This window comes from Podarcis pityusensis (genome assembly GCF_964106645.2).
Source record: "Podarcis pityusensis genome assembly, chromosome: 1".
In the NCBI taxonomy this organism is placed as follows: Eukaryota; Metazoa; Chordata; class Lepidosauria; order Squamata; family Lacertidae; genus Podarcis; species Podarcis pityusensis.
In genome coordinates this window covers 116,430,909-116,502,997 of record NC_138028.1, presented here as the reverse complement: position 1 = coordinate 116,502,997, position 72,089 = coordinate 116,430,909, and the positions used below count along the sequence as shown (strand labels likewise).

At 43.5% G+C, this 72,089-nt stretch overlaps 1 long non-coding RNA gene across 4 annotated transcripts; it reads left to right on the top strand.

Annotated features, from left to right (window-relative positions):
- The first annotated feature begins 20,899 nt into the window (after positions 1 to 20,899).
- LOC308458513 lies at positions 20,900 to 45,258 on the top strand. 4 transcript variants are annotated; one of them, XR_013977504.1, is made up of 4 exons: positions 20,900 to 20,974; positions 41,342 to 41,631; positions 43,083 to 43,187; positions 44,318 to 45,258. It is a non-coding gene; the product is annotated as an uncharacterized lncRNA (long non-coding RNA). The 4 variants fall into 4 exon arrangements; XR_013977505.1 differs by lacking the exon at positions 20,900 to 20,974 and adding an exon at positions 34,403 to 34,462; XR_013977507.1 differs by lacking the exon at positions 20,900 to 20,974 and adding an exon at positions 40,155 to 40,281 and having other exon boundaries at positions 44,318 to 45,256.
- The last annotated feature ends 26,831 nt before the right edge of the window (positions 45,259 to 72,089 follow it).

The following is a 72,089-nucleotide window of genomic DNA, read 5'->3' as shown; positions in this document are numbered from 1 at the left end:
GCACAACTGCACTGGCTGCCGATTAGTTTCCAGGCCCAATTCAAAGTGGCGGCATTGCTCTAAAAAGCCTTACACAGCTCAGGACCACAATATCTTAAGGATCACCTCACCCAATGTGAACCAAACTGTCATCTGAGAACCTTCTCTGTGTCCCCATTCCAGAAAGGTTTGGTGGGTGGTAACAAGAGAACGGGCCTTTTCTGTGGTGGCGCCCCGGCTGTGGAATGCTCTCCCCGGAGAGGCTCACCTGGCACGATCATTACACGTCTTTAGGTGCCATGCAAAAATATTCCTCTTTGCCCAGGCCTATGGCTACTAAATCATCTATGTGGGGGAGTGGGCTATTACTATGATGAGAGTTTTACTATTAGGCTGTCTGTCATTATGTTTTTTATTATGTTTTTATCACTGATGTTCTGTAATGTGCTTTTAATGTTGTACACCACCCTGGAATCTTCTGATAAAGGGCAGTATATAAATTGAAAGAAGAAGAAGAAGAAGAAGAAGAAGAAGAAGAAGAAGAAGAAGAAGAAGAAGAAGAAGAAGAAGAAGAAGTTGTTGTTGTTGTTTAGGGAAGCTTTTAATGTTTAACAAACTATTGTATTTTAATATTTTGTTGGAAGCTGCCCAGAGTGGCTGGGGAAACCCAGCCAGATGGGCGGGGTATAAATAATAAATTATTGTTGTTGTTGTTGTTTCCAGTCCTTTTAAGATACATGCAAAAGTAAGTAAAGAAGAAGAAAGCAGCTCCCATTACACATGCTAATAACTCATTTCTCTTGGAAAGGAAAACAAATTGATGCCATTAAGAAGAAAAAGTCTATTGCTTTCCCAAGAGCCATGAGAGACTATAGCAGGTCGATCCTATGAGCCACAACACAACAAATATGTGTTTAGGATCAGACACAGCAACTGTTGTGTCAAAGCACTGACAAAGCCAATTGCCTCACTCACACTGCGCATAATGCAACTGAGCAAATTGCGCCAGTGATTTATTCTCCTCTCCCCTGGAATGCTCTCTCCTGGCTTTGAGCTTCTGTCCCTGAGGGTCAGAGCTGCTTCAGAGAGATCCTCTCCACTCCCTCATTCAACAGAAGAATTGTTTATAATTGCCATAGATCTATTGATTTAAGTTAGATGAGCAGCAAAGTTCTGCAGCCGGGCATTCAAACACTCCCTAGAGTATGATGCTAAGCACCTGCTACCTCCCAGCCTTCTGCAAACTCCGCTGCTTCAAATTAAGGCTTGTTTTGGACACTGCACACGGTTTGTCTCCCAGCAGAAGACGCCCAGCCCTGTTGGTACCATCCACACATTACATTGCTATGCTTTGCTGTATTTAAACGGCTTTTCCCACTGAACTTGTACAGGAACAAGGAAGAGAAGGAGAAGTTGGGGATTCTTTTAAGTCATACTACTACTATTATGTCGCACCCGCTCTGTGGAACACCCCCCCCCCGACAGATGTCAAGGAAATAAATAATTATTTAACTTTTAGAAGGCATCTGAAGGCAGCCCTGTATAAAGGTAAAGGTAAAGGACCCCTGACAGTTAAGTCCAGTTGCAGACGACTCTGGGGTTGCGGAGCTCATCTTGCTTTACAGGCCGAGGGAGCCGGCGTTTGTCCGCAGACAGTTTTTCCGGGTCATGTGGCCAGCATGACTAAGCCACTTCTGGCGCAACTGAACACCGAAACCAGAGCAGCGCATGGAAATGCCATTTACCTTCCCGATGGAGTGGTACCTATTTATCTACTTGCACTTTTTGGTGTGCTTTTGAACTGCTAGGTTGGCAGGAGCTGGGACTGAGCAATGGGAGCTCACCCCGTCGCAGGAATTTGAACCGCCGACCTTCTGATCAGCAAGCCCAAGTGGCTCAGTGGTTTAGACCACAGCGCCACCCGCGTCCTCTATAAAGAAGTTTATAATTTTTGATGTTTTACTGTGCTTAATGTTTTTAATTTGTTGGAAGCTGCCCAGGGTGGCTGGGGCAACCCAGTCAGATGGGCAGCATATAAATACATTATTATTATTATTATTATTATTATTATTATTATTTGACAGTACAAAAGGTTAAAACCCATTAAGGAGTTCAGAGTCCTTTAGAGAGAAAAAGCACTGGCAAAAACCCATAGGATCGCTGGCAAGGCAGATATGATTTAAATAAATCACATTTTTTAAAAAGCACAGCACAGTATATGTATTTCTGCCCCATTAAAAGAAAGAGAACTGGCTGCTAGCCAGATTTTTAGGGCATAGATACGTTGTTATCTCATTTATGTGTAGACTTAGCAGGCAATAGTAATATATGTACACGAGACCGCAAAGATTTGGGAATGACAAGATGGAGATTATTAATAGCTTAATTGACATTAATGCAGTTGCCCTTACCCTTATTACAGTTTGTAAAATTACCTGAAACTACCAGCTGAAGCCTTATTATCCCTAGAGCTACCCAAGGATATGAGGCTTTATTCCAGGCCAGACCTAGGCAGTGACATTGCCATAGATACTTAGCCGTAGAATGATTCCAGTAAATCATTATAAATGCATTATAATAAAGATGTTATGAGCTATCACATATTAACCTTCAGCCCCGAAAGAAAGAGCAGGAGCTCGCCTGCTCTGTTTCCACCTTTTGTTTTGCAAGAAACAGGCTTTGGCTAATGAATTAACAAGTATTCCGCTGATGACTGAGCATGCTGTGTTTACTAACTTAGTATCTCCTATGAGACTAAAAACCACTAAACAAATACTTCCAAAGGCCCCCATAAGAGACATTTTAAGGCTTCCTCAATCTAACAGCTCCCCAGCCACCTAATCTCGTCTTTGAATGTTACGTTTAGTTTTGCTCACCTAGCCCCTTATTAAATGTGACGGATGTGCCTTACGTGAAATGTTACATGCATCTGGAGCAACAATATGCAACATGTTGTGACCCCTTAAATGGTGGGTAGTTTTCCTATGGCCACTTAAATACAGTGGTACCTCTGGTTGCGAACGGGATCCATTCCAGAGGCCTGTTCGCAACATGAAAAGCCCGCAACCTGAAGCGCCGGATCTGTACAGGTGCATGGCGTGATTTGGCGCTTGTGTGCATGCGCAAAGCGTGATTTATTGCTTCTGCACATGCGCGAGTGGCGAAACCCGGAAGTAACCCTTTCTGGTACTTCTGGGTTGCTGCGGGACGCAACCTGAAAAAATGTAACATGAAGCAAACATAACATGAGGTATGACTGTAATGAAGACGGAGTCCAGAGAGAAATGAAACTGGGGATACTTTACTGCAGAAACTGAACAAAAAACAGCATACCCTCTGAGTGTCCCGATTTCCCAGGGACAGTCCTGGAATTACAAAAGCCATCCTGGCTTCTGATTTGATCCCAGAATGTCCAGGGGCGGAGGAAGGGGGTGCAATGGGGGCGGACCACCCTGGGTGTCTTTGCTGAGGGGGGTGACATTTGGCGCACTGCCCACCCACAACTCCCAAGCCTACCCCAAGCTGTCGGGGGAGGGGGGAGCTGCGCCGCTTTGCCGGCGGCATTCCCCCCCGCCTTCATTTTGACAGCTGGGGGAGGCTTGGGAGTTGGGGGCAGGTGGCGTGCCGAATGTCCGCCATCGGCGGCTCGCTCCGCCCCCGGCTGCAGGGCACGCACGCCACTTTGTGCACCCGAATGGCTACCCTGCGCCTGGGAGGGCCACCCTCTGTGCTCTGCCCCCCTCAGGAGCATGCCCGCTCCATTGCTGAAAATGTCCCTATTTCCCCTACCAGTGCTGCCACGGCCGAGCTCAGGGAGAAGGATGAGCTGGCGCTTGTCCCAAGTGGCAGTGGTGGCAAGCGAGCATCCTGTTGCCTCTCCATGGCCTGGGCAGCTCATAGCGGCTGCAGGAGAGAAGGCGAGGAAGAGGAGAGGGTGCCACCACTGAGGCCCAGCCCCATATGGCGAGCTGGCTCTGAGGGGCAGGCAGAGGGCAAGGCCGTCCCGGGCAGGAAGAAACAGGGAGCGAAGCAGAGCGCAAGGAGTCTTGATTTTTGAATCCACGTCTAATCTTGCCCCTGTCTAAAATTTATTTATTGGTTTGTTTTTTTATTTTTACATAATCTGTTCCGGAAGACCGTTTGACTTCCAAAAATCGAGGCAAAAATGGCTGGCTGCAAGTTCAGTTGAGAAAATTGGAAAACACGCAATGGAAACCATTCGAGTTCTAAAAGGGGAGCATTTACCTCTGGTTTTCGGCATTCAAAAACTGAAATGTTCGGCCTCCAAGAAGCTCAAAAACCAAAGTACCTCTCTCTCTCTCTCTCTCTCTCTCTCTCTCTCTCTCTCTCTGTGTGTGTGTGTTTTTATGGGGTTTAAAGGGGATTAAAGGGTTTTCTCATGATAGTGTGTGTCCTAGCTCTTCTTCTGATAGGAAATGCTCAGGGTGGGGTGACAAAATGGGGGGTTGAGCAGGGTCGGTTGGGAGAGGGAGGGAGAAATGTTCCTATTTTCATCTGAGGAATGTTGGAGGTGTTAAGCAGTGTATAATATGAGGAGAAATAAACTTGGACAGCCTTTCCAACAGAAAAGTGTCCTCTGTCCACCCCTTCAAAGAGAGAATTGTCCTCTGTAAAGCAGGTCAGATGATGGTCACCCTATGCTGCAGAGTCCTGCTATGACACATCGCATGTAAGGTATGGTTATGTGTGGCTACCAAGTTGCCAAAAACACAAAAAATGTTTCTTGAGAAACACTTGGAAGTGAGAATGCTCTAGGCCTGTGTTCTTGGGCGTGGTTCCAAGATGGATGCCAGACCAAAAACTGTATTAACAGAAACCAAGAAAACCGGTTCTTGTTCATCTTACTGGTGTAGCCTATTTACATTATAATACTTACTGACAAAGTAGCATCTAAAAATGTGCCGTTGCTTTTACATTCTTACATTAAGCATTCCTGCAAAATCTGACAAAAGAAAAAATGTAACTGCAACAGCCCCCCCCCCGAATGCTAACAAAAGCAAAGTGAAGGAGAAGAATAAACAGATCCACAGAACGCATCATAATTCCCCAATATTATTATTTTTAAGCAAAACCTTTCTGCAACCAAGGAATCCCAGAAGCCTTGTCTGTGAGGAATAAAATAAGTGGTGCTGGGCAACATTTATAGATATAAAGCAGATGCATGAAACTTCAGAAATGTCTGGGTAAGGTTAAGCCTTGGCATTTGGGGGGGGGGGTGGAGGAGTGGTGGAAAAGCGTAGAGACAAATTTGTCATTTTGTGCATTCTGGCCCAGAGCTAGCCACTCTCTTTGGTCCACATCTTGCAAGCAAAGGTCAGACGCTGTCTGTCCAAACAAACTGATAAGAAGAAGTGGATCCATCACGCTAGCAGGGTCAGGTTGGAATGCACTTTGGCAGGTATTAACACCCCTCTGCCTCTATTTGAACTTCGGCAACATCACAGAATTAGTGGTATTTATGGCCGAAAAGAATTTCCATCTGCCCATCTAAGTCTCTTGTACAAATCAGTGGACAAAGCCATTTAGATACACTAAATCAGTTTTACAAGGCCAGGAGAAGGATTTATCGCTGTTATGGACAGGGGAAGGGGGCTGCAAGGATCCGCTCGCTTGGCGTTCGTATAGAATGGATCCCACAGCCCTGCCGACTTTTGCCTTGTTAAATCTTTAAAGCCCATCTTTTCTCGGGGAGATTTAAAATCCTAAAAGGAGATTCATATTTTAATCATGTGAATTCTCTATGTGAATGTCAGTGGATTAGCACCTGAATTCTCGGTGGACTGAAGGGCAGAAACTCAAGCCTTAGGCCCAGCATGTGCTACAAGAGATTTCACTGTAACTTCAATCATTGCCACTGCTTTGAGGGCGCTGCTGTGCAACCCAGGCAAGGGAGCCATTGGCAGCAGGGCTTTGGCAGCATAACAGCAACAGAGTGGCACCTTCCTGTTTCACCTCACAAGAAGAAGAAGAAGAAGAAGAAGAAGAAGAAGAAGAAGAGGAGGAGGAGGAGGAGGAGGAGGAGGAGGAGGAGGAAGGGGAGTTTGGATTTGATATCCCGCTTTATCACTACCCGAAGGAGTCTCAAAGCGGCCAACATTCTCCTTTCCCTTCCTCCCCCACAACAAACACTCTGTGAGGTGAGTGAGGCTGAGAGACTTCAGAGAAGTGTGACTAGCCCAAGGTCACCCAGCAGCTGCATGTGGAGGAGCGGAGACTCAAACCCTGTTCACCAGATTACAAGTCTACCGCTCTTAACCACTACACCACATGGCGATATAGGACATGCCACCCTGGGTAGAGCACATAGGAGTGGGTGAATCTGTCAATTTCCGTTTCTCTTTTTCCCAATCTTAAGTTTCGTTCTCCACATTTCCACCTCAGTTTGCGGGGAGTGGGAGGGAGAGTCCTCATGAAAATTCATCAGCATTTGGGTTTGAATTTCTCCCAGTATACAGATTTTTGTAAAGTAATACACACACACACAAACACACACACACTGGTAGTGAAAAATGTTGTTTTTACTAATCTGTGCATTCCATGGACACTTTACCCCCATAAAGTGTGTTGTACATGTTTCTTTCGTCTAGAGAACCACATTGCGAAATCTGGAGGAGTGTGAATTTTGAAGTAGGGCCTTGTTTCAGCTCACGTGGGGTTTCAGAAAGTGTGAATCGGGGAGGTTCACCGTTTCATGGGAAATGAATTAAATTTCTGCCCCGTTCCTAAGCGCCAGTATCTCGGGGGGGGGGGCTGGGAAAGACTTCTGCTTGAAACCCTGGGGAGCAATGATACTGAGCTGAGTGGGCCGATGATCGGACTCAAAGGAAGGCAGGTTCCTGTGAGCCATCAAGGAAATTATTATTCAGAAAACTGACATTTCCACTTAATTTTGCACATGTAAGGATAAGAAAAGGAAATGGTGAGAGAAAAGGAAGGTGTTTAAAGGATACTTGCAAAACCATATTGAAAAATCAGAACTCCTATTAGAATAAACAAGTTCCGTTTTAAATACTGAAATACTAAATAAGATGGATAACAATGTGTAACAGAAAAAGAAGCATGAAATTAGGTTAAAGGTGTGTAAAAGAAAGTAATAGAAGTGGAAAGAAATTGCAATTGAGCAGATTGGAAGTCTAACACAAAGGTGGGGTGAGGGGTGGTGGATGGTGATGGGAAAAGGAATTATCTGTGGGATTGAGTGTAGGTATGTTTGAACATTGTTAAGGATTGTATGAAATGTATGTTTGTATGCTTGTATATTCGCAATATGTGTGTATTAATGCTGAAATAAAAGAGGACTGGACAGATAAAAAAGAAAAAGAAATGGTGAAAGAGATATGCTAGCGCATTCCAAACTTACCGTTAGTAACAAGTAACTTTCTAATGCTCACTTCAATTTATAGACATCTGTCTCACATCAGCTGAGCTGACACACCCCTCCAATTACCTCACCATATGATGGTACATTTATTTCACTTAGATGCTGATGGCGCAGGCTGCTTTCTGTCTTTTTGTGCATCCACCTCCAGTTCTTTGTACATCTTCCCATTTTAAATAGCCCACAGGCATGGCACGTATTTGCATATTTCTGGGAACAGCAGGAACTGGGAGTGTTTTCCAATGTTTTCCAAGGAACTTCTTTCAGCTCTGTCGGAAATTTCTTTCCTCTCACTGCGAAGGAACCGTGTGCATATTCCAGCATCTGCAGGTTAAGTTAACGAGTGCAGAATTATTGCTGTTTTTATGCATAAATTTATCTATGTGCTTGTATAGCTCCAAAATGAAGTTCATATATATATATATATATATATATATATATATATATATATATGGAGGTTGAAAAGCAGCTCAAAGATGCTTGCAGTCTTAAAAAGAAAGTGTGATGTGGTCATTGGCGAAAGGGTATTTAAGAAAACTTGAAGAGCAGATTACATTTTAAGCGGGAACAGGATTTCCCCCCAGTTATATGTGCAAAATTACAACCTTGGATTGCAAATCCCATTTTCATTGTCCATACACATTATTTATTATGGTCCAAAGACACACAACAACAATTTCTAAAGCAAAATACAGCAGGAATTCAGAGAAAACATTCCAAGGCACTCCAGGGCATGTTGATTTCTAATTCTTATTACCACCAAGACAAATTTTTGCCATGGCCAGGATAATATAATTTGTCTTATCTTCGAGAAGAAACTTGAGATAAAAGGTTTAAGAATTTCCAGGAAAATTTACCAATAAGGGTTTAATTAATTGATCCCTGACTTGCCAGCTCTCCTTAACCAATGTGGTTGACTTCTGAGTAGACACAGGTTGTTTGGTTCTTTGTGTTGCTGTACTTTTTTTAATGGTCTCGTGTTGAAAGGTCGGAGTCCGCAGACTCAGAAAGGACCCACAAAATGAGGCGCAGGGCATTTTGCCACCACTCACAACATTTTGTTCCTCTTCTGTGGTGTTCATTTCTTCCTGCCGTCAACCCTCTCAAAAACGCTTTGCCTTCCGTTCATTCCATTTGCAAAATCACAAAATGGGTTCCACCCCAAAAATTAACCATTTGCTTCATTTATTCCACTTGCTGGCTGGGAGTTCAATCACATCTGAGTTTGCCGGGTTGGAGAAGACTGAAGTACCAGTATGCATTACTTCAAACGCAGCTTTGAAACTCAAACTTGGGGTTCCCAATGGCAATGTCTTCTCTTTCTCTTTTTGTAACCACCAAAAGCAGCTTCTGGGGGGCACCCCTTTTCAACCCCAGTGTCATTTCCCTTTGGAAATCCCCTTCTAAGCTGCTACTGTCTGCCTGCAAAGCTGCTAATAGCACGAAATAAATCATGTAACTTATCAAGAAAGACATTGAACTTCTGACATCGTTTGTGCAATAAATCTTAATGCGCAGAAAAACAGGGGAGAGAAAATGATTGCACAATCCTACGTCTGCTTACTGAGAAGTAAGCTTTGTTGCCTTCAGCAAGGGTTACGCGTGCATAGAATTACAGCCAACATAAATGTCCAGCAATGGTAGGTTTTACACTTGCATTGAAGGCTAATTGAAGTACAGCCTGATTTAAGAATCGCCTGTGAATATGTTTGATCTATTTACACAGAGTTTAGTGTTCCATTGTGCAAAATGCTGAGGTCTAAGGCATTTCCTATCAGTAGCAATGCCACTGGGGGAAAAACAACAACAACATACTAGCCGCTGCCATAGTGCTGGTGGTACAATTTTGGAAGTTAGCTTCACACAGACCATGCTGTTCACTAGCCTTTAAGGATGCCAAGTGTAAGATTTAAATTAATGAGCTCTTCACTTATTGGAATGACTTCAGCACTTTGGCTACTTTCATAGATTTCTATTTACTTTCGCAACCTGAGACGTAAAGGAATATTTTATACATGTGTATGTGTGTGTGTGTGTATTTATATACACACATATTTACTAGGCTGGCTAATCCCCTGCAACCATAGATGCACACAGTGATTTTTTTAAAAATTATGCATTGTTTGGGTGTGGGTGTGTAGGAATTAACATAAATAGAAGAAATATATTGTGCACAAAGTGCTTGCTTTCAGATCCCATGTTCTAGACAGTGTAACCTCCAAGTTGTTTTCATCTCTGACTCACCATGTTATTGAGTAGCCAATAGTGCTTTAATACCATGGTAAATGTAATGTCAACTTTCTTAATAGAATCAATTTTGATTTGAATTAATTTATTCCTCATGCAGTGTATATACATGCATCAGCTAAAGTGCAGATAGTGCAATAACCCACCATCAAGGTGATGTAGGTTCAAGGGAAAGAAGGATAACTGCTGCAGGGGAAGGGGTGAAACCTTGGTTTGCTTGACTCTTCCCTAGACATTCATTGCATGTACCTTCTGCTTTTCACCTCCACTCTCTTCCCACAGAGCCAAAGTTATGGGCTCCCAAAACCCAAGTAACCAAGATGGGGCCAGCAATAAATATTTTCAATAAGGTGCAGTATATCGTATGGGTTTATGCATGCTTCCCCACAATTTTTCCTTTCTTTCTTCATTTATCTATGAGAACTTACTTGTGCAGCCAAATCTATCCCTGTTGGCAGGGAAGGACTTGGGAGGAGCAGCCTGGGGAGAAGGAGCTGCTGCTACCACTGCTTAAGGAGGATGCTCACATTGCCTAATGGTAGGGCCAGCCCTGTCAGCTACAGTATTTGGACAGCAGGGGGAGATAGCCATGTAGAACCAGGATAGATGATGAGGAAACTACTATTCAGTCTCCCCATTCCCCCCAAAAAATAAATATGTTGAAGGAGCAAGTGGTTCATATTTGCTCTGAGATCTCCAAACCTTTTTGACAGCCCTAAATGTTGAACGAGAGTGATCATTCCTCTATGGAAAATCACCAATCCTCACTTTAGGAGTCCAAAGCTGGTGGCAGGTTCCTTTCTTTAATATGATTTGTCTAGAACAGGCAATGGATAAAAGAGGTGCCAATAGCTCCAGGTATGCATATACAAACACCGGATTAATTTAGGGCATTCGCTGCCACAAGATGTAGCGGTGGGTGATACCTCAGATAGCTTTAAAAGGCGATTGCGCAGATTCATGTCTGTCAATGGCAACTGGTGATCAGGGCTATTTTTCTACAAAAAGAGGGGCCATAACTCACCATGAACGCCTCCCTTGTTCCCTTATAATGGCAATGGCACCCACCTGAGAGGTGCTGGAACTTAGTTCCAGTGAGTTTCGGCTGGGGGGAAAACGCCCTGCTAGTCATGATGACTATAAAGGTAAAGGACCCCTGGATGGTTAAGTCCAGTCAAAGGCAATTGTGGCGCTCATCTCACTTTCCGGCCAAGGAAGCCGGCGTTTGTCCACAGACAGCTTTCTGGGTCATGTGGCCAGCAGGACAAAACCGCTTCTGGCCCAATGGAACACTGTCACGGAAGCCAGGGCACACAGAAACACCATTTACCTTCTCGCCAGAGCGGTACCTATTTATGTACTTGCACTGGCATGCTTTCAAACTGCTAGGTTGGCAGGAGCTGGGACAAAGCAATGGGAGTTCACTCCGTCACAGGAATTCGAACCGCCAACCTCCTGATCAGCAAGTCCAAGAGACTCAGTGGTCTAGGCCACAGTGCCACCCGCATCCCAGTCCTGATGGCGATATTACTACGTCCAAATCCAGAGGCAGCATGCCTTTCAACTTCCCAGTTCCAGGGGAAACAACAACAAGGCTCTGGTAGTGAACTGTTATATGTTCAAGCACCTTAAGGTTACAACGCAGCATAACTCCTCCCTGCCTATTTTAAGCACAGGTTTAAGCATAATAGTTAGGAGAGCACTAAGGCAGGGTATTAAAATACAGACACTTTGCATTTTCTATCTTGCACCATCAAACTTAACAGCCCACAGATCACAGCACGCAAGGAGTTGATACGGCACAGAATTGAAGTTTAGAGTATAAGTTTTTACCACAAAGATACTACTGCAGCAGTATTTGCCCAGTGTCCTATAGTAACAGATTAGGAACCACATACATTGATTGCCTGTCAGTGAGGAATTGTTTTGCCCCACACAATGCAGCCGCTTGAATATTTGCTGATGTTTCCCCAAAAGCACTGGGGGAATGAATCATTACTGAGGCAATTTACTTTCGGTTAGTGCATGAATGCCTTCCCGTGATGCCTTGATGCTTTGTTTGTCCTCTTATAAAAATTATTTATGGCCCGAGTGTGATCTTCTAAATCAGAATACTTATTCTGAAATCAAAGCCCCGGCATGCTAATGCAACTCAAACCCCTAACTAATTTTTCAAAGCCATGTTGAATATTCAAAAGCTGAAAATGAAGGAAAGGAGTTAACATTAATTAATATTTGAAGCAGTAAAATAAAAGCAACGGTGAAGCTAATTTTGCAGGACAATTAATCATGAGCTGTGCTAATTACACATGGGATTTTGCAAATGATTTTTTTTTCGCAGGTAGCCGGGTAAAAATGATAATCCGTTACCCATCAAAATCATTGGCTTCTCACCAATGTCCTCAGCAAGAGCAATTAGTGGAAACAGCAGAGCTCCAGTAATTGCATGTCAAGAGAGGCGAATGTGAGGATTTTAATTGCTCCAGATAAAGTCCATTTACACCTGGTTGTCCAAAACAACGGCAACTCAGAGCAAGCATGTAACCGCTTCCAGGTGCCCCCATAAATATAGCTGCATGGGAGCAGTGCTCTTGAAGCTACACATGCAATTTTGAGAAGCAAATGTCAATAGGCACTTTCGCATTGAACTGCAGTGTCATCACTTGAAGAAAAGAACCACAAAATATAGAACTATGCTTAGATAAATGTATTGCTCACTTGAGGAAAATGTGCATATTCTTTAGATTTGCCAGATATTTATTGCTGGCATCCCTCCCCCTTTGAAGAACTTTAACCATCTTTAAGGTGCCAGGGGCATCAAATTTACTGAATTTTAGGATCACCGATAAAATGTTTTTAACAAGACATCTTGAGAGAGTGTAAAATAAAAAAAATTACCATATTCATGACTAGAAGCTTATAAGTTTGCAATGCTATAAACTGGATGCCTGTAATTTGCTTGTGACTTTCAAGGGGGAGGGGGGAGAGAATTAAGTTATCCTAGTAATTAGAAACTCAAGTGCCATTTTGTATTCCATCTTCCACTCCTTTCATGATACTGTTAGTTTTGGGTTTAATACAGGAACACATGGATGCACACAATTGCAAATGATCAATAATATTTAACTGTGTGTCTAAACTCTAAATGATGATGGATATATTTAAGTATTACTTTCAAGGAAATTGCTACTCAACTGATCACGTAGCACCTTAAACATTTATAACCATATATGTTCAAAAACTGCCACTGTTTACTCTTTCAAAACAAATTGCTAAGGCTGCAGTCCTAAATACCATGGGGGGGGGGGTCAAGTCCCAATGAACACAGTGGACCTTACTTCTGAGTAAACACACATAGCATCGCCTTGTAAATTGCTTTCCAGGTCCCACTGGTTTCTATTGTCCTCTGTCCTTTCCTTCCATCTTTAACTGCACCATACTGAGGTGCTAAACAGCGTCCTTCCTGCTATTATCCTTTTTGTTGGGTCTAAGCTGACAGCCATCACGTTGACTTGCCCCTCTGTATTCTGTGCATGTTCAAAATCAGCGTGTTCACTCTTTATAACACTGCGGCAACTTAAAAGAAGAAGAGAAAGGCAGGGCTTGCTGAGAGCGGCTTCCGTTTCTGAATTACCCAGCAGATCACAGGTGTTTATCAGAATCCCGGAGGTGGTTCAGGTAATAAACGCTAGGATGGCAGTTTAAGCTTTTTTCCATAGAACCAAATCCTTATAGCCCTATCATTTCCATATATTGCTCACAAATGGCAACTTATGGATGCGGTGTTTATAAGTGGTTGCTTATGGTTTGGATTTTTGTGTGTGCAGACCCAGAAACCTCCCCCCTAAATAAATTCACACTTGACACAAATTTTTGCTTTTGGTTTTTGGCAGAGCAGAATTTAGGCCACAACTTTATTGATTACAGAAAGTGACTGGTTCCATGGGCTCTGGTTCGACTAGCTCCCTGCCATGCAGGTAGCGCTGACCCCGGGCACCAGCATAGGTCAGCCTAGGGTAAACACCTGGATAAATGGAAAGCCGGGAACGGGCTAGCTCCACCACCCAAATGTCCCCCTGGACTCAGGCATGGGCACAACCCCCTCTCAGGGGTTGACCAAACCATCGGGTCCCTGGATTCCTTTAACGGAATACCCTTCACATAGGGATGGCGAGAGCGTTCTCCCATCCCTATCACCTGAACCAGAGCCTACCCACAACCTTACAAGTTGTGACGATTTGCTTGCAGCAGGCGAAACACAAATGGCAACAGCCAATCAGCCAAGTGGGGGAAATTCCTGCCGTACCCCTGTCCCAATGACAGATGACATACGACGGCATAGCAAGGTCAAGCACAACAAGCCTTAAAAGTAGGGAGAGGTGGGCGGGTGTTCCGAATGCACGCGCCAAAAGAGGAAGCTCTGGGTCACGTGCATGGGCATAAATAGGTCCCTCGAACTGTTTGAACTGCGTCCCATTGGCCAGATTGTACCCAGCTTCGAGGGACCTACCAATCGGGTGTTGTGGCTTACCAGTTGTACCCACCCACAACACAGGGTGTCGGTTGTCCAGGTCTCACCTCTTTAAGGGAGGACCCGATTTATTTTTATTTTTTGTCTCTCTCTTTCTCTTCGTTTTCTTCCCTAAGCTTTAAATGTATAGTGGACATGGGGCCTAGGATTCTAGGCAACTACACAAGCTGCGCACTGATGACAGTAACTGATCTTAGCATGTGCCTTTCCTAAATATTTTCCACAGCATCACACGCTGGCTTTGATTTCTTTAAGAAGCCCAGCCTAGCACTCCAAGCAAGCAACTTTGGCAGTTGGATCTAACTGCCATTTTTATTTCCCACCCTGACGCCAGTGCCAGGTCAGTTTTGCCAGCCCTCTGAACTTTCCCTATTTTGGTCAGAGTCACTGGCACCAACTCCAGAGGGCCCTGGTTGCCCAGGCACCCACAAAATTTTTGTTGTGGGCACTCAGCACCCACTCCAAGGGGCCTTGAACATGACTTCCAGGTCCCGTCCAAGGCCTTGGAGGGCCTCGAAAGCAGCATCCTATGCCTTGCTGGGTCTCCAACTCCACTTCTGGTTCCTCGCGAACTCCCAGAGATCCTATCCAAGGCCTCATGGAGATAGCATCTGAGGCCCTGTGGGGCCTTGGATGTGGCATCCAATGCCTTGGGGGGCCTTGGAAGTGGTGTCCTAGGCCTCACAGGGCCTCTGATGCTTCTTCCAGGAGCGACGAAATGTGACGTCATGGAGCACACGATGCCATGATGTCATGTTATGTCGGCGCCGCTGGGCACCCATGGTCTGGGGCCCAAGTAGGTGCCCCTGGTCAGAACTGAGTGAGGAGTAGACTTCCCTGCTGGCAAGCTCAGCTTCCACAGGGCAGAGACAATATTGAAGGTGATGGAAGTTGTGATCCAGCGAAACCTCAAAAGTCCTCTCATCACAGTTGCACAAAACTCTGAAATCCTGAGCTAGTTCTTTGTCTTGGGACAAAGAACAAGTTGCCCTTCCGTTCCATGTACAAATGCTAACTGAGCTAATCTTCCTTCCTTCCTTCTTAATATTCCTGAAGCATCTTTATAGAATGGAAAGCTTGTCTATTTTCAACAGAAGCAGGTAGTGTCTGACTAGTTGCTTTTGCTTTTTGCCAAGTCTAAACCCAGTACAGGTGGGCAGGAAAAGTATTTAATGCAGCCTGTTATGTTATGCGATGGCCAGGTAAACTTTATTAAAACTACTTCTTGCATTCCAGAAAGGATGCTGCTACATTCCGGGCCGGCTGCGTTATTGCTCAGCCTGCTATATCTCCGGTTGCCATAGCAACATCCTCCTAAGTATTTGTAAGGTCACCAAAAGAAGAGCTAACCCTCTTACTCCTGGAATAACTAATGCAGCTCCGTTGCTGGCTTGATGTAAATAGTCTCAGGTGACAGCCAACTGTACGTATAGTCAATTACAACTGCTCAAAGGAAATGATTTGTTGTAACAGCCACTGTTCAACCTCTGTGACATCAATGTTTCTATGGAAACAGTTGCCTATTGCGCGGCATAGAATTGAGTATTGATCAAACCAGGTCCGACACTATTTCAAGAGGCTCACTACTTTTCGGTGTGGCAATTTACGATAGGAACTCATAACATCACTGTATATTTCAAGCCCCAAGGAACCAATTTAGCAGACACTTACAGTAGAATATTAGCAGGGGTCAATAATGAAAGTCTGATTATGGACCTAGGACAATTATTCAGTGCTTTTGTTGTCTGCCCTTTCAACACTCCAGCAGCTATTAATATTTCCAAATAATAATAATATTCAGGTCCGAAGAAAGTGCCGTATTCATCTTCCATTTCAAACTTTATTTTTCATTGTTATGGGATCTATCAATAAAATTATTCAGCTATATTAGCCAAGCTCTGACCTCTCAGAAGTAAATAACTATTGATCAAGAAGCGAATCTTTTGTGCCAGAGTTTCCATTACCCGTCTCATTGGCCCAGCAGATAAGGTGATTGTTACACAACAGTGGGAAGGCGATTTCTTACACCAAGTACAGTATTGTTAGCTGCATAAGGACTCCTTCCTTTTCTCAAACAGGGATGAGGAGGAAAAGCTGCTAAGCATATTAATTCCACCATAGGAAAAACATACTGAAGTCGCCATTAGGAGACCATTAGCTTGGATTCATGTCTCAAAGTCCTGCAGGGGTGAGAGTTGTTGATGGACTTGCAACCTGACGGAAACTGCATGAAGATCCCACCCCCCCCCAGCCCCAGCACAGTCACATAAATGTGGTAGATCATTTATAACTGGCACCTGTAGACATGTTTGCAAGCCTGCCGGTAGCCCTGCATTGATTGTTTATGACCTTGGGTGATGTTTTGCTCAGGGACCGCTGAAATCACTTGTTGTCCCAGGACTGATGGTTTGAAGGTACATGATGCAGCAACCTTGCTGAAACTAAGGCCCTGTGTGGCCTAGACATTTTAAGCAGAATCATACCACAGTCATGTCTTCCCTAAAAGAATTGTGGGAATTCTGGTTTCTTAAGGGTGGTGAGACACAGAACACTCCCATCCCCTCACAGAACTACAATTCTCAGAGGTGCTTGGAAGAGGAATTGGCTGTCAACCACTCTGTTGAGGGGAATGGGGTCTCCTAATGAATCTGAGCATCCTTTTAGCTTAACTGTTGATTTTAATTATATTTTGAATTTTTCAAAATACCTGTCGACAATTTTAATGTTTGTTTTATTTTTTGTAAATCTCGTGAGGGCTGATTCACAATCCAGCAGTAAGTGAATTTTGTTAAATGAATAGATACATGGAAAAGTAAAATTTAACTATTCTTCATACAGACGTCTTGTGAATTGCTGTGATGTGGAGAGCAGATTGAACACCATCCTAAGGTTGTCTTTGAGTGGGGGAAAATAGTAATGATCTAATCTAAAAATCTAATTATCTAAATAATAATAATAATAATAATAATAATAATCTAATAATACTCCGTAGAACATCATAGGAAGATAAGCTGCTTTCCATTTGTAGATTTGGACTAGGGGAAGTATAGGGGAAGTGGCTGAAGTGGAGCCAATACTGAATTAAAAATGAAATTCAAAATTGTACTGAAAGGACATAGTTCAGCAAGAGTATACAATGGTAGCAGAACTACAAGCTTATTGAACAGGCTCTCCCTCCCTCCCTCCCTCCCTCCCTCTCTTTCCACATTTAGCTCAGCTCCTCCATCCACAGCAAAGCTTTCCTTCCAAGGCATAGCAGACAAGACAGTGCAGTGTTGTTAGATCCTAGAAATCTGCTCTTCCTTCTGTTCCCTGACTACAGCAGTAGCTGCTTTTGCCTTGTTATTCCCGGGGCTCAGCCATCCCTGGCCAATCCCATAGCCATCCCTCTGCTCCTCTGCCAGCATCCTTGTTTATGGAATCAGAAAAGCAGAAAGCTCAGCCTGAAAGTTAATGTAGTTTCTCTGTTACTACAGCTCTCTTAAGTAGTAAGCTCACACAGGAGCTGGTGCATGAGGCTTTACGGGGCAAAAAGCTTCCAGGTGACTGTAGCAGCTGGCAGTTCCTACCAGGGACATAAGAAAAGAATGTAAGAAAAGCCTGCCAGTGCCAATGTCACAGTTAGCTCTGACTCAGTCTGGACCCTGGCAGAATTACCCCTTTTTCATGGGCATCAGAGAACCATCTGTGTTTCCTTCTTTTCTGAATGTTGTAAAAACAATGACAGTCGCCAACTTGTGGTGCTCCACCATAATTGTTTATTATGGATTTATTACTGCTGCTCATGCACGCTTTTAGCAGCAGTTGCCTGATGATGATGATGATGATGATGATGATAATAATAATAATAATAATAATTTATTATTTTGTACCCTGTCCATCTGCTTGGGTTTCCCCAGCCACTCTGGACGGCTCCCAAAAGAATATTAAAATACATCAAACATTAAAAACTTCCCTGAACAAGGCTGCCTTCAGATGTCTTCTAAAAGTCAGATAATTGTTTATTTCCTTGACATCTGATGGGAGGGAATTCCACAGGGCGGGCACCACTACTGAGAAGGCCCTCTGCCTGGTTCCCTGTAACCTCACTTCTCGCAGGGAGGGAACCACCAGAAGGCCCTTGGAGCTGGACCTCAGAGTCCAGGCTGAACAATGGAGGTGGAGATGCTCCTTCAGGTATACTGGGCCGAGGCTGTTTAGGGCTTTAAAGGTCAGCACCAACACTTTGAATTGTGCTTGGAAACGTCCTGGGAGCCAATGTAGGTCTTTCAGGACCGGTGTTACATGATGTCTTCATCAAAATGCCACCCCACCTTTCCCCCATTTAATCCAGGCTTACAGTTTCGACAAGGTTTGTTTTCTTGAGTTTCCCCCAGAGACATTAAATGGAAAAATAATATTAGAGGTCATTTTGATGTAGATGATGTTGAGTGCAGGGCTGTCTTAAGCATATGTGGCACCAGGGGGCAAAGATCCGCCCGGTGCCCCCCCCCCAGGTTGCCCAGTCCCAGGCGCACAGGAGGGCAGAGCCGGCCAGCCACCTCAGCATCTCGCTGGCTTGGTTGCCCCCGAACTCGCGGCACAGAGCCGCCCACATCAGGAGAGCTCATCGACAGGCAGGCTCTTCCCCGGACTCAACTCTTAGGCCCCAGACTCTCGGCCTGGTGCCCCTGAGAGCCCAGCGCCTGGGTGCCCCGCACCCCTAGCACCTATGGGTAAGACGGCCCTGGTTGTGTGAATGTTGCACAAAATTTTCCTACATGCCCTATGGAAGCAACCATTCCCAGCACGTTTGCACTCCTGTCTAAGTGACGTCTATGGTGGCTTGTTCGTGTCCATAGCATGGAAGGTGGCAGGATCCCCAAGGATGTGCTTCCCAAGGGGAACTGGCTTCAGGCACCAGGCCTGTTGGCAGACCAACTCTGCATTACAATGGCATCTGCAAATATGACATGAAGGCTGGCAACATTAACCCCACTGTGTGGGAATCCCTTGCAGATGACCACAGTGCCCGGAGACAGACAGTCAGGTTGTGCATCCACAGCAATGACCAGAGGAGAAATGACAACTGGGAGAAGGAACACCATGTTGCATCTTTAACAGCAAAACTTGATGCCTTCCTCTGCTTTAGCTGCACCAAAACATGTCTCCCCTATATTGGTGTCTACAGCCACAGCAGGCACAGTTACTCTCCAATGGTTTGATTTCACCCCTGAAGACACACTCTTCCATTGTCTCCCAAGACTAGACGGATATCACCATATGGGAAGAGCCTACAAATGCCATTGTTTTAAAAACATAGCATTGAGGTGGCCATTGTACAGTGGTACCTCGGGTAACAAACACCTCGGGTTACAAATACTTCGGGTTACGGACTCCACTAACCCGGAAGTAGTAGCTCGGGTTGAGAACTTTGCTTCAGGATGAGAACATAAATCGTGCGGTGGCAGCGGGAGGCCCCATTAGCTAAAGTGGTGCTTCAGGTTAAGAACGGTTTCAGGTTAAGAACGGACCTCTGGAACGAATTAAGTTCGTAACCAGAGGTACCACCGTAGCTGCTTACCAAGGTGGTGGTGAAGGGAGGTGGCTTCATGATTCTTGAACTCTTTAGATGAGTACCTGCTTCTTTCATCTCCAGTGTCTTTTTGATTTACTGAGCCTGCCAGTAACCTGTGCCATGCAGGCAATATGTTATTGCACTGGGATATGGGCGAAACATGGAAGGTGAAGGCTCCGGCAGCCATCTCTCTTCAGGACATGACACTGCCAAGGAAATCTGACAGCTTTTCATTCCTTTTATCCTGGCGCATTTCCTCCTAATCCAAGAGCAAAGTTCTAATTACTCGTATTGTCAAAATGCGCTTCGCCCAAATGGGAGGTGGGGCATGATATAAAGCAGTAAGTCTTTTCTCCCTTCACCTTCTACGGTAATATAATTCAAGCCAGGCATGGCCTTTCTCCCAGTCAGTCATGGCAGTCAGAAAGATCAGGCTCCTAAGTGGGCTTCTCCTGTAAGAATGTGCTTTAGCATTTCATCTCCAACTTGGCATTGCACACCACTCATCACTATCAGTGTCAAATGCTACAGTATATCAGCCTCTGCAGCAGTTCCTGGCTAAATAGAATACCCTACGTGTCCATCATTTGACATGCCCAGCACTCAGGCTTGCCCATCAGTTGGTAACAAGTGGTTGTATACTCTGCAAATTAATTCTGAATGCATGTTAGAAAAAATCCAACTTCTACAGCTGACAGTAGTTGGCGTCAAGGCAGGACATGCTTTACACTTGGGTAACCACGCAAGGAGGACTTCTATCGTCTTAGAGTTCTATCATTGTTATAGACTTCTTCTGCAGTTCAGAACAGCAGAGCTGTAGAGGAGCGTGCAAAATGTAAGACTATCAGTTGCTCTTTTCTCCCCGCTGTTGAATTACAGCTTAGCCTGAAGGCAGACAATACTTTTTAAGAGGGCTCAAGTAATAAACCCAACCGCGTTAATACACTGTAAAAGAGGGGAGAGAAGAGAGAATGGAAACTGCTTTGATAGAAGGATTGTGGTGGGTACACTCTGTGTACACATCACGAATGTACCCTCAGTATATTTTAGTCCCTGTGAATTTTGCAGATTTTTGAAATGCTACAAAAACTAGCAAAACATGCTTCCTAGAGGTGACCGTACAGCATATATTATTCTTTATTTAGCATTTTTATTTAGCCTTGGAGGGGACAATGTTACAAGAAGAAGAAGAAGAAGAAGAAGAAGAAGAAGAAGAAGAAGAAGAAGAAGAAGAAGAAATAATCACAGAGATCTGTAACAGGTGATGCTGCTCTGAGGGGTTATTTTTTAATTAATAAAAGCCTGTGTGATGTGCACCACCAAAATGGAAGGGAAATGGCAGGGAAGCCATGGAATTGACAAGGCTTCTCTGCCATCTTATTGGTTTTATCAGAGAGCAGAAAGTGGGGAAAGTCAATGGTATTGATGGTGGAGCAGGTGGAGAGGCGACACAAACTCACTTTGCCAGCTCATCCCTGAAAGGCTTGTGCTGCACTTACAATGGAAGCTCCAAAAATCACATTTAAAAACACGTGCAGCAGCAATTCAACACTGGAAAATAACATGGAAAACCCAGGAGGAGGATTGCTGTTTGGAGTATAGGAATAAATGAGTGAGCAAATTGTGTAAATGCAGGAAAGAAAGGGCGGTGTGGAAATACCAGTACTGTTAAGCTTCAATCATATTTTTTTAATAAAAAGAATTAATAATTTGTTTTGGAATTCTTTCTGTTTCTTAACATGTGTCAGCCATAGATCCATCCAGTGACTCATAGGAAGTATGCCATGGGAGGCAAGTCTGTACATAGAATAAGCTGCAATATATCTCAACGTGTGACTGATTTAAACCCACAGGCAATGTCTTGACTTGTGGAGTGGACGGTATTTATGGATCTAATGCATTATATTAAGCAAATAGAAACTCCATAATAAATGAGTAGTCATATTGATAAGTTAAAACATTCCCCTAAATAATAATGGATACAAACCAAATATATTTATAACTTCCTTAAATTTTATTTTGAAAACTTTGGGTTACTTACAACAACCTGGACGTTCAAATAATTTTTTTGACAGAAAGGTTCGGGGGTTGGGGGAAGTGGGGAAGTAAATCACCTTCTTTTTGTAGCATGTATTAGAAAATGACCTGGCAAGCCAATTCTGGCTCTCTTAAGTAATTTATTTATTTGCAAATATAGACATTCTATCCTCACCTTTATTACTGAATGAGGATGTTTTTATTTGCCTAATGCATTAGACACATAAATTTCTCCCACTCAGCAAATCAAGTTATTGCTTACCTACAAGATACATTAGGAATGGGTTTAAATCACTCATTTTTTTCCAAGATATACAACAAGCTGGTTCCTATCCAGCTTTGTAATATATTCACAGTTGAAAACAGCAAGCAGATGTTCTTCAAAGCTCATTGTTTGTTGAAGCGATGCCCAATGCATTGTTTGTTTGTGGGACCATTTGTCTTTTCTCTGCCAACAATGTTCTCACATCAAGAGTACATGTTCTAATATGTATTGTCCACAATTACTATCATTGAAATGAATGGCTGCCAAGTCATTCCAGTGCCCTGGGAACATAGATTCTGCTGAAACTCATTAATTCGCCACTTTGTTTAAAGCAGAGATGTGTACTGCAGCAATGGGGAAGGGAGCCTTCAAAAATTTAAGGTATATTCCCCCTCCCCTCTCTCTCTAAGCTACTGGGCCATGGCTTAATGGGCTGTTTCTGCAGCAGTATTGTCTTTTTGATATTTGCTCTTCCTCTCTCTGGCAATTGGAAGGCCATTTGGAAGATGTTAAGAGGGAGGAGCATTTAGCCCATAATACATAACACTTCCCCCACCCCCAAGAAAAACCTCCAGTAAAAATACAAATGCATCCTAATTTCAGGAAACGGGAGGTGCATGCAAGGGAAGTGATCTGATTCATCACTAGTGAGTTTACTATACCCTGGCTAAACTGGCTTAAAGCACCTGTCTAACAGAAAGGAAATCCTGACTTTTATTTCTGTGGTGCTTTGAGAGCTAGCCTTCTGTTTACATAGCTCAGTGGCAGAGACCACATATTTTGTATGCAGGATCATAGAATTATAGATGCAGTGCAGGAGTCCTTTGCCCAACATGGGGCTCAAGCCCACAACCCAGAGATAAATAGTCTCAAATCATGTCAAAAAACTGGGGTCATGCTATACATGGATAGTGGCGTGGGGGGGGGGGAGCTGCACACCGCCAGCCAGCTGGTTGGCGGCCCACGCTCTAGGGAGCTTCCCGCCTGCAGTGGCGTGGAGGGAGCGGCTGCCCGCTTTGCCAACCCCCAGCAACGGCCCTGCTGGGGGAGATGGCGCGAGTGCAATTCCCCCTGAAAAAACCTCAACAACTTTGGGCCATCTCTCCCCTCATTTTCTTTAAATTTAGTCCCCAAAAATGGGGGTCGTCTTATACATGGGGGTGCCTTATGCCTTATGCAGTGGTACCTCAGGTAGATCCATTGCTCAAGTATTCTTTCCCTGGACTCACTGCAAATTTGTAATGAATTCTTTTTTCCCCACCTCTTTCCATCCCTAAGTTCCTAACTGGTTTGAAAAACTGGAATCTTGATGAGCCACATAGGAAGTTGCCTTGAGGAAGCTCAGCTTTGTCTAACTGGCTGTGACTCTCCAGGTGCAGCGGTTCTCAACCTGTGGGTCCCCAGACGTTGTTGGACTAAAACTCCCATCATCCCTGAGCTCTGGCCTTGCTAGCTAGGGGTGATGGGAGTTGTAGTTCAACAGCATCTGGGGGCCCACAGGTTGAGAAATGCTGCCCAGGGTTTCAGACAGAAGCCTTTCTTAGCCATATCTGGTGATGCTGAGGCTCGAACCTGGAATCTTCTGCATGCAGAACATGCTCTCTGGCACTAAGAGGTGACCCTTCTTTAGCACCTTTTGCTTACACCCTTTATTATTATTATTAATAATAATAATAATTAAATAAATTTATATACCATGGTTCACAACACAAAATCATAATATAAAAAGAATACATAATAGAGAAAAACAAACAAAGACAACCCCTGTCTGCCTGATTTATAGTCATGGATAGATGTGTACAGGGCCCAATTTAGGTTTGATGAGACCCTAAGCTACTGAAGGTAATGGGGCCCTTTATATGTCCAGCTTTCCTTTGTCAACAACAAATTGTTGCTGTTCTTTTGTGTTGAATATATGCTATATGGTAATTTTTGGACCTAATAGGTATATAAAGCCATTTGCCAGTGTTGCTGTATGCAGGTTTTATTTTATTTGTTTTTTATCTTATATTTTGGAAATGTACCTCCAGGTTTGGTTTTTTTCCTTTAAATTTTTTTGGGGGCCCCCAAGAGAGTGGGGCCCTAAGCTGTAGCTTGTTTAGCTTATACGTAAATCTGACACTGGATGTGTATTCTATCAAGTTATTTTAAAAAAACAACCCTCAGAGTAAAACTGGGTGGAAGATATTTTTTTTTAATGCTCAAAATTTGAAGCAAATGGACAGGTGAGAGAGTAAACGGACAGGTATCAGTTGGTGAGATAATCAGTGAACATCTGTCTATGTGTCTTTTCTGCCATCTTGCTTTTCCAGTCACTTCGTTCCATATCCGCTCATGCCCAGTTGTTGTGGTTTTTCCTCACAACAGGCATGCCAGCATTCCATGGCCACTGGGCATGATCAGTCCACATTGGGACGCTTGTGGAAGGTTACCCTGTCCTCTGTCTCCCCCCCCCCCCCCACTACAAAAGGTTTTTTGCACTTTTGCAAACCTCAGTCTGGTGATACTGTGTGTGGCTGTTGCTATTTTGTCTACACAAGCAATGGCACCCCAAGAATTGAATCAGAACTAAAATACTATAGAGATTATATTTTATTTTATTGCTTCCCTGACATTTAAGAAATCTGACATTTAGTAGCTATACATGATTGGGGATTTGTTTTCCTAGCTTATTTGGAAGACAGTTAAACTTTCCTCTTTTTTCACTCAAGTTGCTTTCATTAATATTAAGCAATGGTTTAGGCGAAACTAAACCACAGAGCGTTTTTACTTTGCAATTTTCTAATATTTTCAAATGCTGTCTAATATCTGTAATGAATCAGATCAGTTCTGAAGCATCCTGTCAAAAAATATAGCTCTCCTCGAATGGTTTTATTAAATATTAGCCCTTATCATTCGCTGCCTACTGTACACCAAAGCTTTCGTGCTGATGAAATTTCTGGGGGATTATCTATAAAAGCACCAGCTTCGGGAATGTGATCTGAATTTTAATGATGGTGCAGAACTAAATGTTACTTGGGCTGCTGTGTGCAGAGAAAAAGAAAGGCATCGTTGAGTGATGCAGTCTGTGGAGACTGTTGCAGTCCCCAAATTGCCTCCATCCTCAGTCTGTAAGCATCAATAGCCAACGGATATGCATTCGTTTTTCTATTCACCTTGCAGAGGAAAGCCCAGTGGTTCCATTGCTTCCTCCATTTGGATCAACAAATGCTCTTAATATGCCACAATCCCACATCACCTGGAACTGTCGGAAATGTACTTTGCTTTCCCGGCAGGCTCTCTAATTGCTTTCCATACATATGTGGCACACAATCAGAGTTTTACCATAAGCGCTTAACAGTGTGATCTCAGGCACACTTCTTCTGAAGTAAGCCCCGAAGACTTCAATGAAACTTACTCCCAGGTAAAAGAACAAGTATGCAGCCCAAATAAAGCCACGTTTAATTTGCTAAGAGGTTTCCCTAACAGGCTTATAATTCCCAGAAATCCCATTGGATCCCTTTGTAGAACTGGTGTTGCACTGGCTTGTTAGCTTTTAAGTATTGAAGCTGGTCTTAGGGACAAGTTTTTATTATCTAGAACTTCGTCTCTGAACAACACTAATTGCCTCTGTTCCTCAGGCTCCCCTTCTGCAAAATTCAGGCATGGGGATCTGCCCTATAGCTTCCCCTGTGAAGACAGATGCAAATAATTCGGCATCTTTACAATCTCCTTATTCTCGTTTAGTACACCTTTGACTTCCTTGTCATCCAGGGGTCCAACCACCGCCCTAGGTTTACGCCTACTAACATATTTAAATAATGTTTTGTTGGTGATCTTAACGTTTTTAGCGATGTTCTTTTCAAATTGTTTTATTTAGCTTCCATTATCGTCTACCTGCACTTCCTTTGTCAACGTTTGTGTTCCTTTTTGTTCTCATCATTTGAAGGAAGCCTTCTTGCCTCTAATAGCTTCTTTAGCATCCTCTTAACTCGGGTGATACCCAGTGATGGATTTACGTATAAGCTAAGCAAGCTATAGCTTAGGGCCCCACTCTCCTGGGGGCCCCCCAAAAAATTAAAGGGGAAAAAACTGGATGTACATTTCCAAAATATAAGATAAAAAACAAATAAAATAAAACCTACATACAGCAGCAGTGTTTGGTGGTGTGTAGGCTCCTATGATATAAGTAATGGGCCCCACCTGCTAGCCTGCTCCCTAAAATATTACTGATTTTAGATACCTATTAGGTCCATAAATTACCATATAGCATATATTCAGCACAAAAAACAGCGGCAATTTGTTGTTGACAAAGGACAGCTGGACATATAAAGGGCCCCATTACCTTCAATAGCTTAGGGCCTCATCAAACCTAAATCCAGCCCTGGTGGTACTTTTTCTGCTTTGCAGTCTACACTTTAGTTGAGTCACTTTTTGGAAAAACACACAAAACAACAACAACTCTCAAGCATTTTGGAGTAGTTTGGCCCTCTTGACTTTGCCTTTCAACTTCCTTTTCGATTAAAAAGGATCAGACATTACACTTAATTTTAAAATTCGGTTTCTGTTCTTAACTATATTACCATTGTGACGTTTTCCAAGAAAGCTAACAACTGCATCCTTCGACTCTGCCGGTCATCCACTAGTAGGGCTTCTTGCCCTAGAGATTCCTCATGCTTGACACAGAGATTTAGCAACCCATTCTAAAACAAATTCCTAGAATCACTGAAGCTCTACTGACCAATCCCTGGTGGCCCTGGTTGGAAATTGGAAGCTTTAAGTGCTTGCAAGCTCATGGGCATTTGTATATTTAGATCTGTCGCCAAGTCCATCTCGTTGCTCTTTTAGTATGGAGTGACCTCTAGTGAGTTAAGAGAGCTTCATCAGGCATCGCTAGAAGGAAGGGGGCGTGTGGTGGTTTGCATCACCAGTACCTAATTGAAGGTACACAGCCTCAGCTAATGAACAGAGAGTCTAGTCTACACCTTTACTGTTCTAAATATCGGATGCAAAATGTTGTTCCATCTGGGCCTGTTGTCATCTGGACCAACTGATTAACTCATCTTGGTTTTGGTTAGAAACATAATTCTGGCAAATTTCAGGTTAATGTTCAAATTAATGTAAGTCCTGTTTTTGAAAAAGAAAAGGCAAGTTGTTTGTGAGGTTATGTGACTACAAGAGTGGCTCGCTAATTAAGGGGTGGACATCATCCATTTTTTTAGGGCTACAATAATCTATCAGGGGCTGCATGCTGGTGGCAGGCTGAGGCAAAGCAGATGATGGATGGAGTCAGAGAAAGAAATGTTCTGAATTAACTAATCTGGAATAATCTCCCCCCCCCCCAAGCTCAATTTTCTGCCTTACCTATTCTTCATGGGCGTAGCCAGAATTTATGTTGGGGGGCTAGAACTGAGCTACCTGCGAAGCGATTGGTCAGTTCGCCTATCGTTCAGTCGGCTTGCCAGTTGCATCACTAGAATGCGCCACAACATCATCCAAGTGACCTCAGCGAGCATTTAAATTTCAAATATTTGGATTATTTCTACTTTTAGTTAAGTATTTTTACTTATTTGCTTGATTTGGGGGGGGGGGGGAGCTTCCCCCCTGGCTACACCTATGTTATTCTTTCACACCAAGACTCACAATTCTCCACAAAGGTTGTCATCCTTCATTGTATCATAATATTTGAAAAACTGCTTTTGCATAGGGCAAGCTCCATTGAAGCTTAACATCAAGCTTCAGAAAAGCAGGTATTCTGCCTACAGTTCATGACACAGAAGCATGCCAAGGTGGAAATGTAATTGGTTTTAAGCTTTCAAGCCTGAAGTCCATTCCACATTGTGAATAACATACCTATGGAGAGCTCTCTTTTGCATTCATTGCAGACCCAATGTTTTCCAGCAATGGTATCTTGGAATAAACTTACTGAAATAGCTTCCCTCCTAGTGGCAGACATATGCAGAAACAGGAAGGAGCGCAATTTCAGAAACTATGAGATGCTTGGCAGCCCCCCTTGTTCAAGTACACCTCCCAGTGTTCAAGTGAGCCTTTAAAAATCCAGCTTGGACACAAAATTAAAAACAGCTCTCTGAGTAATACTCAAAGCAAATCTATGAATGAAGATTTTGTAAGTGGTTTGAACACTTGCAAAAACAACTATGTATTCTATTGTTGTGGTATAACTAGGAATTATAAGACATATTCTGCAAGCACAGCTAGAGCATAGAACAGATTTATATGAGATTACACACTGTGTTTGTACTAAAATGTTGTAAAGCTGCACAAGAGCATTTAGCTGTTATTGCGCATTTCATTGGCTACCAGGTTATATATTTAATTTTGGCACCATTTGTTTGTTTTTAATTACCGCATATAAATGTGAAAGAAATATACTACGTTCATCTAAACCTCGACTTCATTTGACCGTTTCTAATGTCTGTTGGTCTTCACACCCTCAACGAATGGTACAGCAGGCTTCTAGCATTAGAAGCACAACAAATGAAATTGTGTTTTAAAGAACAAAGGAGAAAAGGAGAAACCAGTGTGATAATCAGAATGCTTGGCACACTTTGCTGAGAAAAGCCCCAGGAACACTGTAATCCAAGCATGGCAAAGACCAGCATTATCAGTCAACTTCTGATGATAGATAGATAGATGATGATAGATAGATAGATAGATAGATAGATAGATAGATAGATAGATAGATGATAGATAGATGATAGATAGATAGATGATAGATAGATAGATTGCAGTATGCCTCACTCAGCCCTGTGCTTCATTTCATTTGTAAAGGAAAACAGATACATTCAAATTGCTTTCCTTCAAAACCATTGGGGGAGGGGAACAATCTTCTTCTTAAAGTTTGATGGGAGCGTAACAGTTTCTGATTTTGCGTTCACTCCTTTCAGTAGAACTTAGGCAGGAAAATGTCCCGTGAATCATGCCCATTGCATCTGTAGATGAATGTGACATCTCTGGATTGACCCATCCAGGTGTTATTACTTGCAAAGGGTCCACACAAAACTGAAAAGTGCCCTAGGCAGGCCTTAATATTTCATAAATCAAGACATAGCACAACAATACAAGACTCCTGATTGGCTAATGTGTGGAATCTGGAGAGTGACTAATACAACATCACTCACTTGTCAGAATTTATGGGACTCATCATCACTTAATTAACAGTATAAATATTTTTTAAAAACATTTTCAAATAAAACTTTACAATTGTAATAAGACCCTGCAGTCCGCTAAATGAGTTATGGGACATTAATTTACATCCAGTTGTGTTGAACTGAAGAGTGCATGAGCGTGCCATAATTCACGCTTGTCATGTCTTATTGCTTTTTTTAAATAAAAAACCCCCAACAAATTATCAAAATTTAAGCGGGGGGAGGGGAGTCATCTTTCTTAGAAAACAGCACCGAAACAGATTACAGATAGAATTCTCATGCCTTGTTGCTGCTTTTGTTTGTGCTTCTTAAATATTTCGAAAGCTCCAGTTTCTCTAAACTTTGCTTTTATGGATCATCACTGTCAAATCACACAAAAATCTGGCATAAGCTCGTTGTAGAAGGAGTTTGTCCACAGTGGCTTTGATCTGTGGTGAGAAAACCATGTTATCATTCACAGGATTCAACCTTCAGTGGGTGAGTGGTGCTGTCACCATTTTGTTTTGTTTTTTGGCTACACCAGCTTCAGGCTGGCATAATTGAAGAGACCAAGAATTTGGCCTTTGGGGGTATAACAGGACTTTGGACTGAGTGGATTCAAAGCCACGAACACCATGCCCCAATCCCTGAAGCACTCCAATGCTACTGCCACTGGGAACTGGGGTCCCCATTATGGTGGAGCCCTCCGCCACATGTTGTGCTCTTCTCTGCTGACAGAAGCCAGCAGAGTATAGCTCTTCCCTTGTGACATTCCCCCTTCCCCCAGAATGCACTGGGCCAAGCATCATTTTAGGACACTCTGGAGAAAATGCCTTGGCAGTCACTTTTTTGCAGCAGCAACAGATGCTCTTTCCCCCAGGATGTTCTGGCACTTGGTTGTATATGAGGTATTTGTTAGATTTCTGTTTTGCCACTGTGCAGTGCTTGGAGTCACAAGACTCTGTTTACATTCCAGACATTCCAGACTGTTGGAAGTCTCACGGGAGACGAAAGACAGATGTTGATATTACTGGTTTCCTGTTTCTTTGTACCAGTTGCCTCTCTGCTTTCACAGAGAGAGGATGTATATTCTTTTCTGTCTGCGTAGTTAGAAATAAAACTCTTAGCAATGTAGTTCATATTTCTCGCCTTTCTGCTGCTTGGATACTCTGCGTAATGAGGGAACGTGCCTGGAGCCTCATCAAAGGCTTAGGTCGTTAATCTCCGTCGGAGGACTCGACTGGAGGAGTAGCTCGGTCGAACGCAAATTCCGATAGTATTTGCATGTTGAGGTGTGATGGTGTGCCAGCTGCATGGAGCTCTGTTGCAAAGGAAGAACCAGCAAAAAGCACCTCTCTCCCATCAGGAGGAGCACCACATGAATAGAGTGCTGGTCACAGGATCTCAGGATACAAGCCGTTGTGTTTGAGGTCTGCTCAAATCCAACCGCAACACGTGGCTAATAATGTATTATCAATAGTTAGGTCATCATACAAAATTTACAAAGCATAAACATCCACATATAATGTGTGTATAGTTATGCAAAAGTCCATAAACAAGAAATAGTAAGCATAATAAATTGCTGCCAGGGGACACCGCGACGAAGGCAGGATGCCTTTCAATAGTCAATATCCAGCAATATTGCAGTGGTAGGTGCTTCAATGTGTAGAATGCAGCAATGAACTGCAAACAAAAAAGGAACAGAACAGAACAGAACAGTGTTTCCGGGATAAGAATTTATCTGCTGATGAAGAATCATCCTTGAAACAGTTGACTTATCCCAGAAACACTGTTCTGTTCTGTTTAATTTATCATGCTTACTTTTTCTTGTTTTTTGCATAACTTTTGTATAACTATACATACATTGTATGTGGATGTTTATGATTTGTAAATTTTGTATTATGACCTAACTACAGTGGACACTCGGGTTGCGAATGTGATCCGTGTGGGATGCACGTTCGCAACCCGCAGTGTTCGCAACCTGCAGCAGCGCATCTGTGCACGTGCGGGTTGCAATTCGGCGCTTCTGTGCATGCACAAAGCACAATTTAGCGCTTCTGCAAATGCACAACCGCCGAAACCCAGAAGTAACCTGTTCCGGTACTTCCGGGTTTTGGCGGTCCATAACCCAAAAAAACGCAACCTGAAGCGTCTGTAACCCGAGGTATGACTGTATTGATAATACATTATTAGCCACGTGTTGCGGTTGGATTTGAGCAGATTTTTCTATATTGCAACACAGGGGTTTTGTCTCTGTTACACATTGTGTTTGAGGTGACAGGGAAACCTCCTCTGTGGAGCAATTCATTGTCATCAAGGGAATCACATACATGTGCAAACCAGTACAAGACATAACAGCCTGTGTTCCCAGAATGTCTCATCCAGACTTAACGGGACAGTCCGTTCTAGAATGTTTTGTATTTTCGCTCTTCTGTAAAAAGGTCTGTCTAGCTTCCATTGCCAACCTTCTTTACTCCATTAAAAACCATACAGGCTTGGATCAGTCCCCGGTCTTTGTGGGTTCTGGGCATGCTTTGCTTTCCAGCACATTGCAGCCCAAATGATAAAAAATGTAATGACCCTGCCAGACTCTTAAGCATGAAGAATGGGAAGCGAGGCTTTTCATCGCTAGCTTTAACGTGTGTGTGTGTGTGTGCGCGCGCGCGCGCGCCTACCAGGCTACTGCAGCCTTGGCTAATCTTTCGTCTGTAGTCATTTAATTACCCTGCCTTTGGTTTCCATTTGCTTTTCTCTTTGGCTGATTTCCAGAAGCTCTGGTTTCGGGGTTCCTGTTTCTCTAAATTTCATTATCAAAACTGCTACAGCAGATTCCATGACCAACAAACATGGAAGCTCCTGGAGAAGTTAATAATTCTCGTGGAAGGAATAATTCAGAAGGAAGGAGAAAGGATGCAGAGGGTGGGGACTACACATGCCCTCTGTGTAGTTAAACATCTATTGTAATAATAACACACTGTATTTATCTCTAAGGAGAAGGTGCCCAGAAGCAAGACAGCGCGTTATCCATCAGTTTCAATGAGCAGGGTGCTTTGTAAGCTGTGTCTCACACAGCATCCTGGGAATATCCAAGCACAGCCAACATGTTTTGATGTTAGAGGTCCACTTCATGTACTACAAGAAGTGGAGCTTCACATACGTTCACTGCACATTCCAATGGGGAACCCTGTTCACATTTAAAGCAGGGAGCAGCCCTCCAGAAGCTGCTAGACTCTAGCTCCCATCATCACTGCATATTGGCCATATTAGTGTTAGGATATAGTTCCGTTCCACCTTAAAAGGGAACAGGCATGACTGTTGTGTGTCTCATGCCTGTTTGCTTCCAGCACAGACTGCTGGGAACTACCGTTTTGTAGATTGCTTTTGCTATTGCTGTTCGCTCTGAGACGAAGGGAAGCAGACATGTTTTTCCTTTGTTCCCGAACTATGCTGAATAAATGCTGTCAATATGCTTACACATGTCTCTGTCCGCCATTTCCGTTGTGAGAAGATTAATTCACTCTGCTGATAGAGCGTGCCGAGTCTCTAAAGGTATCTGAGGCTTGTGTCGCTGTTTGATGCTGTTCCAAGGGAGATCGGTGATCGCCCGGCCGCCCGCCGGTGGCTGGAGCCAGCTGGGGGCCTGCCTGACACCCCTGTCTCCCCAGCAGTATCCCAGCAATTAGCTGGGGCCAATGGGAGTAGGAGCCCAACATCTGAGGGCCGCAGGATTCACCAATTTTGTACTAAAGAGAGGCAGGTCTGCATCTATAGTTAACACACACCTGGGAGCTGAACGTGGCTAAAGCTAAAGTGTCTCACGTGTCTGCTCAGTGGTTGTGTGCAGGTAATGCCCCAATTTCAGGGACGCGGGTGGCGCTGTGGGTTAAACCACAGAGCCTAGGACTTGCTGATCAGAAGGTCGGTGGTTCGAATCCCCGCAACGGGGTGAGCTCCCGTTGCTCGGTCCCTGCTCCTGCCAACCTAGCAGTTCGAAAGCACACCAAAGTGCAAGTAGATAAATAGGTACCGCTCCGGCAGGAAGGTAAACGGCGTTTCCATGCGCTGCTCTGGTTCGCCAGAGGCGGCTTAGTCATGCTGGCCACATGACCCGGAAGCTGTACGCGGAAAGTCCCTAGGCCAATAAAGCGAGATGAATGCCGCAACCCCAGAGTCGGTCACGACTGGACCTAATGGTCAGGGGTCCCTTTACCTTTACCTTAATGCCCCAGTTTCAGTGCTGCACTTCACTGCAAGGACCAGTCGACAGCCCTTCTCTTTTGTGTTGTGTAAAAGCAGTGGTTAGATTTTGAACCTACAGGAAGGGTTCATGAACTTCATGAACTACTTGGATATTTTGGGTTGCTTTAAAGACGAGCGTTACTTTGTGGAATAATTACTTACTTAACTAAGGATGGAGGGGAAATTCAGTTCAATTCACATTTTAAGGTGAATCTACCTAATTGGCAGTTCCCTAATCAATGCACAAACTGAAACAAAGTTATCCTTCAAATTTCAGACAACCATCCTTCCCCAAGAGTCCTTTAAAATGAATACTTTAGTGAAAAATAACATACAAAAATACACTATATTAGGGGAAATTTGTTCCCAAAATGTGCATGCTAGGAGGAATGTGCATTAAAATGCTGGGTTTCATGAGGAATTAAATAAATCACAAACTGATACATGAATGTGGTGAACTGAACTATTCACATTTACATGATGTGGAATTTTTGCCAAAGTAACAGCTGAGTCCCATCTTTCGAAAGTACAGTCCCCAGACAATCTTTGTTGAGTTCACATTCTTGAACTTTTGTCTTTCCGTTGATGAAATGCTATTTCAAATAAACATTCTCCTCTGCACTGTACAATAATGCTGTCACTAAGATTTTTGACTCCTGGAAGTTCTTTTGCAAATGACATCATGGAGTACTTCAGCTGTTGACGAGATACCAAAATCAAGTCTAGTGAAGAATAAATAAATGAACCTGAAACTGCATTCCAAATGTATTTGGTGATGTCCTGAAATATTGAGGCTAAGCTTTGAGAAAATTGTGCACCACTGAGATCATGTCAGCTGTTGGTTGCATGATATGTCTCTCTCAGATGGTCACTTGATTACCCACATGCAATGAAGTTGTTTACTGTGTTGGTAGTCATTATAATGTTCAGAGCAACTGGTGCTCATTGTGTAATAATCCATCCAGCTAAAGAGAAAGTTGAAATATTCTCTCAATTTTTAGATGTTTTGATAGTAAAATCTTTGAACCATCCCCTTGAAGCCATGGACATGTAGAAAATGGGTTGAACATGCACATTGTGGGTGTGTCCTTCAGGCCTCCATTGGCTATTTCATCACCCTGTAGTCCTCCATATGTTCAGACTGGTTGGAACCCGTCCCAGCCGTTTGGAACCGGTTTAGACCGGTTGGAGCTGGTTCACGCCGGTTGGAACTGGTTCAGACTGGTTGGAAGCGGTCCCAGCCATTTGGAACCGGTTTAGACCGGTTGGAGCCGGTTCAGACCAGTTGGAACTGGTCTGAGCCGGTTGGAACTGGTTCAGACTGGTTGGAACTGGTTCAGGCTGACTGGAACCGGTTCAGACCGGTTAGAAGCGGTCCCAGCCGCTTGGAACTGGTTTAGACCGGTTGGAGCTGGTTCAGACCAGTTGGAACCAGTCCAAGCCGGTTGGAACCGGTTTAGACTGGTTGAAGCCGGTTCTGACCGGGTGGAACTGGTCTGAGCCGGTTGGAACCGGTTCAGACCTGTTGACTGGTCCGAGCCGGTTGGAACCGGTTCAGACTGGTTGGAACCGGTCCAGGCCGGTTGGAACCGGTTTAGACTGGTTGGAGCCGGTTCAGACCAGTTGGAACTCGTCCGAGCCGGTTGGAACTGGTTCAGGCCTGTTGGAACCGGTTCAGACCAGTTGGAACCGGTCCCAGCCGGTTGGAACCGGTTTAGACTGGTTGGAGCCGGTTCAGACTGGTTTGAACTGGTTCAGACTGGTTGGAACCGGTTCAGATTGGTTGGAACCGGTCCAAGCCGGTTGGAACCAGTTTAAACTGGTTGGAGCCAGTTCAGACCAGTTGGAACTGGTCCGAGCCGGTTGGAACCGGTTCAGACGTGCTGACATGTCCGAGCCGGTTGGAACCGGTTCAGACTGGTTGGAACCGGTTTAGACCAGTTGGAACCGGTTCAGACTGGTTGGAACCGGTTCAGGCGTGTTGACATGTCCGAGCCGGTTGGAACCGGTTCAGACTGGTTGGAACTGGTTCAGCCTGGTTGGAACCGGTTTAGACTGGTTGGAACCGGTTCAGACTGGTTGGAACTGGTTCAGGCCAGTCGGAACCGGTTTAGACAGGTTAGAGCCAGTTCATACCGGCTGGAACTGGTCCGAGCAGGTTGGAACCGGTTCAGACCAGTTGGAACTGGTCCGAGCCAGTTGGAACCAGTTCAGACCGGTTGGAACTGGTTCAAGCCGGTTGGAACCGGTTCAGACCGGTTGGATCTGGTTCAGGCCGGTTGGAACCGGTTCAGACTGGTTGGAACTGGTCTGAGCTAGTTGGAACCAATTCAGACCGGTTGGAACTGGTTCAAGCCAGTTGGAACCGGATTAAACCGGTTGGAGCCGGTTCAGACCAGTTGGAACTGGTCTGAGCCGGTTGGAACCGGTTCAGACTTGTTGACATGTCCGAGCTGGTTGAAACCGGTTCAGACTGGTTGGAACTGCTTCAGACCGGTTGGAACCGGTTTAGATCGGTTGGAACCGGTTCAGACTGGTTGGAACTGGTTCAGGCCGGTTGGAACCGGTTTAGACTGGTTGGAGCCAGTTCATACCAGCTAGAACTGATCCAAGCAGGTTGGAACCGGTTCAGACCGGTTGGAACTGCTCCAAGCCAGTTGGAACTGGTTCAAGCCGGTTGGAGGCGTTTCAGACTGGCTGGAACTGGTCCAAGCCGGTTGGAACCGGTTCAGACTGGTTGGAACCGGTCCCAGCCGGTTGGAACCGGTTTAGACTGGTTGAAACCGGTTAAGACTTGAAAACGTTTTAGACTTGTTGGAGCCGTTTCAGACTGGCTGGAACTGGTCCGAGCCAGTTGGAACTGATTCAGACTGGCTGGAACCGGTTCAGGCCGGTTGGAACCGGTTTACACTGGTTGAAAACAGTTAAGACTTCTTGGTTGAAACCGGTTAAGACTTGAAACCGGTTTAGACTTGTTGGAGCCGTTTCAGACTGGCTGGAACTGGTCCGAGCCAGTTGGAACTGGTTCAGACTGGTTGGAACCAGTTCAGACTGGTTGGAACCAGTTCAGACTGGTTGGAACCGGTCCAAGCCAGTTGGAACCAGTTTAAACCGGTTGGAGCCGGTTCAGACCAGTTGGAACTGGTCCGAGCCGGTTGGAACCGGTTCAGGCCGGTTGGAACCGGTCCCAGCCGGTTGGAACCGGTTTAGACTGGTTGGAGCCGGTTCAGACTGGTTTGAACTGGTTCAGACTGGTTGGAACCGGTTCAGATTGGTTGGAACCGGTCCAAGCCGGTTGGAACCAGTTTAAACTGGTTGGAGCCAGTTCAGACCAGTTGGAACTGGTCCGAGCCGGTTGGAACCGGTTCAGACGTGCTGACATGTCCGAGCCGGTTGGAACCGGTTCAGACTGGTTGGAACCGGTTTAGACCAGTTGGAACCGGTTCAGACTGGTTGGAACCGGTTCAGGCGTGTTGACATGTCCGAGCCGGTTGGAACCGGTTCAGACTGGTTGGAACTGGTTCAGCCTGGTTGGAACCGGTTTAGACTGGTTGGAACCGGTTCAGACTGGTTGGAACCGGTTCAGGCCGGTCGGAACCGGTTTAGACAGGTTAGAGCCAGTTCATACCGGCTGGAACTGGTCCGAGCAGGTTGGAACCGGTTCAGACCAGTTGGAACTGGTCCGAGCCAGTTGGAACCAGTTCAGACCGGTTGGAACTGGTTCAAGCCGGTTGGAACCGGTTCAGACCGGTTGGATCTGGTTCAGGCCGGTTGGAACCGGTTCAGACCGGTTGGAACTGGTCTGAGCTAGTTGGAACCAATTCAGACCGGTTGGAACTGGTTCAAGCCAGTTGGAACCGGATTAAACCGGTTGGAGCCGGTTCAGACCAGTTGGAACTGGTCTGAGCCGGTTGGAACCGGTTCAGACTTGTTGACATGTCCGAGCTGGTTGAAACCGGTTCAGACTGGTTGGAACTGCTTCAGACCGGTTGGAACCGGTTTAGATCGGTTGGAACCGGTTCAGACTGGTTGGAACTGGTTCAGGCCGGTTGGAACCGGTTTAGACTGGTTGGAGCCAGTTCATACCAGCTAGAACTGATCCGAGCAGGTTGGAACCGGTTCAGACCGGTTGGAACTGCTCCAAGCAAGTTGGAACTGGTTCAAGCCGGTTGGAGGCGTTTCAGACTGGCTGGAACTGGTCCAAGCCGGTTGGAACCGGTTCAGACTGGTTGGAACCGGTCCCAGCCGGTTGGAACCGGTTTAGACTGGTTGAAACCGGTTAAGACTTGAAAACGTTTTAGACTTGTTGGAGCCGTTTCAGACTGGCTGGAACTGGTCCGAGCCAGTTGGAACTGATTCAGACTGGCTGGAACCGGTTCAGGCCGGTTGGAACCGGTTTAGACTGGTTGAAACCAGTTAAGACTTCTTGGTTGAAACCGGTTAAGACTTGAAACCGGTTTAGACTTGTTGGAGCCGTTTCAGACTGGCTGGAACTGGTCCGAGCGAGTTGGAACTGTTTCAGACTGGTTGGAACCAGTTCAGACTGGTTGGAACCAGTTCAGACTGGTTGGAACCGGTCCAAGCCGGTTGGAACCAGTTTAAACCGGTTGGAGCCGGTTCAGACCAGTTGGAACTGGTCCGAGCCGGTTGGAACCGGTTCAGGCCGGTTGGAACCGGTCCCAGCCGGTTTGAACCGGTTTAGACTGGTTGGAGCCGGTTCAGACTGGTTTGAACTGGTTCAGACTGGTTGGAACTGGTTCAGATTGGTTGGAACCGGTCCAGGCCGGTTGGAACCGGTTTAGACTGGTTGGAGCCGGTTCAGACCAGCTGGAACTCGTCCGAGCCGGTTGGAACTGGTTCAGGCTTGTTGGAACCGGTTCAGACCGGTTGGAACCGGTCCCAGCCGGTTGGAACCGGTTTAGACTGGTTGGAGCCGGTTCAGACTGGTTTGAACTGGTTCAGACTGGTTGGAACCGGTTCAGATTGGTTGGAACCGGTCCAAGCCGGTTGGAACCAGTTTAAACTGGTTGGAGCCAGTTCAGACCAGTTGGAACTGGTCCGAGCCGGTTGGAACCGGTTCAGACGTGCTGACATGTCCGAGCCGGTTGGAACCGGTTCAGACTGGTTGGAACCGGTTTAGACCAGTTGGAACCGGTTCAGACTGGTTGGAACCGGTTCAGGCGTGTTGACATGTCCGAGCCGGTTGGAACCGGTTCAGCCTGGTTGGAACCGGTTTAGACTGGTTGGAACCGGTTCAGACTGGTTGGAACCGGTTCAGGCCGGTCGGAACCGGTTTAGACAGGTTAGAGCCAGTTCATACCGGCTGGAACTGGTCCGAGCAGGTTGGAACCGGTTCAGACCAGTTGGAACTGGTCCGAGCCAGTTGGAACCAGTTCAGACCGGCTGGAACTGGTTCAAGCCGGTTGGAACCGGTTCAGACCGGTTGGATCTGGTTCAGGCCGGTTGGAACCGGTTCAGACCGGTTGGAACTGGTCTGAGCTAGTTGGAACCAATTCAGACCGGTTGGAACTGGTTCAAGCCAGTTGGAACCGGATTAAACCGGTTGGAGCCGGTTCAGACCAGTTGGAACTGGTCTGAGCCGGTTGGAACCGGTTCAGACTTGTTGACATGTCCGAGCTGGTTGAAACCGGTTCAGACTGGTTGGAACTGGTTCAGACCGGTTGGAACCGGTTTAGATCGGTTGGAACCGGTTCAGACCAGTTGGAACTGGTTCAGGCCAGTTGGAACCGGTTCGGACCGGTTGGAACTGGTCTGAGCTAGTTGGAACCAATTCAGCCCGGTTGGAACTGGTTCAAGCCAGTTGGAACCAGATTAAACCGGTTGGAGCCGGTTCAGACCAGTTGGAACTGGTCTGAGCCAGTTGGAACCGGTTCAGACTTGTTGACATGTCCGAGCTGGTTGAAACCGGTTCAGACTGGTTGGAACTGGTTCAGACCGGTTGGAACCGGTTTAGATCGGTTGGAACCGGTTCAGACTGGTTGGAACTGGTTCAGGCCGGTTGGAACCGGTTTAGACTGGTTGGAGCCAGTTCATACCAGCTAGAACTGATCCGAGCAGGTTGGAACCGGTTCAGACCGGTTGGAACTGCTCCAAGCCAGTTGGAACTGGTTCAAGCCGGTTGGAGGCGTTTCAGACTGGCTGGAACTGGTCCGAGCCAGTTGGAACTGGTTCAGACTGGTTGGAACCGGTCCCAGCCGGTTGGAACAGGTTTAGATTGGTTGAAACCGGTTAAGACTTGAAAACGTTTTAGACTTGCTGGAGCCGTTTCAGACTGGCTGGAACCAGTTTAAACCGGTTGGAGCTGGTTCAGACCAGTTGGAACCGGTTTAGACTGGTTGGAGCCAGTTCATACCGGCTGGAACTGGTCCGAGCAGGTTGGAACCGGTTCAGACCAGTTGGAACTGGTTCAGGCCAGTTGGAACCGGTTCAGACCGGTTGGAACTGATCCGAGCCAGTTGGAACCAGTTCAGACCGGTTGGAACTGGTCCAAGCCGGTTGGAGCCGGTTCAGGCCACCGGTTGGAACTGGTTCAGACCGGTTGGAACTGGTCCAAGCCGGTTGGAGCCGGTTCAGGCCACCGGTTGGAACCGCTTCAGACCAGTTGGAAACGGTCCAAGGCGGTCTTAACAAATGTTAGCTGGAACATTTTCTTTATTTCATTGTACATCATTTCCCAAAACTTTTTTATTTCATTACACTCCCACCACATATGGTAAAATTTCTCAAAATAAAGAAGTAATAAAAACAACCAGAACAACAAAATGGCAGCCAATTCTCCTCAAACAGAATTTTGTCCACCCATGAGATATAACTTAAACAAAATAGCTGATTTTGAGGCAGATGAAATGACTGAGAAATGCTCTTTCTCAATTTCGTAAGGTCCAGCGTGTCCTTCTAAGCTGGTTTCTAGCACCCATTTAGCTCTGTCCTATTGGTGCTTCTCTTATTTTTTATTATTAATTTCTTCTTCTTTTCCATGTTCACATTCACACCATACATTTAACATACTCTTATACCACTTCCCTCAGAGTTTGATAAACGTGATGTGAGTTGTTCAGAGATGCCTCATAGGGCTACATTTCCAAGGACCAGGACTGTAGTATTGTCACCAGTATTTTTGCTGCTCATGGCAGCCATTTTGTGTGGGCACCCATGGCATATATTTTTTTTTCAAAATATGAGTACCAGCACCTCGTTCCCCCTTTCCCCCAAAATCACTTTGGAGGGGGGGTGAAATCCCTAAAAAGGATGTTACTTTTTTTCTGTATGCCACAACAGCTGCGAGAATATTGTTAGCGAAGAATTGGAAGAAACAAGATTTACCAACTACTGAAGAATGGCAGATGAAGATGATGGACTATATGGAACTTGCCGAACTGACCGGGAGACTCCGTGACCAGAGAGAAGAGACGGTGGAAGAAGACTGGAAGAAGTTTAAGGAATATTTGAAAAAATATGTTAATATTTAAACCTTCGAATAGCTTTGGAAGTGGATATAGGCTGTAGGGTTAGAAGCAGAAGATAGGGTATTTTAAAATAGTATTATTTGTAAGTGATAAAATGTGAAGTTATTTTAAGCGTGATTTTAAAAAAAAAGATGGTTAGAAATTATGATATATGTAAACTGCTAAAGATGAAGTAAAATGAAAATCCGATAGGTGGGACTTGGGGAAGCCCACTTAACAATGTTTAGAAAAATAAGGATATGACAAGTATTGTTTGTCTTTTCTGTTTGTGTTTTTTTATTTGTGTTATAAAATGAATAAAAAATGGGGGGGGGGGGACACACACACAAAATCACTTTGAGGGAATCCGTGACTGCTAAGGTCATATGAGAGTGATGCTCTTGTGACCTATATTTACTTTTCAAAAGAAGAGTGTAACCCTTAATCTTAGTAACGCCAGCACTTCCTTGAACAATGTTCTTTTCTGTTCACAGGCTAGAAATACAAATAGCTCTCCGAAGGGTTGCGCCATTGTGTGGTGTATAAACAAATAACAACCCGGTAACGGTAATGTGGCATTGGTGTATGTTTTACCTCAGACGAAAAAACTGGGCCCAAATAATTTGTAAGGAGATACGTCCATGGAAAAAGTGAGGTCTGCAACGGAAATATCGAGACCATGCCCAGATCTGTGTGCTTGATTTATTGCATTGCTGCTCCTATAGTAAATCTGCAACTCTCCCCATGAAACTTCATCCCTCCAGCCTGTAACCTTCAAGCCCAGGTGAGCATCTAATAATCCAACATTCTCCCCTTTTCCCCTTCTTTAAAACGAATTAAAACTTATCATTAAGCAATAGAGCGTGTGTGAGAGAGAGGAGGAGAAATCTAGATTTGAGCAAGGTTCAATTACGAATCAAATGAGCTCCTCGGAATTGGCAGACGAGCCAACAGCTTTCTTCCCACCCCAATTTATGACTCTCTAAATCCTTTGTTGCTATTATTATTTTTAACATTGCCCTCTGCAGACAACGTGGTGAAAACTATGGGGCTACCAGGTCTAGGGAGGAGCAAATGGCTTGACGGTCGTAAGCTTGATATGTCTGAAAAGAGACAGCTTAGGCTTCCATGGTGAAGAGAAAGGCATTGAGGGATGCACTCATTTCTAATGTTTATAAATAGGTATTGAGCCACTAATGCACAGTAAATACCTACATTCATTTTTTAAAGTTTCCTCAAGAACAGTAAGTAGATCAATTAGAGAGGACTACAAGTTCAGCATCTTTCCATGTACCATTAGTTGTTTAGTTAAGCAGCAGACAGTCCCTACACTATCTTTAATCTCTCTCTGGTGCGTCCCCCCCCCTTCTTCTTCCCCCTTTTCTTTTTCTCCTCTCTTCCCAATCCAGGAACTCCTCTCATTAAAACTAACTCTTCTGAAATATGCAACACTGGCTAGCTAGCCTCACTTACTAATGGCCTCAAATTGATTCTTAATTACTTGCGATTTTGGATGGCATCCAATTAAAATAGCTGAAGTTTCCGGTCTAATGTGTATTGCTATGCTCTCTCGTAAGCAATGGCTGCTATGCAAAAACCCTTCAGAATTAAAATCATACCTCGTCGTTGGGCCTTTTTTTTTTTTTTTTTTTGTAGGGGAAAAACCTTCCTGTGACAATTTATCATCAGGCTATAAAGGAAGGCAGCCCAACACTGCGAGGAGGGGGGGGGGGCAGAATTACATTTGTGCAGTGGCTCTGCTTAAGAAAAAGAAGGAACAGATGATACTAATTCAGAAGACGAGCAGGAAATCCTTTCAATAATTCACTGCATCTTTCCCATAGAACCGTGCGTGCTATATATTTTCTAGGCTCCTGCTTGGGCTCTAGGGTGCTAAAGATTTCGTTTTCATGTTGGGTTTTCTCCCATATACACACAGAGAGATAAATGAGGAGCTGCAACGAGAGGCATTATCTTTCTGATTATAAGAGAAATCAGAATAGAGGTGCTGGTTTGTGTGTTGAGTTTAATAATAAAAAGGCAGGGTGTCAGAACATGAAGATCGTGCAGGGGACTGTTAGGTGATAGCGGTGTGGGTCACATGACTAGCTTTTGTATTCAGCATCAATAATTCACTGCCTGCATGTGGGAATTGATCCCAGCCAGGATATCCCCAGAGGAGCTTACACACTGAAGCTGAAGTCACACTCTTTCCCTTTCTTTTTTTATCTGCAGATTAACATAGCCGGATCAAAAGCCTTTGTCTCTTGCAAACATCTTTTGCCCCAACATTTGCACCCAGGAAAAAAAGAAAGAAGGAAAGGCTCTGTGTTTATTTGGGTAATGAATTGCAGTAATTAATGCACACATTGATTCCGATCTCAAGTTTCCCCCTTAAAGGTCATTTCCATATTTAATTTATAGAAACCGCACACAATTCCTTTTCAACAGAGCACAGCCCAGAATTCAAGAAAAAAATATCCGGTGCCTGCTCTGTGGAAAGATGAGCAGGCGATGAGGGCAAGGGGTGAATTTCATCTCATATTAAAAAGAGGCTGAACTGCAATGATTAGAAAAAATCATATTTGCTGTTTAGAGGGAGGAGCTAACAATGGAGGCTGTAACTCAATCTGCTAAAGAAAATAATCTCACTAACTTTATGAAGATATATTGGATTTCTACAAATGCTGGGATTGGTTCCTGATATCAGGACGCCATTTAGGGAATTTTACTATGAATCTTGTGGTAATTTTAAGCTTTTTGTGTGTGTTATCAAAACAATAGCAAGCATATTACGTCCCACTGATTTCAGGTGGAGCATTAAATGCATGCTTAATGCTGATACAAGTTTACCTGGGTGTAAGCTTCATTTAATGTAGTGAGACTTACTTTTGAGTAAGAATGTATAGGCTTGTGATGTATATCTCTTCCCCTGAAATTAATGCGACTAAGACTGCAATCCTATGCACAAATACCATAATGTACTTTGAACAGGATAGGACTTACCTCTGAGTATATATGTCTAGGCTGGTGCTGTTACAGCGCTTAAATTTGTCTGGATTGTGCCATGCATGTTTTGACTATGGGGCAATCCATATTAAAACACACATAAACATCCTATATATTCCTTTTCTCTAAGAAGCATCATTGTTCTGGGAGTTCCACAAGGCATGTATACATGTCACATATTGCTTACAACTAAAAAACATATTTCCGTTCTAAAAAATATAGGCCCCTCACTTTACAATAAACTATCCAGTTATGACTCATTAGGGAAACGAAGAGGCAAAATTGAAATGAAATGAAATAAAGATTTCTGACCAGAAAAGAGGCATTTCTGAGATGCAAGACGCTTAAGATTCTATTTGTGGGCAGCTAAAGATGTGATTTAAAACACAGTGAGAAGCTCTGAAATATCCTCCCTTGTATTACCCCATAAGTAAAATTTCAATGTGTTTTTTTTCCTTAAGGAAAGGAAATTGTATGGACCAGAGATGCATCTGAGGAATGCAGTCAGATGTTTAACTGAAATGCACAGGTGCTGTTAATGCGAAAATTAAATCTCTTCCCCACACCCTCCATCCCGGCAGAGACACACACTCATACAAGGACACAAAAAGGAAGAATTATTTGGAAGCACACGCCAGCTAAAGGAATACCTGATTAACCTTTCACTGACTCCTGGGATCACGTGATACAAAGCTTGCCTTCCTCCTAGAGTGATGGCTTTAGAAGAAGATGTTAAATTTAACCTCTGGTGCAATGATAAATTGACAATAAAAAATTCAATGGCTTGGTAATTACCAATCACTTTGGACATCGGCAACATTTTTCAGTTCTGTCAGCACTTATTGGCACAAAAGCTTCGGCTGAAATTCTCCCAGTCTCCCTTCTTTTTCAACTTTGTTTTGCACGATGCAGATTAAATCTGCCACCCTATTACGGATTCATTTTCCTAATTTTTCATGTCTGCACCATGCCCCAGCTGCACAAGGCTGATAATTGTGGAGTCCAGCCCTGATGATTAACATCAGAAGAATTAATTATGCCTGCCATTAAAATTCCAGGTTGCACGTGGTGATCAAGAAAAATTAAGCTTCTCCCGGCCTCTAAATCATCTCACCTTTCACGGGAGTGATAGTGCCTCGACAGCTAAACTGCTGTCTGTGTTTGACTAGAGGTCTAAACTATACACCCATTGCAAAACAGGCTAGATGTCTTGCTGGTAATTCCTGACATTCAGCTTGACTTGCTTAAACAACAACAACAACAACAACAGAGGGCAGAGCATAACCCTGTAAACGAAGCCCCCACCATCATGGATGCATGTTGGGGAATTAAAAAGTATATGATGGAAGAAGCAGGAGCCTCACATGCCTAATGTCAGCAGCCAGAGTGCCACCATTTTCCAACACTTGCTAAAGTCAATCCACTACTCTTTAGCATAATCCTTTAAATGAAGCCCCCCCCCCCCCCAGCAGACAAAATTGTAGGAATAGTGTATGGTCATATTCACACCATATATTTAAAGCACTATGATACCACTTTAAACAGTCATGGCTTACACCAAAGAATTCTGGGAGCTGTAGTTTGTTAAGGGTGTTTAAACATTTGGAACAGTGGCTTGCAGAGGGCCTTAGTTCAGAAGGCAGAAGCTAGGAAATATTGGATGGGGAACAGCTAGGAGGAGAAACACTGGAAGAGAGAGGGTTTACAGGTTCACTGTCTCTGGACAGCATTCACCCCCACCTTCCCCAAAGACACCAAGAGCTCAGTGAGTGTTAGAACAGAAAGCGCAGAGGGTACAAGCTCAGATTACAAGACGTAGGAGTGATGTAGATTAATAGGGACAGAAGGGCAGAGTGAGCCTTAATTTGGAGCACCGCCGTTCTAGGGAGACGTGTTCTTTTGTCTCTCACTGTGATTATTAAAGAACCTAACTGGTAAGACATTCCTTTTGCTGGATTTTCTTATTTACCGCCATGGGGGAAGAAGCTGATTCCCCAAAGCCTGACACACTGGGCCTACACCATGCACCACATGCTGTGCACGTGACCTCACATGCATATAGGGCCACCTGAAGATTGAGGAGGCCCAGCTCCCTTAAAACAAATATCAAGTTGGTGCGCCTGACTCTCTTTTTTTTTAAGAATAATTTTTTATTAACCGACCAATCACATCAGATCAAACCAAATTACAGTGGTGCCTCACAAGACGAAATTAATTCGTTCCGCGAGTTTTGTCGTCTTGCGATTTTTTCCGTCTTGCGAAGCACGGTGTCGGGAAAGTTTTGGAAAAGCTTCAAAAATCACCAAAGTCTTTAAAAACCTCAAAAAAGGCTACCACACCTTATGATGTTCACAGTACTATCCAGTCCTTTCTTCTTGTTTTTCCACATCTCTTGTTGTTATTTTCATATATTTTTCCTTTCTCTTTGTGACTTCTGATAGTCTCCACAAGCTGGTTAGACAGTTTGTAATCCTGCGTGGATATTATTATTTTTTATCCAGTAGCCATATCCAGACGCTTTCCATGTAACATCACTTCCATACATCAAAACAGTCTTAGCATCATTAATCTTCACCAATCTGCCTCCTTTCTCAAAACCTCTGAGGAGATTCACCAGGAATGCAGTCTGAAAACAAGTCCGTTCCTTCTCTCGGCTATAAATCCTTTGGCAAGATGGCGACTCTGAATTAATTGCTGCGCCAAAAGCTCTTATTGCTTCTCGATCTCCATAAAGCATACTTTTGGTTAAAGTTTATCTCCACACAGACCTTAATTATCCTGCTTGGGTCAGTTCAACCGACGATTCTAATGAGGAGGGGTTCTTGTAAATCACATAGAAGGAAAGTAAAAAAGGTTCCCCCCCCCCATTCAGTCCCGTTGTCAACATACCCAGCCTTTGGTGTATCTTCATCATAAAATATTCCTGTTTCTCCAACCCGTCGTCTTCTTTCGCAGAGGTCACTTAAATTAGCAGACTTCACTCCCCTTCTTCACTTGAAATATGTGCATTTGCTTCTTTTGTAATTAATTATTCCAAATTGCTGCAGCTAGTGCGAGATCAGAGACAGCGTCCAGGAGAGCCGAGGTCCACACGGGGGCATTCTGCCTAGGGCCCTCACCCCCTTCTTTCGAATTAGGGGGTGATTTATGGGCACAGCAGGCAAGGGCAGTGTTCCCCATTTCCTTGGGGCAACAAGGGAGGCTGCCTACTCCCATAACAGCCTCTTAATTACCCTGTGTGGGTCGGAGAGATGGTATTGTCGGCCATCTTCCAATGCGCCCCCTAGTGGCCCCCCGGTGTGCCTGACTCTCTGAGTGGTTTAGCAATCAATCCCTCGTCAAAGGGAATTATGGGAATTATACGTGCAGGGTCAGAGCTCTGGTTGGCAACACTTGCTGGTGGAGAATGGCTGGAAGACAAGCTTGCAGCCAGACAGGCCATGCCATTTCTCCTCCCTCCAGCGAGGCCTGACAACAAGACAGATTAAAACAACAACAACAGGAAGGACCCAACTGTTGTTGATAGGACTTCCGAATTCCTTACAACTGAGGAGGAAGAGAAGGGGTGGTGGAGAGACGGCCTGACTGGAGTTCTCGCAGGAGGGAGAAGTTCCTGGAAAGAAACTCAAGAGGCCACAGAGTGATGTCTCAAACTATATCCAACAGGTGCCCCAAGAAGGAACTGCTGGAGTGTTGTCAACTGTGGGGGGAAAGCATGTGATGTAACACCCTGTCCCTAATAAACAACAAGAAACTATCCAGCTGGAAGTGGCTAATCATGTGCAGGAGGGGGGGAACAAGGGGACATGGACACTGGGCCTTTTGGCATACTCCTGTACATGGAAACCCAACAGGCTACATCATAGACTCCTCTCTCATCAGTCAAGGCTTCTGATATTGGCCTGAGATGAATGACTAACTCACCAAAGCCCTATTCTTCCTCCCATGTTTCCCAGCAGGTTTCTTTGTATGAAAAGTGCAACCATTTTTCTGATATAAACTTTGTGTGGTATATGTGCATAAGATTCCACATTTCCTGGGGGGAAATAGGGGACATCACTGCCACATAACAGAATGGGGAGGGGTGAGGTGTCATCATGGTGCAAACATACCAGCAGGAACACTGGATTGGATCCGCTGCTTCGTTTGCATCCCGCCAACCTTGCTGCCAACCTTAATCCTCTCCCTTTCCTTCCTGGAGTGCTGCAACCCAGCAACCAGAGATCAGCTGAGCACTCCCACACCACCCTGTCATCTGCTTCAGACCCTACACAACGGATGTTCTGTGGCTGCAAGAAAGTCTTTGTGTGTGCAGCTATATGTGTAAAGGTCCCATCACTACAGACAGCCGAGCAATTCACACAAAGACTAGAGAGGGGTGCTACTTGAAACACCCTCATTCCTTACTCCTGTACAGTGGTACCTGGAATTACAAATGTCTCAGGTTACAAACGCTTCAGGTTACAAACTCTGCTAATCTGAAAGAGTTACCTCGAGTTGAGAACTTTGCCCCAGGATGAGAATGGAAATCGTGTGCCGGTGGTGCAGCGGCAGCAAAAGGCCCCATTAGCAAAAGCACGCCTCTAGTTAAGAACAGTTTCAGGTTAAGAACAGACCTCCAGAACGAATTAAGTTTGTAACTAGAGGTACCACTGTAATGTACTCCCCTCGGCTGTACTTGAGGGACGATTCCAACAGATTCCATACGAAAAACGCTTATGTCCCTGCAGAGATGGCAGCACCGAATCAGTGGTGCATGCCCTCCTTGCGTGCATTCTTTACAAAGACCTGAGGAATGAGATTATCACCCATCTTTTATTGTCCATTCCAGGTCACCCAACCACCGCCACAGTATCTTTTCTCCTGGCAGATCAAGAGGAGCAGATGACTGCAAAGGTTGCAATGTTTCTAGCTGGGGCAATCAGAATATGGTCCACTATTTGACTGCTGATTCACGACCCTAAACTGTGTTTTATATAATCGACTTTTATTTTGTTCTGTGTATATCGCAATGTTCTTTTGTTGCTATGGCTGACGGCTGACGCAAATAAAGTTTTATTCATTCATTCTTACTCCTGTGTCAACAAACAAGGGAACAAGAATAACTGTAGAGGATTCAAATGGTCCACCATGGTTTCTTCTTAATCATCAGTATTAATTAAACTGTGGCGTGTGTTTTCTGTTACACATTCTAATATCTAATAAAGATGGCAGAGGTGTTTCCACATATACCTCTTTGTGAATGCTCTTTATTAATGATCCTGAGGTGACATTGAGTGTAGAAGACACACACACACACACACACACACCTTCCAGCTATAAGCCTCACAACCAGAATTGTCTTTTAAGTGACAGTTTGTCTTCCCTTCTTTTTCTCCAAGGTTCTCAGATCTTAATATTTAATATTTCTATTCCAAGAGCTGTTTACTTGAAAATGCTAAAGAAGCGGGGGATGATGCATATAAACTCCAAAAATATACTACACTGACAAGCTGATATACAGTGTGTACAATGTTCTCGCAGAACTGTTTACAAATACAAGCCATTTTCAGGCAATCTTTATTTCCCTCCTACAATCTATTTGCTGGACAGTGTAGAATGTAGTCTTCTGTAATGCCCAGGGAGACTGAATATAACTGTCTTTAGGGTAGTAATATAAAATAATCTAATAGCTGAAGAATCTATCCACAATCGTGTAAAACTGAAGTGCTGTGATCCATCTGAACCAATCTGATGTCATGGACTTTGATGGGATTAAATCATTCTAAATCCAAATTCTTCAGATGAATTCACAGTTGTATATCAACAGTGTTGGGGGGGATTTAACCCCTTCTTTTCTAACATTCGCCTACTGCTGAGAGAAAATTGCTTTTTTATTTTTTTTTATTAGCCAAGCATCTTGGAGAAATTGAAATATTCAGCCACAAAAGTAGATGTCTTTGGCATTAGAGGGAAATCTTTTACTTTTGCAACTGTTATAAACAGGAAATAATGGTTTCAGTGCTAGGTAAAGGCAACAATATTACTTGGAAATAAACTGATAAAGGAATGAAAACAGATTTCTAAGATTTTTAGACAAAGGAGTAATGAGTAAGGAAAAGCCTGTTGATTGACTCATTTCAAAAATGATTGCTGCATGAGCAACTCAAAGTGAATTTGATCTAGCCTAGGGTGTGAAATTTACTAGAGCCATAAAAACTAAGATGATGTGCATTTATCATGCACTTTTTTCTACTCTATGTTTCGTTTCCAAATTACCATAATTGTGTATATAGCAGAGAGAGCTTGTGAGAACTTGCAACAGGGAGACAGTTTGATGAACGGGTGTAAATATCATGCACCAAAGGGTGACTGTCACTCACAACTATACAAAGTGCATGCATAAGCAATGCCTTCTGTGGAACCATAAAGTAATAGTTCTGATGGGGATATCCATATTAGCTGATAATAAGAAGCAGATTTTGAATATATACTTCGCAGAATTAAAGCAAACAGTGGCATAGAATCAATTACCTTCACCTATAAATATGTTACACAACTGGAAGGCCCAGAACATTCAGAGATTGATTAACTTCTACTGGAAATCATGTGCCAAATGAAATACGAACAGCTCCTTTCAGACGTTTTAACTTTAAATCCTAAAGTAAATCCTAACTTGAAACATACCTCACAGTTATAGCAACGGATATTGTATTCTATATAAAATAGGCCATTTAGTACTTGTGATCATTTTATTGCACTGTCTCACAAATGACAACTAGTAGAGCGTTCAAGATTAAAAGAGCATTTATTGTATTTGTAACAGTATTCCAGGAATGCCATAAAAATGAAGGGTGAAGTCATACATTAAAACATTTTAACAACACGGCTTAATTGAAATAGTTGGAAGAGTTCCGTTTTCGAGGGCTGGGATCCAAACTGCTTCTCAGTCACATCCCAAGGCTTGGGCACACCTATGGAGTTTTCCTCTTTTTTTCCCTTCGAGGGAAAGAAAAGGCCACACCAGTTTCAAAAGCAGTTTGCCATACAGATTTGCGTGGATGGGTAGGATGGGGGGTTACTTTTCAAGAGACACAAGTCTAAAGCCCTTTTGGGGTCATGGAAAAAACGGAGCCGTAGCTAGGTGATCTTGCGCCCCTGGCAGAACCGTCCAGATTGCACCCCCTAGCCACGGACAACAGCTCTTCTTTCCGCCTCTCCTCTAACCCCCAACCCTTCCCCAACCAATTCACCCTCTATTAAAAACCATTTCTTATGCACGTTTCCGAGCACAATTCAAAGTGTTGGTGCTGACCTTTAAAGCCCTAAACGGCCTCGGCCCAGTATACCTAAAGGAGCGTCTCCACCCCCATCGTTCTGCCCGAACACTGAGGTCCAGCGCCGAGGGCCTTCTGGCGGTTCCCTCCCTGCGAGAAGTGAGGTTACAGGGAACCAGGCAGAGGGCCTTCTCAGTAGTGGCACCTGCCCTGTGGAATGCCCTCCCATCAGATGTCAAGGAAATAAACAACTATCTGACTTTTAGAAGACATCTGAAGGCAGCCCTGTTTAGGAAAGTTTTTAATGTTTGATGTATTTTAATGTTCATTTGGGAGCCGTCCAGAGTGGCTGGGGAAACCCAAGCAGATGGACAGAGTACAACATAATAAATTATTATCTGACTTTTAGAAGACATCTGAAGGGAGCCCTGTTTAAGGAAGTTTTAAATGACTGGTGTTTTATTGTATTTTAATCTGTTGTTGGAAGCCGCCTAGAGTGGCTGGGGAAACCTGGCCAGATGGGTGGGGTAGAAATAAATTATTATTATTATTATTATTATTATTATTAAATAATATTTATATTTATATTTATCGACATATTTTAGCCAATTTTGCGCACGCCCCATTGCCTGCGCTCCTGGCAGGGGCCCACCTTACCACCCCTAGCTACGGCCCTGGGAACAAGCCAAGAGATTCTTTGGATCCTGCTGAAGAAGTCCATGCTAATTCAATTTGGCCAGATTTTGAGTGTATCCCTACTAATCCATCAGTAACAGCTTGAATGTGCAGATAGGTTAACCCACACCTACTTTGGTTTCCTCAGGACTTGTTGAGGTCCTGGTGAGTTCTGGGTGAAAAAAGCCCTGGTTTTCCTGCAATGCGCCCTGAAAATGTATGGTCGCCTGGGAAGAGGCCTAGATGTGTGGAACTGCATGTTTGAAGGTCCTAGTTATATCTTCAAAATGTCTTGTGCCTAGAGCAGGCACTTCTTCCCCAACATCTTAAAGCCTGCATATGCAGGTTACATATGCACTATTTACACTGGAAGTGCACCCTCAAATATGTGCAACAACCCACTCCCTGTGGGTTTTTCCAGACAAACTGTTTATTGAGCATTTGTCCAGATTTGCTTGCACAAACGCAGAGATTAGATTATGTGTGACCTTAATAATAATAATAAATAATAATAATAATAATAATAATAATAATAATAATAATTTATTAATTATACCCCGCCCATCTGGCTGAGTTTCCCCAGCCACTCTGGGCGGCTTCCAGTCAAGTGTTAAAAACAATACAGCATTAAATATTAAATACTTCCCTAAACAGGGCTGCCTTCAAATGTCTTTTAAAGATAAGATAGCTGCTTATTTCCTTGGCATCTGATGGGAGGGCGTTCCACAGGGCGGGTGCCACTACCGAGAAGGCCCTCTGTCTGGTTCCCTGTAACCTCACTTCTCGCAATGAGGGAACCGCCAGAAGGCCCTTTACTGAGTGTTCATCCTGTTTTGTTTATGGAGAGGTTATACAAATAGGAGCATTCTACCTGAATTCATCCCGATTTCCTTGTGTGCTGTTTATTTGTCTTCCCAGTGGTGTTTCATTCATCCTACACTTTTTAATGTGTTCCCATGTCACTTTTCTACCAAAAGCCTTCAGGGTTTTTTATGGGGGGGGGAGTTTTAAGCGGGTTTATTGCAGCAGGGCAACAAGGTGCTTTAATCCGCTTTAATGGTGCAAACCTAAATTTATAGTATGTGCTTAAAAACCCTCCTACAAAATACTAACACTCTGGAGGCAGTATGATCACCAACTTCCAGCAGTCAATTACTCCTGGGGTTATAAAGTTTAACAGCTTGCATGAAGCAACAGGCTGGGTAGCGGACAGGATGTGCAGAAATGCACTGACAAATCACACATGCAACTCATTTTTCTGCTTACCATGTTGCACAGGTTAACTTTTTGGAAACATGCATGGCAAATACATGTGCAAAGGGCCTCGCCACTTTTTCTTAAAAGCATTTGCAAGATTTACTTGATTGGTTGATTTACTTCTTATATTTATATTCTTTCTTCCATCATGGACCCCAACACATGCAGTTCCCAAGAGGTCTCCCATCTCAACAGCTACCACACCCAGACCAGCTTAGCTTCTGGAAGCCTCCCGTGTCTCCAGACCATACCCTGAACCTCAGTTCAGGCATTCAGAGGAGGGGTAGCAGTCCCCAGCCCATTTTTTCCATGTCTGGAGCTGGCCTGTCATAGGTGGAATCTACACACATATAAAAACCGTTCTGAAATGTTTGGTTTTTTTAAGCGTTTTCAAAATTACATTGAATTTTCCATAAGGCTCACTATCACCATCTATTTTCACATTGTATATTGCACTTAAAACACACTTAAAACATTTTATTTGCAGCTGTATAGTTGAGTCTCTAGTCATATATTTTTCAGTGACACAGCATTTTGGATTAACTTTCTGGTTCATAGCCAGTTTTCAAAATCCTAAACACGTTGCCAAAGTTAATGGAATTTGCATCCAAGAAGTATATTTAGCAGCACAGTGTTATTTTAAGGCCTTTCAATTCCAGTAACCTTCTGCTGAAGCCAGTGGGACTATACCATTGTAGACAATATAATGCCTCCATTCCTTTAATAGGTACCCCACTAAATTTGTCACTTGAAAGAGAAGCGGTAGCTATATATCTCTGTGTATCTACTGTATGTTTACAGTAACAATATTCAGTAAAGGACTTCTTATTAACAATATTGCTTAGCCAAATAAAGAATAAAAATCAAAATACACATGGGAAGTAGTGATTAATAACACTCTACTTTGTTAGACTCTCTGTTGATGAGGACTTGCTCGTTGGGTCAATAGTTCATCCCTGGGGATTTCTTTTCTTTTCTTTCTTCTTCTTCTTCTTTACACACTGCTAATCCATGCTCCTAGTCTGGCAAACAGGCCGCAGAGTTTCTCTCACTCCCTCAGTTTTACAGCATCAGCCACACTTCCCCTTAAAAATATCTTAATTCTGGAACAATAATACTATCCTCCGTGGGCTATAAAAATAATGAAACTGAGCAGATTGCTGGTAATGTAATATATGCTGCTTTAAATCAATAATGTAAAAGGGAAAGGGAAATCCAGCCAACCATACGAGTGTGAAAGAACTGTTTTAAAAAAGAAACCCACCATGCTAAGGAACTATGCAGTGGATCTCCTCATCTAACCTTCCAAGGAGATTTCTGTAGCTTTTCATTCATGCCTGTTTTTAAATACATTTTGTTGCTGTCCTATTGCAGTCAGTGCTGGAGCCCTTTCCAAGGATAGGAAATCCTCACATAGACCTTCTGTAAACAGCAGGGCTCTCTCTAGCGCAGAGCTGAGCAAGGAAGGAGAACCATCCGTGTGAGAGGAGTTTCCCTTCACTCGTTACAAGATAACCAGTGGGCTAGCAAAGGTCACAGTACAAATGAGAGACAATTATCTGAGGGAGGCCTTGCCAGAGACAAAGATAAATTAATATGGATCTGGGGAAGCTGGGCCGAAGAAAGGATTAAAAAGATGTCCTCTTCGCCTGACAGCGGTGTGACAGAGGACACACGGTGGCATGCCCTACCTTAAGATGCCAGGTCTTATTTACACACGTTAATTGGAAATGTCAGGAAAATAGAGTGTCGTCATACCTCTTCTTGAATCGGAGGGCCAAATCCTACGGCTGGTCCCTTGTGGGTGGAGAGGCCAGAGCTAGAAAGGAAGAGCAGAGAGGTTGAAGAAGAGTAGCTCCATTGGATGGGTGGGTACTCAGCTAGGTTTTACTCAGAGTAGAACCACTGAAATTAATGGACCTAACCTAGTCACGGCCATTCATTTCAATGGGTTGACCCCGCCTGACGTTTTTGTGTATGTTCCCTTCTCGGCTGTGCTATCGGACTGGAAAACTCACAACGTCTGTATTTCCTAAGCACCTCATGGTCCAGCCTAATTTATTTTTTAAGAAGAGGGCAGGGCTGGGATGAGGGTGAAGCAGGGGTGCCAACTTGAATAAAATTTTGGAGGGGGCCCGCCCTGCATAATCAATTACAAGATGCAGCGCAAACCCCCCCCCCATTTAAATGGCAATGCCCAATGATTTTTTTGGGGGGGGTGGCCCACTCAAATATTTTATTGGTGGACCTGAAGGGACCTTGGCCACTAGGAGTTGGCTCCTGTGGGGTGAAGTGTGTGGTGGGTGCAATAGTTTGGGCTGGGGAGATAGGTGAGGGCAATATTCAGATGTGGACTTCAAGTTGTGTTCTGTGAAGGTCAAACCGTAAAACATGGTGGCCCTTGATTCTACCTGGCAGACTTTCCATAGATACAAACTGGTGAGAAGGCATTGACCCCTTCCACACTCTGCTTGAAAAGTCAACAAACCGCCTTCTAGAGTAAAGGGAATTGGCAGAAGCCTGCTTAGAAATCAGACATCTCCCCCAAAATCATGCTACCACAGAGGAGTTTGAGTCTTTCTCTTCTTTTCCATGCTACCAATCACGTTCTTCTGAGGCTCTTCAGCTCTTTGATATACACCAGAGCAGAGGGGAATGAATCAGGATGGACGGTGGCTTGAATGGAAGCAATGGAAACCATGCAGGAAGCCCAAAAAAACACAAGTAATAGCTCAGCATCAAGCCCACTTGATGGCTGTGATAGGGACAAAGATGCAATTTCTCCATAACTTTTGTGTCTTCTCAACAATGTCCAGCTGAGTATTTGGGGGTAGTGCACGTGCTTTTCAAATCTAGCACAGAACCTTCCATGTCATGCTGTGCGGTGTTTGCCAGGCATGCGAGGATAAAGTTGCTCGCGTCCATCTTGTTTCACATGCTACAATTGTGGTAGATCAGTCAGTGGAGATCTCCAGTGCACTAACTGGGCCTATTATTGTGGATTACCTTCACTTGGTGGGGCCTGGTGATGTCCACAATGTGCCTTGTACATCTTTATGCTCAATCCATGCCCCTCTGGATATTAGAAGTTATTAAAATGGAACAAGCTCAGAAACTTCATTCTCTTTTTCTTTTTTCCACAATTTAATCTTCAGCAGATCCAAAAGAAGGCATTTGAATTTTTGCAGTGAATTTTACTCACCATGCACACACGACGGCTTTTGTGAGTAAAAAAACTATTATTATTATTATTATTACTCACCCTCCATTTGAAATTGAAATAGCCCCTTGGACAACATATAATTCTATGTAGGATTGGACACTCCAAGTGTCCCTATTTTCCAGGGACAGTCCCAGATTTACAGAAGCCATCCTGGTTTCTGATTTGATCCTGGAATGTCCTGCTTTTCCTTAGGATGTCCCTATTTTCATTGGAGAAATATTGGACGGTAATGGAGTTATGTGACCCCCAAGTCAAGGAGATAACTAACTATACAGCCTTCAGAAGACATCTGAAGGCAGCCCTGTATAGGGAAGTTTTTTAATGTTTAATGTTTTATTATGTTTTTATATACTTTGGAAGCTTCCCAGAGTGGTTGGAGCAACCCAGTCAGGTGGGTGGAGGATAAATAATAAAATTATTATTAATTATTATTATTATTATTATTATTATTACTATTATTACTATTATTACTATTATTATTACTACTACTACTATTGAAAAGGCCATCCCTATTTTCATCAGAAAAATGTTGGAGGCTATAGGTAAGTCAGGTGATGTTCGTGCACCAGAAAAAAAGACAGATTAACACTGAATTGAGAGCTCAACGCTTGCTCAATGCTTGCCCCCGTGGTCTTTTTCATAGGAAATCCTGCCTCAGAGCCTCGGCATGAAAACCACTGTTTTAGAGGAATGCTATTTTAGAGCACCTTTAGTGTGGAACTGTTTGATGGATGATACAGAACATAATTTCACCAGCTGTTTATATGTATTCGGAGAGAGCAGGGTGCAATATACCTTCTGGGAAGAAGTCAATGTCTTTTCTTTTCATCTAGGCCAATGTTTAATAATTAATACTTATTTATTTGCATAACTTTGCATGGTACCTATAAATCTGAGAGGGCTTTATCTCACATGTGGTGCAACGGTAAATAAAAGTGAAAGGAAGTAGCTAACAGAGGGTAAATGAACACACCAAGGTTACAGGCAGATACAGAGCTTACATTTTACAGTCCGGCTTTCTTTCAATATGAAAGTCCCTTCACCATAGGGGAATAGCCAGGGCCACAGAAGTATTTCACATACTCTCAACATTTCTCTGATGAAAATAGGGAGGTCCTATTCCATAATATTATTATTAATAATGCTATTATTTATACCTCATTCATCTGACTGGGTTGCCCCAGCCGCTCTGGGTGGCTTCCAACATATATAAAAACATAATAAAACATTAAACTTTTTTTTAAAAAACCTTCCTTATACAGGGCTTCCTTCGGATGTCTTCTAAATTACTTATCGCCTTGGCTCAGGGGTTGCATAAATCCATACCCTCCAACATTTCTCCCATGAAAATAGAGACATCCTAAGGAAAAGCACAACATTCCAGGATCAAATAAAAACCGAAACGGCTTCTTTAAATACGGGACTGTCCCTGGAAAATAGGGGCACTTGGAAGGTCTAATTTCGGAGCTTGGTTGTAAGGGAAAGCCTTATTGGGCCTCTTCTATAAATCCACTTCAGTGACATGCTTTATAACTCAGGAGATATTGGGTGACAGCTATTTACTTAATTGCTTGGAAAAACCCAGCCAAACAGGGGTGTCTCGAGTTTGCCATCTTGTTCATTTCCTGCCTCTAGATTTACAGTTTAGCAACATTTGAACTTTCCGGGTTTTAAGTGTCCGAAGAATAAGGGACGCATTTCAACCACATGAAGTGCAACAGCTGGGGCCATCTCCTCCCTACATCCAATCTTCTTCCCCTCACTTCTCCCTTCACATAAGGCCGACAACAGAGGCTGTATATTTGAACTCCGCGGTGTGCGGTCTCTCAAGCCCGGTCATTGACATGTAGCAAACTATCCTAGTAAAAGCTCTCGATCAAATTCAGAGACCTTCCCCCCCTCTCCTCCCTTTCCTCCTTTTCCTGCCAAATTTCTTTAGATGGACAGGAATTCTATATGATAGAAACACAACTCTTTTAAGGGAAAATGTCATCACTTAGGTATACGAGAGAGTGCCCGAGATGTGTCTGTAAACCTGAGGCTGCTGTCTGTTCCAGATTGTGGCAACTTTTAAATCTGTCAGCACAACATGAATTTCATATTAAGCTGCTTCCCGGTGCTTTAGCCAGGAAGTAAAGAGGGGCGCATACTGTAACATTTATGGGCGGACTGGTGCTAGGTCAACCATGACATCATTCTCCACTCTGCTGAGCCTGTAATGAGGTGAAAAGGCAGCTTTGAAACAACATAGCACTTTATTTATTAGGATATTTTAAGTGTGCTTGTATTTCAATTTATGATAACCCCACCACTTCCCGCCGTCAAACAAATACTGTGGATTATAGCTCTCCTGCAGAGCAAAGCAAGAAAGAGTTGAGGGCTAAGGCCTCTTTTTGGCTGGCGAAAGATTTAATAGGCGGGCCCTGGTGGGAGATTTCTCCTGCTGAGAGGAAAACCCTGTCGTGGCAGCCCAGCCGGTTAGGAAAAAGTCGTGCAAACGTTTGTTGTGTTGCAGGTAAACTTAAAAATGCAAGCTTAAACATGGAAAGCGTAATGCTGGTGGTCAACAAAAGAGGTTTAAAGACTCTCTCAAGGCAAATCTTAAAAAATGGAATATAAACACAGACAACTGGGAAACACAGGCCTGTGAGTGCTTCAATTTTAGAATAGCCTTTACCAAAGGTGTCATGGACTTTGAAGATGCTCGAACTCAGGACGAAAGGGAGAAACGTGCCAAGAGGAAGGCATGTTTGGCAAACCTTCACCATGATCAACTCGCACCCGGAAACTTATGTCCCCACTGTGGAAGGACGTGTGGATCCAGAATTGGCCTCCTCAGTCACTTACGGACTCACTGTTAAAACTGTGTTTATGGAAGACAATCTTACTTGGCTACAAGTGATCACCTAAGAAGAAGAATCTATAAATCATAGACACTAATTCAGCAATTTTTATCATATTTATTCATTTGAGCTTTTGTTATTGTTTCTCCCAGTCATGGGAAGGGGCAGAAAATTACTTGGAGGCTGGAATGAAATGGACAGGGGCCAGCAGACTTGAAGTGGGTAGAAATTATATTCTGCCTAAGCACTGACCTAATTTCTGCTACCATGGCAGAATGTCAAATAAGAAGTTGTAAGCGAACTCCAACTTTGCCTCAGTGAATTAAAGGTCACCCACAATAGCACTGTCCTGTGGGTGGGTGTATTTAAGTAAGTCCCATCAAGTTCAATGGGGCTCACTCCCAAGTAACTGCATGAGTTTGCAGGCTGAATGTGGCTTTTTTAAAACAGCAAGTGAATGGCATTTCAGCAGAGATGAACCCTGTCTTTTTACATAAATTAAAAGCTTCTGACTGAAGGTTGCCATATCCAGCAAGCACATATGACTTTGAACAAAGCATGACACTTTCCCCCAAGACTCATTTGGGAATTCATGTTAATTAGCAATGAAGGTTAGATATAACAACAATGGAGAGAGAGAGATGGAAAAGCAAGAGATGCTCCATTCTTCCTATCAGGTTTGTCAACCATGGATTACAAATGAGTAGGCCATATATAACCACTAGATAACCATCAGCTGAAAGGAAGGAAGCGTTTAGAGATACAGCATTCCTCTTACTGGGTGGGTCTGCTTTAAACCTTGCACCCTGTATTTTAATTTTACATTCTTTTAAAATCACAGTTTGACAGAAACTCAAAGACAGGGTAGAAGATGTTGATACTTACACTCCTAAGTTCACAGTTGTTGAAATCTCCCCTGATAAAGATCAGACAGGCAGAAAGGCTGGCCTAAATGCTGAGTGGCTGCGATGAAATAGAATACATATTTAAAATGCACTGTGAAACGGAAATAACTACTGTGGAAAACAGCATACACATTTTGATTTTCAGAGCTACACACAGAGAGAGAGAGAGCTTTTCTTTTATGTGAGTGCAGAAATCCTTGAGCACATATACCAAGGTTTCTTTAGATCTCATTCTGGTTACCCTGACTCCAATGCAGTGTACTTCAACCTTGGGTCCCCAAATATTGTTGGACTACAACTTCCATTATCCCCATGGTCAGGGATGATAGGAGTTGTAGTCCAACAACATCTGGAAACCTTAAGATAATTATAGGATAGAAAACAGAGGAAGATGGAAAGGAATTGCTGAAACAATTAACAGAAGTGGAATACAAAAAGGGAGGTGCGAGGAGGTCACTGAAATAAGTGAATGAAAGATAAGATATTGAAACTGTTTGATGTGTTTTTGTTTTGTTTTGTTAGTTTAATGTGTTAGTTTTTTGTATTGTTTTTGTATTGTATTGTATTGTTTATTCTTTTTTTGTAATGTTTAAATTGTTGGAAAAGTAATAAATATTATTTAAAAAAAACAACAACATCGGGAAACCTGAGGTTAAAGAGCACTAGTAATACATCAGCATTATTTTACATTACACATTATGTTTTTAATCAGCAATTAATTGACCTTTTTTAAAAAAAATTAAAAATAAACTACTTCTCTAATCTAAAGGGTGATTAATTCATGAGGGGCACATATACCTTTTAGAAAGTATTCACCCAACTCAGTGCTGCTAAGAAAGAAAGAAAAATTAAAAGAGGAAAAAACTCACAATTTTGGTTCAGAATGAATCCTGGAAATGCATGCAGTAGAGCAGGAATGAATCTGGGTCTGAAATTCATAATCAAGATCCTGGAGACAATATTGGTCTCAACCACTGATGGGAGTTGGAGTCTAACAACACCCAAAGAGCCAAAAGTTCTACATTCCTGTTTTAAATCAGCCCATTGGGAGAACTGACTTCACAAGGCAAGCAGTAGAGGCAAGCAGTAGGGCATACTTATCTAATCTACACACACCCTTCAAAATTCGCACATTTCCAGATTTTGCTATCCAGCCAAGTAATGTATACAAAAAATGCATATCTTTAAAGTGAAAATTGAAGTATTAGTGAAAATAACATACAAAAAGTATTTATTTGGGATAAATGGCTTTGCAAAAATGTACGTTATGGACAAATCTGCATACAAGCGTGTCTATATTAAGAGAAACGTGCACTGCAATGCTACTGAATTTTCATGAAGACTTTTAACAATGCATGACTGGAGAAGTGAAAAATGGAGAGAAACTGAAAGAAACAGGGATTCACAGAGTCAACCTTCCTCAGCTAGCTCCCGGAGAAATCAACGCATCTGTACATTTCACTGCCTAAGTGAGGTTTGAGTCTGGAGTAAGGCAATTGTTTACAAATGTTCATTTCTGCACGCTGCCCTGTGCCATATGGTGTTCTGAAAGGCAAGAGGAAGGATTATTCTTCTGAATCTCGCTCAACCCTTGAAACCAAGCAACTCCTGTAAACACCCTTTGTCACATTTCCCCTCGTTTAGAAATCTCAGGATTCCTTTTTACTTTTTATACTCTTGTTACTTTGGTTCACCCTTTCTTATCGTCCCTGAGCAGGGGAGCCGAAATGAGAAGGGGGATGCAGACAATGGAAAGCAATGCGGAAGCAGCCAATGAGTCAGAAAACCTCCCACCTTTATCCACTCCCAATCAGTACCAGCTGTAGCCCAATTAAACTTAATCTAGTCACATGCTCATGTGTTCCTCAGAAATTAGAGGAAATCAATTCAAATGCTAATGAGAAAACCCATAATTTATTATCTGCTGAGGAATGCATGTTACATTAATTTTAACTGTAAACAATTATTTTATTGCAAGATTAATTGCCCCCATTTTGCACAACTTCCTCTTTTCATATTATTTTTTTTAAGGAATTAGTTTTCTGCAGCTTTTTTTGTTGATCTGTCACAGAACTTTAAGACTTTCTAAAAAAGGATAATCAATTTAGGGGTAAACTACAATTGCTGTTTTCTGTTCTTCTGTCAAAGGGAAATGTGATAAATGCCTAGGGCAAAGCATGGCGAGATCCAGTTAAGGGCTCTGGATAGAAAGAAAGAAAGAAAGAAAGAGGCAATAAAGCATCGCATGAAAATAAGGAGCTGCATAAGCCGAAGGTTCTAAAATTTCAGTCTAGCCACTTTTATGATGTTTTGATGTATCTTCCATGCACTTGGAGCAGCCCATTCAGTGCCTGTCATGCAAGAAGCAACTTCTCCTCTCAATAACCACCTCATAGCCTATTTGGACAAGCTTAGTAGTTCAAGGAAACATGCACCAGTCTTGTTCACCACCTGGAGGAACATTAATTCCCAGGCAGTATTCCAGACATTGTTGATAAAGATAAAAAATGGAGGAAAAATTGCTGGAAAAAATTGTCAGGCAACCCAAATCATTATCTTCCAGTCCGGAATGTTAGGGTGTGTGATCTGCTCAATTTCAGTTCTCGCTGTTTCTCATTTTTCCAGTCTAAAGTCCAGTTCTGCTTTCCAGAGCAATTTGTAAATTTTTGGAAAGTCCCTGTGAAAATTCATCAACATTTTACCTCACATTTCCGCACATTGTTGTATGCAATTCTGCCCAAGCCCTAATATAATGCATTGTTGCATGTCAATTTTCTGAATGTAGGGATTTTTACACATATTTTGCTTTGGTATATGCATTTTTGTACTTGTTACTTGCTTAGAGGAATGCATTGCAAAATTCAGAAGAGTGCAATTTTTTTAAGGTGAATGTGTGTTTGTTGATGTATGTATGCTTCACTCACACACACTTATGAGAGTTTTTTTAAATTAAAAAACCCCCCACAATTTTCTCACTAGTCACCTGAGCTCTATCAGGAAATTCTGGGCCTCAGTTTTGACTGTGTGATTTGCCATACCACTCACATTACAGAAATATATAATATTTTGATTTATAATGAATGACTAAGTAGATAAAGTTTATGTTCACTTCAAAATCATGAGTAAAGGGGGGCAGAACTTTTACTTCCCTCCCTTGCAGTGTTCCAGAGTCTGCTGAAGATGCCCTCTTGTTGTTCCAGCATGTCTTGACCAAGCAGGAATTCAAAGCAGGGCATTCTTGGTGGTGGCCCGCACAATTATGGAATTCCCTTCCAAATGGCATTTTTTTGTCCCCACATTGATCTCACTTAGGTGCAAGGGAAAACTTCGGTTTCCAATAATTAATAAATCAATCCCATTAGTAATTGAATTGCCTCAAATTGTTGCTCTTACTTACAACCATTACTAACCAAATCGTTTAGCTTTTTAGTTTGCGGGGTAGGGGCAGATTTGATAAAAATCTCCAAGACAGCATCTTCCCCAGGGCCAGCCCACCCATGAAGCAAGGCAAGGCGACTACCTCAGGTAACAAGATCCAGGGGCAGCAGATATGGCCTCCAAGGAATGAATCATCCACTCCTGATGCTGTTGTCACAATGACAGCAATAGCTGTGGTGCATTGTTTGGAGGCCAGATCTGCTGCCACCTCAGTAGACCCCACCATCTCTGAATATTTTTGGTGAATAATAATAATTTATTATTTATACCCTGCCCATATATCTGGGTTTCCCCAGCCACTCTGGGTGGCTCACAACAGAATATTAAAAATACGACAAAACAACAAACATTAAAAACTTCCCTAAAAGGGCTGCCTTCAGATGTCTTCTAAAAGTCAGATAGTTGTTTATTTCCTTAACATCTGATGGGAGGGCGTTCCACAGGGCGGGCGCCACCACCAAGAAGGCCCTCTGTCTGGTTCCCTGTAACCTCACTTCTCGCAATGAGGGAACCACCAGAAGGTCCTCGGTGTTGGATCTCAGTGTCCAGGCTGAACGATGGGGGTGGAGACGCTCCTTCAGGTATACAGGACCGAGGCCGTTTAGGGCTTTAAAGGTCAGCACCAACACTTTGAATTGTGCTCGGAAACGTACTGGGAGCCAATGCAGATCTCTCAGGACCGGTGTTATGTGTTCCTGGCGGCCACTCCCAGTCACCAGTCTAGCTGTTGCATTCTGGATTAGTTGTAGTTTCTGGCTCACCTTCAAAGGTAGCCCTACGCAGAGCGCATTGCAGTAATCCAAATGAGAGATAACTAGAGCATGCACCACTCTGGTGAGACAGTCCGCAAATAGGAGGTGCTGCAGGTCTCCTCCCACCCCTAGGGAGAAAATGATGGGGGCTGCCCTCTGGCGTCCCCTGGTCTCCACACCCACCTAGTATGATTCAGAACGGCGGGCCCACTCCCTGCTTTGATTCCCATTTCACCTGTCAGGTAAGGTGGATTTGATTTGCCCCCTTGTTCCCGATGGAAATCTTCACCTGCCATCTTGTTCCTGGATGTAGATCTCCACTCACTCCTTCTTCCCTGGTGGGTGATATCTTGTGGTTCACTTCAGGTGCCAAAATGTCTTCGGTTGGCCCTGTTCCGCCCATACAGCAAACTCATTCCATTTTGTGAATTATTGGGGATGGGAGCTCAGTTCACTTGAAGAGCTAAGCAGCATTGGATAATTTTCTGCTATTCGCAGCTCTAAGGTCTCATCCACCATCAAGGGAAAAGGGTTGGCAAGCCTAAGTAGCATTGAGTAAAAAAAGAAAAAGAAAGAAAATGCTTATCCTTTTCCAATACGTTGATAAAAGTGCACTGGCGTTAACCTCACGGTTTGGCTTACTGCAGTCAGCTACTGCTAATTAGCCGCCTCCTAGATTACTCTAATGTTGAGGGGAACTGTTTAAAGTTTTGTGTGTCATACTAAAAAGGGCTGTGGTATTTAAAAAATGAGTCTGTAAAAAGACTATTAGATCTTTAATGGTTTCATTAGGGTCCTAGTACTTCATTATTTTCACCTTAAGCTATTTTCATCACATAATCGAACCCAAGTGTGAAACTTGCACAGCCAAATATGTATTAAAGGCTTTACTAAATGTTTTTAGAGATTGCTTTTTTCCTGTTTCCCCCCCCTCCGCCTCCCCCACCCGCCCTGTGCAAAAATATGGCATCAAGACACCTTTTAAGAAGAGTAGAAAACTTTTCAATAGCTCATAATTATTTGTTTTAAATAAATAAAATGACATTTTAATGACACTAATTTCAGCGTCTGACACATTGGGTGAAGGGCCTGTAAAAGGTTGTGACACAATATATTTATTAGTATTTGGGGTACCACTAGAATCTTTGTTGTTTTTACAACCTAGGAAGGTTTTAAAAAAAAAAAAGTATCGTATTTTTTGGGTCCAATAATGTAACAGTGTTACTGTTTGGTTCTTTTGATGTTAAATCTGCTTGTATAACTGTGCGAAAGCATTTTAAATCATTAAGCCTTAGCATATGCTGTCTTTTAGTATAGATCATGCTGTCAAGGTTTTGAAAATTCTAGAATCTAGGAGTTCATTTCCTTCCCCTACTCCCCCCCCCCCCCCCCGTGGCTCTATTCCTTCCTAGTTGTTCTGTTGTCAGCTGTTTCAGTACTAAGCAGGCATCCATTGACTAAATGGCTCTGAGTACATTCAGGAACACAACCTGGCTTAAAGCTGCTTATCTTAATCCCCAGGTACAATAAATCCTACTGTACTTTCTCATTAATATTCCTGCCAGCAGTCCTGGAAATAAAAATAAAATGAGAACCAATACCTTTCTCCAGCCCTCCACTGCACTGATTGTTCAGCTTTGTGAAAAGACTTACATCAGGATCCGTACCCTGTGTACCATAAGGATTTAATTAAAATTGGGAAGTCACTAATTGATTAGCATTAATCTCTCCCCCCCCCCCCCCAAGTACCAGTATGCAGAAGAATTCAGGAACTGAGGGATTGGTGCCAAGTTTACACTTTTAAAATATGGTATACAAACAACTACATTATCTTGAATCATAGAATCACTGTTGGAAGGGATACTGAAGATCATCTGGCCCAACCCCCTGCAATGCAGGAATATGCAGCTGTCCCTTATGAGGACCGAACCTGCAACCTTGGCATTATCAGCACCACCAACTGAGCTATTTAGGTGATGCCACAGGAATGGGGAATCTGTGGCTCTCCAGATACTATTGGACTCCAGCTGTTATCCTGCTTAGAGAGGTCAAAGGATTACAGGAGCTAGAATCCAAGATCATCAACAGTTCAATGCAATCAGGAGAGCTACAGACTCCCCATTTTGTGCAGTCAGAGATAGAGACTGTTCATAAGGTAAAAAGGTAAAGGTAAAGGACCCCTGGATAGTTAAGTCCACTCAAAGGAGACTATGGGGTTGTGCTGCTCATTTCGCTTTCAGGCCGAGGGAGCCGGCGTTTGTATACAGACAGCTTTCTGGGTCATGTGTCCAGCATGACTAAACCACTGCTGGTGCAACAGAACACGGTGACGGAAACCAGAGCACATGGAAACGCCATTTACCTTCCCGCCACAGCGGTACCTATTTATCTACTTGCACTGGTGTGCTTTCGAACTGCTAGGTTGGCAGGAACTGGGACAGAGCAATGGGAGCTCACCCCATCATGGGGATTTGAACCGCCAACCTTCTGATTGGCAGGCCCAAGAGGCTCAGTGGTTTAGATCACAGCATCACCCATTCATAGTGTTGGCCCCACAGAAAGATTAGGAACATAGAAGCATTATTATGCAATGTCAGGCTATTATGCTATCTAGCATCATATTTGGTCTGGAAACAGCTGTTCAGGGTTCCAGGCAGAGATCTTTCCTATCATCTGCTTCCTGGTTTATTTTGTGTTTGCGCACATGTACTTTTAATCTGGAGATGTCAGTAGTGATGGTGGAGACCTTCATAGTAAGTAGAACTTCAGTGTGAGCTCTGGAGGTTGCCCAGAAAGAAATATGGCATTCAAGGTGGAAAAGGATCCCCCCCCCACTCCAGCATAAAGGGTGCCAATAGACAATGTGGCTCTAACTCCTGTGTTTATTCAGAAGTAATTCCCGGGTCTTGCTCCCATTGTGGTAGGTGAGCATACAGTCTGAGGATACAGCACGTCACATGCCATACATTTAAAGTGCATGACTTTCCACAAAGATCCCAGAAAACTGTACCTCTCACAGAACTACAGTTCCCAACACACTTAATCTACAGTTCCCAAGATTCTTTGTGGTGGTGTGGGGAGAGATATGTGCTTTACATGTTCTTTTGATGTATGGCGTGTATTCAGCCATAGAATAGAAAAATAAAAATAAGGGAATACATAGTCGATGCAAAGATTTGATGATGGCTCACCTTATTTTTCCCTAAATTCTGTAACTTTTCCAGCCTGGTTCCCAAGCAGCTCTTTGGTTCTTTGCTTTACTTCAGTGTCTCTTCTCCCCTTGATTATGGCGTGTGCATTTCTGCAACTTCCTTGAGGCTTTTAAGACGCTTATTTTTATGAGAAGCCACAGACCTGTTCTTCAAGATGGAAATGCTGCCCTCAAGCTGCCATTGCAACCTGAAATACGGATGCTTTGCTGCCTCAGGAGGGGAAAAGAAGACTCCAGGGAACATCTATTCATACATGTATTTATCATCTACAGCACCATGAAGAAAAGCATGGTATCCCCAACGTTTAATGTTTATAGGGAAATAGAATTTTCCCAGTATTGAGATTAAACCAGAAGGAAGGGGAAATGATTCCCTCACAACTAGTTCCAAAACTAGACTTAGCGTCTTCTTTTTTTCAAAAAAGAACCTTTCCTGTTCTTTCCAGTATGCCCAATTTGTCACACACCCTCAGGGCTTCCCTGCATACTCAGCCCACCACCTGTGGTTCTTCAAGCCTTGCCCATGACCCTCAGAAGACGAAGAAGAAAGCTCTCAGTACTCTATTCAGGGCATCCGCCTTTTTAATAGCAATGTTAATTATTTGAGGTGAGTAAATCACAGTCAAGATAATGGCTGCAAAAAAATTAATAGACATGGTTTTTATGCTATAATATACTAGTGTACTAATCATCAGAACAGTTAATTGAAAAGCACTAAATGTTTTATTATCCATTCAGAGCTCTTTCTGCTTTTGCCACACAATTCTTTCTTTTTATTTTTCTTCCCATCCCAAGTTTCCAGGGGGCAGTGTGTGAAAGAAATATCGGTGGGTGGGTGGGTGGGTGGGTGGACAGCTCCAAAGTAAATTTTTATAAGGTGAAACTTGAAGAGACACATAAGCGACAAGCAAGCTGAAATAACTGAATCTTAGTTGGAATCCTACATTTGGGACTGCAAAGAGGCTCTGTGTGCACCAATTGTGACTTATTAAGATTGTTGGGGTGTGTGGTCTCCTCTTCCACCACCACAACCACACTGAATAACCACTTCTCTGTCAGGGTTCAGCACTGGAGTTCTGTCAGACAGTCACAAATCTCTCACTCTCTGTTGTACCACCTTGGTCAGAGAATGGAAAGCACGAGAATAAACCCCAAGCCAGGAATCTCCAAGCCATGAAATCAGGTGGCCAGGGGAATCACCTCCCTTTTCCTCCCATAAAACAACTAGGACCTGCTGACATTTTTGCGTGCAAGTAGATTGCAATGTATATTTAGGTAGAGAAAAATGCACATCTGTTCCCTTGGAAATGTTTTTCCTGCAACCCACCATGTTATAACATTGTAGGTGCCTCAAGGTGGGGTCAGCCAATGTCTCTGGTGCTGTGGGTGAGGCCACTCCCCATATTACTCCCACGATTCCCCCTTTACATGAGTAGCACATGAAAGGGGCTAGTGAATAGGTAGCATTCCACAGGCTCCGTTTGGCCTTGGAACAGAGGAAATCAAACTTTTAAAAATTCTTCCTCATTCTGCCCTTGTTTTTTGAGCTTTTGAGCCTTTATCTCCTGTTAAGGGACTCAAACACCTGCTTGTCTGTGATGAGTTGGCTTGTTTGTTTACTACTTTTTCCTGTTGTCAGCTGAAAAGCCCCTTCTCTAGCTAGATGCTTTATTTAGCAGCATGCTCTTTCTGTCTTCTCTATTTTCCTATATCTTATTCTGTAGCTTGACTCTCTCATCACATCTCCAGACATCTCAGACCTCACAAACAGACCTGACATGGTGAGGCGAGTGCTGGGGCTCACATGACCCAGAGGATGCCATTGGCATTTTATTTTATTTTTATTTTTATTTTTGATTTGTTTTATTATATCTGTATGCCGCTTTTCATTCAGATGAATCCCAAAGCGGCTTACAAGCAACAAATAACAATAACACGATAGAACATACTAGAACATCACAAACACAGCATAATTCCTATGGAATAATTCGCAAATCATCGGTGAAACAATTGCAATCTATAAAGCACCATTAACAAAGCAACAGCTGGAAAACATGCTAAATGTCACAATTAAAGCAAAGGTCATATTGTATGATGACCAAATCAATACAGCATTTATAATCTATAAAACAACGCTAAGAACATTAACAAAAATAGCAACCGAAAGATAAACGAAGCACTGTTAAGTTCATACATGCACTCTCTGCCTTTACGCCATGTTATGTTTGCCCCCAAAGGAACCACTCCAAATATGCCAAAAGCCAAATGTTCAACAATCAGAAACACATATATATATATATATATCACAAACACACACACACACCTGCATGTGATGTGGTGTGTACCAGGGGTTCATTCCTATCCGCTGAGTGCCAGATACCTGCAGTGCTTTCCTAGCTTACTCTAATAGCTATGAATATGCAAGCAGAAGGTCATTTTGAGCAATAAAGTATGTAGAGATGCACATTGGGAATGAGGGAATTAAATGATGGATTGAAAAATAAGCTGGTCAGTACAAGGTAGCATACACGGGCTCTGTACTCTTCGGGCTAACAGATTTTTTTCCAAAATAGAAAAATGGAGAAGAAGGAGAATGAAATGTCATTGGAATTAGTGAGTCAGCAGTTTGTAGGTGTCCCATGTTATTTCTGTAGCCGAAGGCCATGTGAAACTCCCACATCTGTCAAGGAGAGCTGTCCCTCCCTCCCTATAACTCTGGTCTTTTCTGCCTTCATTATCCTTCACCCTGAACGTTGAAGACCCACACTGAGCATGTGGAGTTGTTGTTGTTGTTGTTGTTGTTGTATTTCTTATCCACCCTTCACCCTAAGATCCCAGGGCAGGTTGCAACAATGATAACACAATGTTAAAAACTCGTTTACAACAACTTAGAATCACAAGCATTGTGCAAAATACACATTGTTTGAAATAGCTCACGTTGCTTTATATATATGTCCTACTTCTCCTGCAACCACAACTACCATGAAAGAAGCAGAACATTATATTCACATTATTAAAAACAGCATATATGTATTCCTGAAACAAGAAAATGTCAAACAAACTGTGGAAGGCAGAAACAGTGTTTGTGTCCTCTCTCTTCTTCTCCTCCACACACACCTACCCTTTCTCTCTGCACTTTGATTACTGGCAATGCCAGCTGAAAACGTTAGCTGGTCAGATTTATTGATGCATTTAACAAATTTATAGAGCACTCTATTTATAGACTATAAGGCCACTGAAGCAGTGTATGCCTGAGATACCTAGATTTGACCTCGCCACAGGTTAGCCATAGGAATGGAGGCAGCAGCACCACCTGCTGGATCCTGGACCCCTCATTCAGTGAAGGCTGAATTCTCTGCAGCAATAAAACCAGCAGGTGAAGCTCTCGTGACCAGGACACGTTTAGTGGAGGAGTTTGAGAGGGAACCCAGGGTGCTGTCTCACAGTGTATGTAGGACCAAGAGACATGGATGGTGAGGGAGCTGCAAACCTGTGCCATGTTTGTCTTCCTGACGGAGAACGTGCAAAACTACACCTTCAGGAACTTGAGGCCCACCAATCCACATTTCATGCTAGCAGACAAGATGAGAAAGTTTTCGCTAGACAAGAGTGCACTGTCCTGGAATAAAGATGTAGGCGGGTTGCCCCTAGGGGTGAGGAAGATCACCCAGTGCAGGAGACAAACTCCTGGGGGAACGTGACACAAAAAAGCAGGACTGTCAGGAATCATGCTGTGCCTCTGGAGCTGCAAAATTGATTCCATGCCTTCATCTTGGACACCGATTCTCGGACAGAGGCAAGAACAGCAGTTGCAGAACTCAGAAGACATCAAGGTGGAAGTGCAGGTACAGTGCACAGAACGATTCCTGCTGTTCCTCAGAGAAGGAAGAGACGTGTGGTGGTGCAGGTGACTGCCTTTGGAGGGGGGCAGAGGCTGCATTGTGCCGAGAAAGGACTCATGGTTTCAGTTGTCTCTACACTAATGCACAGGGTATGAGAAACAAGCAAAGAGATCTTGAGCTCTTAATACAGGATGGCAAATATGACCGAATAGGCATTACTGAAATCTGGTGGGATGAGACTCATGAATAGAATGTAGAAAATGAGGGGTCCAGCCTGCTCAAAGGGAATATTCCCCCTGCCTTGATCCTGATGTAGATCTTCACTCATCCCTTCTTCCCTCGCAGAGTGTGCATGCCATTTTGTGGTTCACTTCAGGTGCCAAAATGTCTTGGGCTGGGCATTAGGGACTGGCCCTAACTCTTTCCGAACGAAATGCAGCTGTGGAAGGACAGACCCACACGGCAAGGAAAGGTTAAACTTTTTATTAAGAAAGAGACACAAGCTGCTGTAAGGATCCTATAAAAATGCTATTAACATAAGGCTTAATTTGGTCCTAAGGCTGCAAGCTTATGCAAACGTATATGGGGGTGAGCCCCATTGAAGAGAGTGGGGCTTACTTCTGAGTAAAGGTGCATAGGTTTGCACTGTAAGCCTGTATCCCCATGTGACACAGTTCCAATCCTGTCCACCAGCCTGATTTGGAACTTTTGTATTACCAGGCAAAGTCTGACACAAATCCCTTGTGTTATATCAGGCTTCCTTCAGAAGTCAACAGAAACTATTTGTCAATTAGAATTGCGCAAAGGCTGGTTTTATTATACTTTTACAGT